General features: G+C 55.4%; 5 protein-coding genes across 17 annotated transcripts in view; 4 read left to right on the top strand and 1 right to left on the bottom strand.

Moving 5' to 3' along the window:
* Positions 1–14,503, top strand: part of FURIN (furin, paired basic amino acid cleaving enzyme) — a 16,507-nt gene extending 2,004 nt beyond the window's left edge. The window contains exons 1-16 of one of the 4 annotated variants that reach the window (XM_061158754.1): positions 1,281–1,373; positions 5,643–5,983; positions 6,377–6,475; positions 6,588–6,683; positions 6,976–7,104; positions 7,191–7,267; positions 7,550–7,638; positions 8,594–8,766; positions 9,287–9,499; positions 10,472–10,572; positions 10,692–10,795; positions 10,887–11,004; positions 11,119–11,298; positions 11,724–11,848; positions 11,961–12,071; positions 12,312–14,503. In XM_061158754.1, the coding sequence (XP_061014737.1) occupies positions 5,807–5,983; positions 6,377–6,475; positions 6,588–6,683; positions 6,976–7,104; positions 7,191–7,267; positions 7,550–7,638; positions 8,594–8,766; positions 9,287–9,499; positions 10,472–10,572; positions 10,692–10,795; positions 10,887–11,004; positions 11,119–11,298; positions 11,724–11,848; positions 11,961–12,071; positions 12,312–12,925 (2,406 nt within the window). In that variant the 5' untranslated portion in view covers positions 1,281–1,373; positions 5,643–5,806 and the 3' untranslated portion in view covers positions 12,926–14,503. Of the gene's footprint in view, positions 1–1,280; positions 1,374–1,990; positions 2,150–2,658; positions 2,814–5,642; positions 5,984–6,376; positions 6,476–6,587; positions 6,684–6,975; positions 7,105–7,190; positions 7,268–7,549; positions 7,639–8,593; positions 8,767–9,286; positions 9,500–10,471; positions 10,573–10,691; positions 10,796–10,886; positions 11,005–11,118; positions 11,299–11,723; positions 11,849–11,960; positions 12,072–12,311 lie in introns of those variants that run through there. The other 3 variants (XM_061158753.1, XM_061158755.1, XM_061158756.1) reach the window with 3 other exon arrangements.
* Positions 14,504–15,481: 978 nt separating this feature from the next.
* Positions 15,482–26,943, top strand: FES (FES proto-oncogene, tyrosine kinase). Of its 2 annotated transcripts, none has more exons than XM_061158751.1 (19): positions 15,482–15,634; positions 16,132–16,353; positions 16,542–16,715; positions 18,266–18,362; positions 18,492–18,675; positions 20,644–20,781; positions 20,856–20,975; positions 21,120–21,242; positions 21,370–21,556; positions 21,680–21,763; positions 22,239–22,448; positions 22,816–22,938; positions 23,564–23,617; positions 24,403–24,521; positions 24,842–24,936; positions 25,030–25,153; positions 25,381–25,538; positions 25,654–25,776; positions 26,578–26,943. In XM_061158751.1, exons 2-19 carry the CDS (start codon positions 16,141–16,143, stop codon positions 26,718–26,720), a joined length of 2,469 nt encoding a protein of 822 aa, XP_061014734.1. In that variant the 5' UTR covers positions 15,482–15,634; positions 16,132–16,140; the 3' UTR covers positions 26,721–26,943. The 2 variants fall into 2 exon arrangements, with proteins under 2 accessions (XP_061014734.1, XP_061014735.1); XM_061158752.1 differs by having other exon boundaries at positions 15,483–15,592.
* A 6,950-nt stretch (positions 26,944–33,893) lies between these two features.
* On the top strand, positions 33,894–56,593 carry MAN2A2 (mannosidase alpha class 2A member 2). Of its 8 annotated transcripts, none has more exons than XM_061158743.1 (24): positions 33,894–33,963; positions 34,741–34,945; positions 36,149–36,302; positions 36,844–37,101; positions 37,176–37,320; positions 39,323–39,494; positions 39,932–40,059; positions 40,274–40,447; positions 40,792–40,978; positions 43,217–43,394; positions 43,695–43,897; positions 44,088–44,270; positions 44,443–44,557; positions 44,787–44,854; positions 45,005–45,170; positions 45,662–45,898; positions 46,126–46,248; positions 46,542–46,656; positions 46,899–47,032; positions 47,204–47,345; positions 48,839–48,972; positions 50,814–51,008; positions 51,242–51,352; positions 52,085–56,593. In XM_061158743.1, the coding sequence occupies exons 3-24, from the start codon at positions 36,171–36,173 to the stop codon at positions 52,235–52,237; spliced, it is 3,453 nt and encodes a 1,150-aa protein (XP_061014726.1). In that variant the 5' UTR covers positions 33,894–33,963; positions 34,741–34,945; positions 36,149–36,170; the 3' UTR covers positions 52,238–56,593. The 8 variants fall into 8 exon arrangements, with proteins under 8 accessions (XP_061014726.1, XP_061014732.1, XP_061014733.1 ...); XM_061158749.1 differs by lacking the exon at positions 33,894–33,963 and adding an exon at positions 34,346–34,451 and having other exon boundaries at positions 52,180–56,593; XM_061158748.1 differs by lacking the exon at positions 33,894–33,963 and adding an exon at positions 34,347–34,451 and having other exon boundaries at positions 36,153–36,285.
* A 4,707-nt stretch (positions 56,594–61,300) lies between these two features.
* HDDC3 (HD domain containing 3) lies at positions 61,301–62,943 on the bottom strand. The gene is made up of 4 exons (XM_061158741.1): positions 62,788–62,943; positions 62,417–62,472; positions 62,069–62,309; positions 61,301–61,760 (listed from the first exon to the last, which is right to left on the bottom strand). Exons 1-4 carry the CDS (start codon positions 62,897–62,899, stop codon positions 61,630–61,632), a joined length of 540 nt encoding a protein of 179 aa, XP_061014724.1. The 5' UTR covers positions 62,900–62,943; the 3' UTR covers positions 61,301–61,629.
* A 3,039-nt stretch (positions 62,944–65,982) lies between these two features.
* Positions 65,983–66,374, top strand: part of UNC45A (unc-45 myosin chaperone A) — a 15,741-nt gene continuing 15,349 nt past the window's right edge. The window contains exons 1-2 of one of the 2 annotated variants that reach the window (XM_061158740.1): positions 65,983–66,105; positions 66,340–66,374. The exon at positions 66,340–66,374 is cut by the window's right edge and continues 127 nt beyond it. In XM_061158740.1, coding sequence (XP_061014723.1) covers positions 66,100–66,105; positions 66,340–66,374 — 41 coding nt within the window. In that variant the 5' untranslated portion in view covers positions 65,983–66,099. Of the gene's footprint in view, positions 66,151–66,339 lie in introns of both variants that reach the window. The other variant, XM_061158739.1, reaches the window with a different exon arrangement.

Raw genomic sequence — 66,374 nt, 5'->3', positions numbered from 1 at the left:
GAGTCTTTGCTCCCTGGTGATTGTGGTGGGGAGAACAGTTCCCATTCAGAAAGAGGACCAACCCGACTCACCTCCCTGCTCAAATATCAGGACCCCAGATTCTTCCCCAAGTTTCTGGTTTTTGTGCTGTTTATCTAGGTACCCAAATAGTATGTTATCTCTCTGGTTCAATATTATCCCCATTTTACAGAGGGGTAAATTGAGGCTCTGAGAATTAAGGTGTTGTCACTGTCGTTCAGTTGCTAAGACAATTCCGACTCTTTTCAATCCCATGGACTGCGGCATGCCAGGCTCCTCTGAACTACATTATCTCCCGTAACGTAAAAGTGTTACTCACTCAGTTGTGTCTGACTGTTTGCGACCCCGTGGACTGTAGCCCACCAGGCTCCTTTGTGCGTGGAGTTTCCCAGGCAAGAATACTGGAGTAGGTTGCCATTTCCTATTCTATCTCCCTACTATCTCCCGGAGTTTGCTCAAATCATTGTCTAAGGTTGGCACAGTTTAAAATAGTGCTGCTGCAACTTGAACTCAGGTTTGGGGGTTGACTGTCACCTAGTGAGTTACTTTACAAATGCTACTAACTTCTCTGGGCCTCAGTTTCCTCCTGTGTAAAGTGCAGACAGTGATACATGAAAGCTGCCTAAAGGAAAACTGTATCCACCTTGCAGGATCCATGGTAAGCATGGAGCAAGTTAACACATGGGAAAGAGCTCAGAACATCCTGATCCGTTTTCCTCATCATCCCCAAACCTGTACTGAAGAGGTCACAGGATAACACTGTTCTGCCAGGTTATCTCAAAGGGGGCAGGAAGGGATGGGCAGAGACCGCTCTGTGACCTTGAAATAACCCAGCCTGTGGAACTCTTGGCCACACTTCCCCTCTTTTCTTTCTCAGCTCAAGCAGTGATGGCCTCAGCCAAGTAGCACAGACGTTTTCTAGGGCAGGGACCCAGGGAGGGAGAGGAGCCGGGTGGTATATTGCAAGGAGCTCAGATTCAGGCTCTGCCAAAGCCCCAGATCTCTTCTGGGATCTGAGGCCTGTTAGTTGTGGGACATTCAGCAAATTATTTAAACCTTGTGCGCCTCAGTTTTCTTATCTGTAAAATGGGATTAATAATGTCAGCATGAAAGGATTATGCGGATTAAATAGTGTACATAAGAAGGAGATAATATAAAGTGATTGACCTGGTGCCTCGCAGGCAGTTGGAGTTGAAAAAAAAAAAAGTTTAAAAAAATTAAAAGGGGATGGGCTAGTTGTTCTGCTCATCCACCTGTCTATATAAATGCAAATAAAGTCGTGAGTCTTCTAACTGTAGGCCACGAGGAAGTTTGCCCAGACGCAGTGAAGCCCGACCTCAAGGGGGGTACTCCAGGTGCGTCATCCCAGGGCACTTAACCCGGTCGTGCCCAAACTCGTGGCTTAGGAGTGGGGAAGTGGCGGGGGTGGGGGAGAAGCCCAACTCCCCCAGAATCCGGCCGAGACTGGGCTCAGAGTGACGCCTCGAGTCCTTCCCAACCTCTGCCCGGGGTGCCGAGTTCAGGTCTCCACGCCCGCCGGCCCGGGGAGATCGCGGGGCTAACAGCCGAGCCCGGGGGGCGGGGGCGCTGGCAGTGGGGCCTGGGGGACCCGTCGAGCGGCTGCGAGGGCTCTGGGATCGCCGCCCCACTTCCTACCTCTGCCCCGAGCTGGAGCCCGAGGCGGCAGGCGCCCCGGAAGGCCTCGGGGCCCCGGCGCTCCCGCTCGGAACGCGGGCCCGGGCCGGGCGGCATGGGCGGCGCGGCGGGCCGGGCCGGCTGGGCGGCGGCGGCGGCGGCGGCCGGGAGCGCGGAGGTGGCGCCGCGAGGGGGAGGGGCGCGGCGGCGGAGGAGGAGGAGCCCGGGCCGCCGCAGCCGCTGACAGCGGCCCGAGTAAACAAGCCGCGCCGCCGCGGCCCGGCCGCTGCCCCCGCCCGCGCCGGAGCCGGAGCCGGAGCGGAGGCCGAGCCCTGCCCTGGTCGCCGGCCCGGCCGAGGCCGCGGTGACGCTGCTGCCGGGCGCGGAGATCGCGCCTAGCCCAGGCCCCCAAGAGCCGGGCTCTCCGCTCGGCCGAGGGGCGCCTGAGCCGCCCCGGCGCTCGCCTGGAAAAGTTTCCCCGCCCGGGCTCCCTAGGGTAAGCAGCGAGGGCGCGGGGCCCCGGGGGGAGGCAGCGCGCCGGGAGCCGGGCCCGAGGAGACTGGGCCGCTCTGCCGGAGGAGCGGGCTCCGCGGCTCGAGCGCCCAGGCCGGGGGAGGGTCGGGGTCGCTGGCGCAGAGGCAGCCCGGGCCCAGATGCCCGCCCGGCTTTCGGAACTGGCCCGCGGGCCGGTGCGGAAGGTGGAGCCGCGGGGAGCAGGAAGGGCATCCCGCAGCCCACCTGAGCGTGCCGGGCCCCGCGGGTGCCGGTGCTTTTCCGCTTGGGGCCGGGGCGAGCCCTCTGGCCCCAGGAAGCGCCCGCGGGGGCCCCCGCCGGGGGCGGGATGGGGAGAGGATTCCAGAGGCGCCGGGTGCTCCCGCCTCCCCGTCGTCCTTGGGGGCAGCCGCCGCCGGCTCGCCCACTCCGTGGCTAGGGAGGGCCTGCGCTCTCGCCGGGGGAGGGGCGGAGCGGCTGCTCGCGGCGGAGGGGATTATTCACAGCCTGGGCCTCGTCCCCGCCCGCACACCTGGGCGGCGAGACACTCAGGTGCGGGCTCTGCGGGCGCGGGGAGGCTGGCTCCCGCGAAGGCCTGGCCGAGGCCCTTGCTGCCCCCGTGGGGTGGCCTGCTTGCCAGACAGGTCTTAACAGCAGTCGGTTGTCAGGTCAGTGCCTCCTTCCCGCCGTCCGCTCACCCCTTACCCCCCGGGATGCAGACCCTCCTCCCCAGGAGGGTGTCGAAATTCTTTCTGCCTCGGAAAATGGGAGGGAAACCCAGGTGATGTGGCCTAGTAAGGGCTGGGCAGCCGCTGGCCAGGTGTGGAGACAGCCAAGGAGAGGAGCCAAGCTTGACTCCTGTTCTAGAGCCGCCCAAGTTGATGTCCTATATTGGGCTTCCACGTAAGATTTGATTTTTCTTTTTCTTTTTTTTTTTTTTTAAAAAGAGGATTCTGTGGCTTTCAAAAAAAGTTTGAAAACCTCTGGTCTAGCAGTTTTTACCACCTAGGAAAACTGAGGCCCAGACAGAGAGAGGAAGTGACCTAAGATCACACAGCAAATGAGTAATTGAGCAAAGGCTGGGATTCAGAATTTCAGGGGAGCCATCAGTGCCTGCTACAGGAGCTGGTTCGGTGTCTCTGCTGGAAAGAAGGAACCAGTCTTCCCAAGCAGCCCTGAACACACCAGACCCCCTGATGTCTGGGAAACAGCAGCCGGACCTGGGTGAGGTTCAGTGCGGATGCCTTGGAGAGGCTGGCTGCGTCAGGAGATTCCTGGGGCGGGAGAAGAGAACACAGCCGGGAAGAGCACCCACAGGTCTCTCTGTGGCCAGGCCTGGAGTAGAGCCCCATAGAGGGCTTCACAGGAGGCTGGAAATATGGCAAGCCTACCGGTTTAAGCCGAACAGGGACTCAGAGGGTGAGTCAGAATCTAGGATGGGGGTGGGGAGAAGCAGCCCATTCATTTATTGTTCTCAACGCCTGTTCTTTGAGGTGGGGGCCATCCTCCCTGCTTCCAGGATGCTGAGGCAGGGCTATTTGGGGCTTCAAGCTCTGTGGAAGAGAGACGGCTTCAAGCGGTCATATCCACGGCTCAGTGTGTCTGGGGATGCTGAGCAGATGGAGGCCAGTCCTTTCTTGAAGGATTGTTTGGTTGTGCCTGAAGCCCGCTTCCTTTTTGGGTGCTGCAAGGTAATTAAATAATCACCTTTATCACCAAGCAGCTGCGATTCCACCCACAATATGCCAGAACTTGGGCTAGACCCAGATGAACCCAGTCTTGATGTGTGTGTGTGGAGGGGTACAGTATGGCTCACAGCTCTGTGGTCAGGAGGTGGCCTTGCTTGACGTCTGAACCCAAGAGGCAGTTCTGGTGTCAGGAAGGGGAGACGAGAACTTGTTTCTATAAGGCCCTGCCTCTAGGGCTCTACATCCTCTGGTAAGTGAGGGGCACGGGGCCCCTTCAACCCCCCCCTCCAACCCTTACCCTCCCCAAGGGCTGCCCAGCCTTTGCTCAGACCAGCTCTCTGGAACTTGGTCGCCCAAGGCATCATGGGGCAGTGGCTTCCCGGCCCGTCCGGGAACTCTATGGACTCTGCCCATCGGGGGTGAGGAGGAGCTGCCTTGTGGGTGCCTCCTGCCATCAGCTGTCAGGTTATTTTGGTGTAAACTGAAAATACTCCAGGAATTGTGAGTTGATGCTCTCCAGCCTGCAGGGTGGGAGTACAGGAGGAGCGGGCAGGGAGGCTGGGGGTGCTGAGGGCAGCCCCGGGCAACGTGAGTTTTCCCAGTGGTGAGCCCTCTGGTCCGCCTCCCCAGGGCCTGGATGGGCTGCGGAGCTTCACTTTGCTGTCCAGCAGAGTGACGTCCTGTGGGGCTGGGCCCAGGAGGGGTGGGGGCAACCAGGGCCGTGTGGGCAGGCTCAACAAGCTTGGCGCTGAGGCGGGACACCTCCAGGACCTTCCCCAGCTTCTCCCCACCCTAGGGGTTAGGCTTCTGGCTAGCCAGGGGCCCTGTGTGGGGACAGTTATGTGGCCCCAGGCGGAGAGGTCCCGCTCTCTGTTTGCTGAAGGAGGAAAAACAACATGCGGACTATTGATTCAGCCTCACCTTAGCGCTCCTGGCTCAGCAGCCAGTGTTTGCCCTGGCTGCCTGGGCTCAGATGACGCAAGGCTGGTGGGCGTGGAGCCACCAAAGGGGGCTGCTGGAGGCCTCCAGGCCAGGACTGGGTGGCCCTGTCGTCTCCCAGGAAACTGTGTAAAAAGAGAGCCTGGGCCCCCTGACTTTGCTGATGGCCTGGGCCATAGAGGGAGGGTGAAGCCACTGTGATCCTCCTTTCCCTTGCTCAGCCCCCAGAGCCCACACCCCATCTTAGGTGGCCCCCTCTTTCTTGCCAGAGGCTATGAGTCTTTGCAGGTAACTCCCCACGGCTGGGTCTGAACCAGGAAGCCCTAGTGAGCTGTGTAGGTGCCGCCCATTAAAAAACTTTAAAAGTCAACATTTTACCCTTTTACAAAATATACCTGAGTCATTTGGAAAACATACAGCGACACGAAGAAGAAAATAACCGTTACTCGTAATTATCACCGTCTTGAGAAAACCGTTGTCAGCATGTGTCCTTCCAGATTACGTCCTGTGGTTTTATATAAATATACGTGTATGTGTATAAATAGTTTCTTTCAAAACAAAAACGGGATTGTGGGTACCTGCTGCTTTATACCCCACCTTTTGGACTTAGATTCTGGGAAGCATTTATTCAGTGGTTGCTTCTGGTTTGGAGTGACTCGAGCCTTCATCCTCATCTTCCCACTTCCGTATTCCTGTGTGTGGAAGAGGTCCATCGCTCCATCTATCTGGCTGTTGGGGGGCCAGGTTTTCACCCCTCACCCCCCAGAGGCCCTTTCAGGCCTGGAGTGAGCTGAGGAGTGGGAAAGCAGCTTTAGTGCGTGCCCGCGGGAGGGACTGACTCTCCACCTTTCCCTCCCTTGCTTCCCTCAGAGCCGGCAGCCTGCCTCCTCCCTGCACAGCCCTGCCCGTCTCGGCCCCATGCCCCCACCAGTCAGCCCCGGGCCACAGGCAGTGAGCAGGTACGCCGGAGCCCAGGCCCTGTGACCAGGCCAAGGAGACGGGGGCTCCGGGGTCCCGGCCACCTGTCCCCCCCCATGGAGCTGAGGCCCTGGTTGTTCTGGGTGGTAGCAGCAGCGGGAGCCTTGGTCCTGCTGGTGGCCGATGCCCACGGAGAGAAGGTCTTCACCAACACCTGGGCTGTGCACATTCCTGGAGGCCCAGCCGTCGCTGACCACGTGGCACGCAAGCATGGCTTCCTCAACCTGGGCCAGGTAGGTGTTGCTCCCTCTGGCTGGCCTTGGCGTAGGACATCACCTAGGGGTGGGCCCGTGGGGGCAGGGTTGCTGACACCTGGCACGGGAACTCAGGGGCTTGTCTTCGCCGGGCCACCTGGGTAGCCAGCGGGGAGAGTGGAGGCTTGTCCTGCCCTTGGGCTTCTAGCTTAGGTTACTCAGTGGACTGGTGTGTCCCAGGAGGTGAGGGTGGGTGAGGCCCCCTCAGCCTCACCTGCACCTTCTTGCTGGGTCCCGGGCAGGAAGCGGATGCCCACCACCCAGCCTGCCATCCTGAGCCTCCCCTTGCAACTGGTTGTCCACCCCCGCCCCCTCGCCTCCCCAGGGACTGACAGATGGAAAGCCCAGCTCAGTCTCCCTGCTTTGTTACAGATCTTCGGTGACTATTACCACTTCTGGCATCGAGCGGTGACAAAGCGGTCCCTGTCTCCTCACCGCCTGAGGCACAGCCGGCTGCAGCGGGAACCTCAAGTGAGTGCGGCCTCGGCCCCTCCCGCCGCCAGCCTTCCCCTTCCATTCTCCGGAGGCCCGCTCTCTTTCCCTCCTCCCCCTCCTACACCGTCTCCCCCTCACTGCTTCACAGGTTAAGTGGCTGGAGCAGCAGGTGGCAAAGCGACGGGCCAAACGGGACATATACCAGGAGCCCACGGACCCCAAGTTTCCCCAGCAGTGGTACCTGGTACGTGGCCTCCCCGGCTGCCTCCATCCATCCATCTCTCCACTCAGGGGTCCCATGTGCAGACAGGGCTGACCCTGAGGCTTCCTGTCGGTCTGCCTCTGTCTGCTTCTTGTCTCTTTCTTGCCCATCCTGCTAAGCCTTGGGGAGTGTCCTCCCAGAGTTCTTGATAATTCCATGGAGCCCAGTGGTGGCATCTCAGGAGCAGGGGCGGGTGGAGAAGGGGCTTGTGGAGAAGGGGCTTAGGAGACCTCGTCTCCTAAGCGCTGGGTGATGGGGGTGGGTGTCTCTGCAGTCTGGCGTCACCCAGCGGGACCTGAATGTGAAGGAGGCCTGGGCCCAGGGCTACACGGGGCGCGGCATCGTGGTCTCCATCCTGGACGACGGCATCGAGAAGAACCACCCAGACTTGGCAGGCAATTATGTGAGGAGGCGGGGAGGGGAGTCCAGGGACGGTCCTGCTCTGCTGGAGTGTCCAGGCTGACCCTATGATGGCCACCTCCCTTCCAGGATCCTGGGGCCAGCTTCGATGTCAATGATCAGGACCCTGACCCCCAGCCCCGGTACACGCAGATGAATGACAACAGGTAAGAAATGGTCCCTGGCCTCTGTCTCCTTTCTCATTTCCACCAAGAAAGCAGATCAGCCCTGTCTGAGAGGCTGAAGTCTTTTCCACAGTCCTGGTCTGGCTGGGGCGCTGAGGGAGGGCCTGGGCAGAGTGGAGAGTGTCTGTGTGTGTGTGTGGCGGGGGGTGTCTGTACAGACGCGGGCCAGCAGGCTAAGGTGGAGGGGCGTGTGGCCCCTCCTGCTCCGCAGGCCGCCCCGCCATGCTCTGTCCACTGCTAACGCTGTGCTCTTGACCCCGGCAGGCATGGTACACGGTGTGCGGGAGAGGTGGCGGCGGTGGCCAACAATGGTGTCTGTGGCGTAGGTGTGGCCTACAACGCCCGCATTGGAGGTGGGTGTGGGCCTTGGCCACCCTGTCTTCAGGACCACCCTTTCCGGTGGGATTCTTCTTTATTCACTTCCCATCCAATCAGTGTTCCTCAGTTCCCTGCTGTGCATCCTTCTGACCACATGGCTCTTCTGTAGAGGGTTCTTAGCAACTCAGAGGGGCTTCCCAGGTGGCTCAGTGGGTAAAGAATCTGCCTGCCAATGCAGAGGATGTAGGAGACTCAGGTTCGATCCCTGGGTGGGGAAGACCACCACCCCCCCAGAGGAGGGCATGGCAAGCCACTCCAGTATTCTCGCCTGGAGAATCCCATGGACAGAGGTGCCTGGGAGGGTCACAGGGCCGCAAAGAGTCACAGCTCAAAGAGCTGAATGCATCGCCTTCTGCTGGTGGCCCTGTGCTACAGGGCGGGAGGAGTGTTTATTTGTTTTTAATATTTATTTGACTGCATCAAGTCTTGGTTGTGGCACATAGGATGTTTCCTGCAGCACACAGGCTCTGGCTGTGGTGTGCTGGCCCAGTAGTTCTGGCGCACTGGCCTAGTTGTGCTGTGGCATGTGGGATCTTAGTTCCCCGACCAGGGATCGAACCCATGTCCCCTGCATTGCAAGGCGCGTTCTGAACCACTGGACCACCAGGGAAGTCCCGGGGGGATTGTTTCTTAGTGGGAGTTGCCCTAAAACCTCACCTTCTACTCTGAAGGGCCTTGAGCTCCGTGCTCCTTTGAGACCCCAGAGACTTGTCCCAGTTCAAAATGTGTGGGTGAGGGCTGGAGAGATCTCTCCTTTCCCCTGGGTCTTGTCTTCAAAAGGCAGAGGCCACCCAAGAAGCCAGGGGCTCAGGGTTTCCCAGCACCAGCCTCTGTCCTCCCCTCTGGGTGCAGGGCTGGGTGTGCTCCTGGGGGTGCCCTTGACGGCTGGACCCACGCAGCCTCTTTCTCCGTGCCCCCCTCCGTGGCCAGGGGTGCGCATGCTGGACGGCGAAGTGACAGATGCGGTGGAGGCACGCTCACTGGGCCTGAACCCCAACCACATCCACATCTACAGTGCCAGCTGGGGCCCCGAGGACGACGGCAAGACCGTGGATGGGCCAGCCCACCTGGCTGAGGAGGCCTTCTTCCGGGGGGTCAGCCAGGTGAGGTGGGGGTCCTGGCCAAGCCCTGGAAACCAGGCCTAGCGTCAGGGGGCAAAGTAGGCACTGTCTTTGCCATGCTTTTTTCTTTGTGTTTTTCTGTTTCTATTTATTTATTCTTGTGTTTAATTTATACAAATCACGTTTATTAAAATGTTAAGGACAGGAAGAGAAAAGTAAATGCTAATTGCCCATAACTCCCACTCCAGTATTCTTGCCTGGAGAATCCCCATGGGCAGAGAGGCCAGTCCATGGAGTCACACATAACTGAGTGACTAAGCACAGCATGCAGCACCCCTGTCTGGAATCACCACTCTGAGGAATTTGGTAGTGGACTGGGTCTCTTTTTGTGTAAAAAGAGATGAGAGAGCTCTACCAGGGATCTCCCTGGGGGAAGGGGCTGGATAGAGAGTCACTGGAGAAGGATGCTCCAGCCTTCCTAGTCTCAAGCAGCATCTTCCCACCAGGCCCCCCCCTCCCCTAAGTCCTGTTCTTGTGTGACCCCAACCCGCTCTGTCCACAGGGCCGTGGGGGTCTGGGCTCCATCTTTGTCTGGGCCTCAGGGAACGGGGGCCGGGAACATGACAGCTGCAATTGCGACGGCTACACCAACAGCATCTACACGCTGTCCATCAGCAGCGCCACTCAGTTCGGCAACGTGCCCTGGTACAGTGAGGCCTGCTCGTCCACACTGGCTACCACCTACAGCAGTGGCAACCAGAACGAGAAGCAGATCGTGAGTCTCTTCCCAGGAGGGGGCTGGGGAAATAGGGCTGCTCGCTTTCTGGCTCTGCCCAGGGCCACCTTTCTGACCCTACCTGCCTTCTGCCCTCACGTGGCTGGGCGATGGTGGTGAAGGCATCATGGTGTGGGAGCTAGGGGACCTCTCTAAGATTCTTGAGGGTCACGGAGCCACTGGTGAAGCCCCTGATAAAACTCTCCCTAAAAACATGCATCACACTCTTTCTTTGTTTTAACAATCTATTTGGGCTTCCCTGGTGGCTCAGACAGTAAAGAATCTGCCTGCAATGCAGGAGACATGAGTTTGATCCCTGGATGGAGAAGATCCCCTGGAGAAGGGAATGGCAACACACTCCAGCATTCTGGCCTGGAGAATGCCATGGACAGAGGAGCCTGGCAGGCTACAGTCCATAGGGTTGCAAAGAGTTGGGATACAACTGAGTGACTTATATTTTCATTTATGTATGTGTTTTTGGCTGTGCTGGGTCTCTGTTGCTTCTCTGGCTTTTCTGTAGTTGTGGCACGCGGGGACTACTTTCTAGTTGCCATGGGCTTTAGGGTGCTTGGGCTTCAGTAGTTTGGGCATGTGGGCTCAGTACTTGTGGTGCACAGGCTTGGTTGTTCCTGGCATGTGGGATCTTCTCGACCCAGGGACTGAACCCATGTCTCCTGCATTGGCAGGCGGATTCTGTATACCACTGAGCCACGAGGGAAGCCCTGCGTTGCTCTCAGTGATCTCCAACCCTTAATTCAACCCTGTTATTCTCTGGGAAACAGGCCTAGAAAGAGCCAGGCATTGGCCTGTTGGCAGTGAGTTAGCAAGGCAGCAAGTGGGAACGAGGCATCTTGGCCCTGGCTTCCCATGCCATTTATGGTGCTCAGGGCCTGTGGACAGAGGGAGGGCAGCCAGGTGGCCCCTCTGGTGTCCTCCCCATGTCACATGCCCGACGTCATCATCCTCCTGTAGGTGACCACTGACCTGCGGCAGAAGTGTACAGAGTCCCACACGGGCACCTCTGCGTCTGCCCCCCTGGCAGCAGGCATCATCGCTCTCACCCTGGAGGCCAAGTAAGTGGTGGGGACCGAGGGGCCAGCCTGTCCCCGCCCAGCGCCCCCTGCAGGGCAGCCCTCAGATTCCACCTGGAGTCTCTCGGAAGAGACTGAGCCTTTCGGTCCCTCCTTTGCAGTAAGAACCTCACCTGGCGGGACATGCAGCACTTGGTGGTCCGGACCTCAAAGCCAGCACACCTCAATGCCAATGACTGGGCCACCAACGGTGTGGGCCGCAAAGGTGAGGGCACCGTGCTTCCTGGGCTGGATTGAGGGTCCTGGGGGGCCACTCTGCGCCCCCCCCAGCTGACCCCGTCCCTCTTGCCCCACAGTGAGCCATTCGTATGGCTATGGGCTGTTGGACGCCGGCGCCATGGTGGCTCTGGCCCAGAACTGGACGACGGTGGCCCCCCAGCGGAAATGCATCATCGACATCCTCACTGAGCCCAAGTGAGGGCTGGACCCTGGCTGGGAGGAGGGGCAGGGTGGACCCAAGGGTCGCCGGGGTGCCTGCTGCACCCCCACCCCCACCCAGCCCAAGAGCCCATCACGTGCTCCTTGCAGGGACATCGGGAAGCGGCTGGAGGTGCGGAAGACCGTGACCGCCTGCCTGGGGGAGCCCAGCCACATCACGCGGCTGGAGCATGCTCAGGCGCGGCTCACCCTGTCCTATAACCGCCGCGGTGACCTTGCCATCCACCTGGTCAGCCCAATGGGCACCCGCTCCACCCTGCTGGCTGCGAGGTACTTGCCCTCTCTCCCACCCAGCCTGTCCTGTCCCTTGGATCCACACGCATTCATTCATTGACTCACACAGCCCCGATGGTCCACAAATACTTCTCCATGGGGTAAACATTGACATTTTTGGGAGGGATGGTTTTTGTCCTATGGGACTGTCCCATATTGCAGGAGTTCCTGCATCTGCCCATTACATGCCACATCTGTGTGCCTTCCCATGTGTAGTCTGCATGTAGTTTTCCCTTGCATGTTTCCAGAATGTTCCAGCTGAGAACATTTGGCCTCCTGGGAAATAACCAGCAGGCCTTTCCAGCCCGGCGGGGCTGGTGTGGCACCAGGGGAGGGTGTGTGGTCCGTGTGCTATGGGCTTGGCACCCCCTGGCTGGGGCCCCCTAGAGGCTTCAGGCAGCTGGGTGCACCTTCCTCCCCAGGCCACACGACTACTCTGCAGATGGGTTTAATGACTGGGCCTTCATGACGACCCATTCCTGGGATGAGGATCCCTCTGGCGAGTGGGTCTTAGAGATTGAAAACACCAGCGAAGCCAACAACTATGGTATTGGGGGATGCTTGAGGGCTCGGGGTCCAGGAGAAGAACTGGTGGGGTCTGGGGGTGGTGGGCAGGCATGCTCCTGGTGCCTCCTGACTTCTGCCACGCCCCTCAATAGGGACGCTGACCAAGTTCACCCTCGTGCTATATGGCACGGCCGCTGAGGGGCTGCCCACACCCGCTGAGAGCATCGGCTGTAAGACCCTCACTTCCAGCCAGGCCTGTGTGGGTAAGTCGTGGGCACTGTAGGGGGTTGGAGACCTGAGACTTCGGGGATAGAGGGTGCCTCTCCTAAAGGAGGAAAGGGGATGTGAAGGGACATCCTGGGGCCCTGGGTTGGGTTCTGGGGCTGGGAGCTCCTGGGGACAGCAGTGACTCTGTCCAGGGCTGCCCATGTCCTGGGGCTCGGGGCCCAGCAGCCTTGGCGGCCTGGCTGACGCCCACCTTCCCTCCCTCCCCTGCCGGGCAGTGTGCGAGGAAGGCTTCTCCCTGCACCAGAAGAACTGCGTCCAGCACTGTCCCCCAGGCTTCGCTCCCCAAGTCCTGGACACACACTACAGCACGGAGAACGACGTGGAGATCATCCGGGCCAGCGTCTGCACGCCCTGCCACACCTCGTGCGCCACGTGCCAGGGCCCCGCCCCCACAGACTGCCTCAGCTGCCCCAGCCACGCCTCCCTGGACCCCGTGGAGCGGAAGTGCTCGCGCCAGAGCCAGAGCAGCCGGGAGTCGCCCCTGCAGCAGCCGCCCCCGCCGCCGCCGCCACCCCCCGGGCCGCCGCCCGCGGAGGTAGCAGCGGAGCCGAGGCTGCGGGCGGACCTGCTGCCCTCACACCTGCCCGAGGTGGTGGCCGGCCTCAGCTGCGCCTTCATCGTGCTGGTCTTCGTCACCGTCTTCCTGGTCCTGCAGCTGCGCTCGGGCTTCAGCTTCCGAGGGGTGAAAGTGTACACCATGGACCGCGGCCTCATCTCCTACAAGGGGCTGCCCCCCGAAGCCTGGCAGGAGGAGTGCCCGTCCGATTCGGAGGAGGACGAGGGCCGGGGCGAGAGGACCGCCTTTATCAAAGACCAGAGCGCCCTTTGACGAGCGCCTACTGCCCGCCCCTTCGAGCCCATCCCCTCCTTGGGCACTTTTTAATTCACCAAAGTATTTTTTTATCTTGGGACTGGGTTTGGACCCCAACCGGGAGGCAAGAGGGTCAGAAACGGCTTCCCACCCTACCCCTGGGCCCCCTGGTGGCCTGAGGTGGGACCCCAGGGCCAGTTGGGTGTCGGGGGATAGGGGGAGAGCCTGTCCCCACTCTCAGCAGCCCTCCGTGTGGAGAAAGGAGCGAAACCTTTAGGGCAGCTTTCCAAGGTCCAGCCAGAGCGCCCGGTGAAGAGGGGCGGCCCTCCCGGGATTCCTGACCAGGGCTGCGGCCCCTGCCTCTCCCCGTCCCTCTAAAGCAATAATGGGCCCCATCCAGGCAGCAGGAGACTAGCCTAGGGGGTATCGGAAGGAGGCTGCCACCTCTCTAAAGGGCTTCTGCGTCCAGACCCTGTTCTGCATTTCTGGTGAGCCTCAGGCATAAGCAGTGAGCGAAGGACGGGACCAAGGCCGGGCAGGCGCTTCCGGGGCACGCACGTGTGTGCCCACGTGCGTTCGGCCCTCTGCCCACCTCCACCACAGCGGGTGGGCTGCCTGCCTCGCCAGGCTGGCCCGGCCCCAGGCTGGCGTGCTGACCACCCTCCCCTCTCCAGCACTCTCCCCTCCCGCCAGGGCCCGAGTCCCTGTTTTCTGAGCCCGGGGCTTTCTGGGCTGTTGGCACTCACAGCCCTGGAGCCCCTGGGTGGGTGGTGGGGAGGGACGGTGGCCCAGCCGGCCTCTCCCGCCTCCCACCCGATGCTGCTTTCCCCTGTGGGGATCTCAGGGGCTGTTTGAGGATATATTTTCACTTTGTGATTATTTCACTTTAGATGCTGGTTTTTTTGGGGTTTTTTTTTTTTTTGTTTTTTTTTTTGTATTTTTAACGGGGGTAGCAGCAGCTGGACCATCCACCCTCCCACACCCACTGTCCACCCTGCTGTTGCCCTCGGCTGCCCTGGGCCTGAGGTGTGGGGGATGGGCTGCAGCTGAGCCCCGGATACTGACGAGGCAGGCCAGGCCAAGTGGGCCCTAGGGAAGGAGGATTACGGTGGAAGGGGCAGGCTGTCGTCCATTTGAGATGGGGCTAGTCGTGCCAAGGGCTCATGGGTCACTGGTTCTCCAAGTGCCAGGGGTGGGCAGGCAGTGGCACCAAGCCCCCTCCAACACTGTGCCCTGGTGGAGAAAGCACTGACCTGTCCTGCCCCCCAAGTCTCCCTCTTCTGACGTGCCTTTTGCACCCCTTCCATTAGGACAATCAGTCCCCTCCCATTTGGGAGCTCCCTTTTCTTTCTTTCTCTCCCCCAGCCCCTCCTGGCACCCAGCCACCTGCCCAGAGGTGCCCCCTCCTCTTCCCACACCCACCCGCCCCTCCCGTGGCCAGCCCAGCTGGTTTTGTAAGATACTGGGTTGGTGCACAGTGATTTTTTTTTTTTTCTTGTAATTTAAACAGGCCCAGCATTGTTGGTTCTATTTAATGGACACGAGATAATGTTAGAGGTTTTAAAGTGATTAAACGTGCAGACTATGCAAACCAGACCTGGTCTCCAGTGTGTGATATTCTTCCCAGGACTGTGGGACTGCATCCAGGATGGGGCGGGGGTGAGGGCTGGGGCGAGTTATGTGCCCACATGATGTCCTGCCTGCTCTAGCTGCCCAAAGTCCATCTCCCGAGGGGTTTAGGAGGGTGTGGAAGGGACAGTAGCTGGCGACAAGCCCCAGGGGTGGGACAGATGAGGCCTCAGAGTGGAACCAGCTGAGCACTTACTTCCTCCGCCACAGGCCTTGCCTCCAGCTGGGTGGAGAGCGATGACCCGGGGTCCAGTTGCTCAGCGTGTCCCTTGGCTGAAGCACCTAGGCCACCAGCTGTAGGGCTGAGGCCTCTGGTGGAGCCTAACTGAATCCAGATAGGCTTTGCTGGGGAGAACCTCAGTCCCACACTGGAAATGCCGTACCCCCCACCCCACCCCACCCCACCCCGGCACACAGTCTGGCCCAGGCCCCTCGCCTGCCCCAGGTCTCCCTTGGGACAGGAAACCCCTGCCTGTGGTGGGGAGAGGAGCCAGGCCAGTTCCACCAGGATCCGTGCCTGAGAAGTAGGCCTCTCCTCGGGATATTTACTAGGAAATTTTATTCAAATAGAGGCTGGCGCCTGAGCCTTCCTTGGGGAATCCAGTGGGGTGGGAAAGGCCTGGACTAGTCTTCCCCCTGCCTCTTTGGGGCATCCCTGGCATGCTGCTCAAATTGCCCGCCTGCCCTTCCTTAGGTTCTGGGCCCCCAGGCCCTCCCAGCCCACCGCAGAGCCTACAGCCCTGTCCTGTAACAGCGCTCCCCAAGCACCCTTGGGCTGTCCCCCGGGGCGCTGTCTGGGCCCTGGGGAGTGCCCGGGGCAAACTGCTCTCTTCTGGGCCATTCTTTCCCAGCCCCCTCCTCCCTTCCGTTTCCGCGGGGCCGTGTGGCCGGCAGCTGAGGCAGCGGCCAGCGCTGGGCAGGGGGGGGCGGGCAGGCGTCGGGGCTCCCGCCCGCCCCTTCCCCTCAGCCGGCCCGCCCCGGGGCTTGGGCCAACTGAAACCACAGGAGGAGGAAGCGCGGAATCAGGAACTGGCCGGGGCGGTGTGGGGCCTGAGTGTAAGTCGGTCCTCAGCGGCCCAGGAGCAGCTGCCCACACCGGTAATGCCCGTACCAAGGCCCGGGAGGCGACGGCCAGCCCGGGAGGCGGTTGGGCAGGGGCCTGGCAGGCGATCAGAGAGAGGGACACGGGACAGGGTGGAGCAGGGGCGGCGGGAGGGTAGGGACTGGGGGTGGGGGTGGGGGGGTGGCCGCCTGGGGTGCCTGCAAGGGCAGCCTTGGCCCTGTTGAGGGCCCGGTGCACATCTTGCACCTGCAGCGGGAGCTGGGTGGAAGGATCCAGGGAGGGAGACTGGGAGGTTTCTGTTCCAGGCCTGGGGAGGAGACTGCCGGCATCAGGCCTCCACCTGGGACACGGGGAAGCACCGACGGCTCTCCCAGGCCAGGTGGTGTTTCGTACCCATCGCTGCGTTCCAGGGGGACAAGCGTCCACCTTCTGCCTATCTGTGGCTCTTCAGCCCCTCACCTCCCTGTCCCGCCCCTCCGTCCATCTCCAGCTACTCGCCCCCAGTGGTGGCCTCCCCTCTCTCCATCCCCAGGACAACACTATGGGCTTCTCTTCGGAGCTGTGCAGCCCCCAGGGCCACGGGGCCGTGCAGCAGATGCAGGAGGCCGAGCTCCGGCTGCTGGAGGGCATGAGGAAGTGGATGGCCCAGCGGGTCAAGAGCGACAGGGAATATGCCGGGCTGCTTCACCACATGTCCCTGCAGGACAGCGGGGGCCAGAGCCGGGGCATCGGCGCCCACAGCCCCATCAGCCAGGTGGGACTCTAGACTCCCCCTACTCCCTGCCCTCCACCAGCAAATTCCCGTGGGTGCTTGGGTAGGTCCGCCTGCCCCTTCCATTTCCCGGAGCTCCCCCCCCCCCGGGGGAGGGCTGGAGATTTGGCAAACCCACCTCAGAAGCGAGGTTCCCCACTCCCTGCCTTGCCTGCCCCTCCGCACTGCAGTCCTGGACAGAGCTCACCAGCCAGACAGAGGGCCTGAGCCGGGTGCTGAGGCAGCACGCGGAGGACCTGAACTCAGGGCCCCTGAGCAAGCTGAGCCTGCTGATCCGGGAGCGCCAGCAACTGCGCAAAACCTACAACGAGCAGTGGCAGCAACTGCAGCAGGAGCTCACCAAGGTGGGTAGGCTTCTGTCCTCTCTGCCTACATTTTGAGCTTCAGAAGGCTGGTTTTGCAAGGAACCCCTGGATTCCCTGAAGAAGTGGAAGTGTCTGACCACAGGCTGGCCCCCAGAGCCAGCTCCAGCTTCTTTCCCTCCTTCCCGCCGCAGCTAGGACTGGCCTTTGGTGGGGGGCCCCTCTGTGCTTTTTTTCTGTCACCCCACTGTGTGCCTGTGTGTGCCCATCTCCTGCACTGCACCAGCTGGCCCTTGAGAGAGAGGGAGAGAGGGATGGCGCATGGCCCAAGGCTCACTCCTCCCTGGGACCCAGAGACTCCACGAGGCAGCAGCGTGGTCCCCTGACTCCGAGGTTAAGGACTGGGGCTGTGAAGTGAGCCTGCCCACATTTGAATCCTGTCCAGCTCCTCGGTCTAGAGGCTGTTGGATAGGAGCTATTTACGTGGAGGCTTTAGCCTTCAATGTGCTGGGCAACCTTCTGTACCACACCCCTTCTCCCAGCGCAAACCTCAGCCTTGCAGCGGCCCCACAGCGGCCCCTGGTGGCCAGTCTTCACCCACTCGTCCCTCTCTCCGGGAGATCACCTAATTCAGGTGTCAGCCTGCTTTTGTAGGCAGTGTAAGCAGAACACAGACTTGCCCATATGTTTGTCATACTATGGCTACTGAAGAGCTAGGGCTTCCCTGGTGGTTCAGTGGTAGAGAATCCGCCTGCCAATGCAGGAGACGCGGATGGGATCTCTGGGTGGGGAAGATCCCCTGGAGAAGGGAATGGCAACCCCCTCCAGTGTTCTTGCCTGGAGAATCCCATGGACAGAAGGAGCCTGGCAGGTTACAGTCCATGGGAGTCACAGAAGAGTCGGACATGACTTAGCGACTAAACAACAACACTGAAGAGCTAAAATGGCAGAGCAGAGCAATTTTAACAGAGACTGCATGGCCTATAAGCCTAAAATGTTCCCGCTCTGGCCCTGAAGGAAAAGGCTGATCTAGTCTGTGCACTTGGCTCTGTGGCAGATGAGGAAGCTGAGGTTCAGAGGAGAGGGGAGGAGTTTGTTCTGAGTATCCCAGCACATCAGCAGGGAACTGGGGTCTTCATCCAGTCTTGACCATCTGTTGTTCCTGCCACCAGGAACATAATTGGGGACCCAGTACAAAAGGAAAACACAGGGCTCCTTGTCAACAAATTATTAAGAATTTCAAGATGGCATCAATGGCATTCAGCCAAGCACAGGTCCTTCTAAGCGTGGAGCTCTGCACAGCCCACACACACGCCTGCCACCTGATACCACCCACTCTAGGCCAAGGAGGGACAGTTGTCACCTGCCCAGTCCAGCTCTCTGCCACCCCCAGAGCTTCCCTGTCCTTAGCCCGGCTCCTCTGACCTTAACCTCAGCAACAACGGCTAAGTCCCAGGGGCCTCCAGGTCCTTCCGGAAGGATGGGCTTGGAGCACTTGCCCACCTGGACCACAGGCCCCGTCCAGGGCTGCACCTTGAGTAGGAATCCTCCAGGGACCTGCTGAACCACACCGGTCCCTCCTCTCTCCTCAGAGTCACAGCCAGGACATTGAGAAGCTGAAGAGCCAGTACCGAGCCCTGGCACGGGACAGCGCCCAGGCCCGGCGCAAGTACCAGGAGGCCGGCAAAGGTCCGAGGCTTCCCTCCCTGACAAGCGTGGGGATTCCGCCCAGGCCCGTCCACAGGCATCACGGGGGTGGCGGGCGCCACCTAGGCCTCTGCTCTGGGTAACCCTCACCTCCTTCCCCCGCTCTGGCAGACAAGGACCGTGACAAGGCCAAGGACAAGTATGTGCGCAGCCTGTGGAAGCTCTTTGCTCACCACAACCGCTATGTGCTGGGCGTGCGGGCGGCACAGCTGCATCACCAGCACCACCACCAGCTCATGCTGCCCAGCCTGCTTCAGTCCCTGCAAGACCTGCACCAGGAGATGGCCTGCATCCTGTGAGCCCACAGCCCCGCCCCCCCTGCTGCCACCGAGCCCGCCACAGCCCTAACGCCCAGAGGCAGGGCCCGGAACACCCCACCCTGTGAAACTGACCATCCTGTAGTCACGTGCGAATGAGCCCTGGGCAGGTCAATTGACATCCAAATTATATTATTCGGGGCCCTTATTGCAGGCTTCTCTTATGTGTATTGGCTCTTCCCTGGTGGCTCAGATGGTAAAGAATCTGCCTGCGATGCGGGAGACCTGGGTTTAATCCCTGGGTCAGGAAGATTCCCCTGGAGAAGGGAATGGCAACCCACTCCAGTATTCGTGCCTGGAGAATTCCATGGACAGGCCCCTCTGTCCATGGGGTTGCAGAAGAGTCGGACACAACTCTTCTGAGTGATTAAGACTTTCACTTTCATTGTATATATTGAACACCATTCTAGGCCCTCTTGGGTAATCCAGCAGAGAACAGAGACCAAAATTCTGTTCTCTAGGATCATTCATTTGTGGAAAAAGAAAAAGAAATCAGCAAGTAAAGTTGAAAGCCTGTTAGAGGTGATAAATGCTATGGAGAAAAATAAGAAAATGGGGATGCAGGGGGGCAAGGTAGGAGGTTATTGTTTTTTGGGTTTTTTTTTTTTAATAAGATGGTTCTTATGTATTTATTTTTTATTTTTACTTATTTATTTTTGGCTGCACTGGGTTTTCATTGTTGTGTAAAGGGCTTTCTCTAGTTGCAGCGATCAGGGACTACTCTCTAGATGTGCTGTGAGGGCTTTTCTCTTGTGGAGCACGGGCTCTAGAGCGTGAGCTTTAGTAGTTGTAGCACACAGGAGTAGTTGCCCTGAGGCATGTGGGATCTTCCCAGAGCAGGGATCGACCTGTGTCCCCTGCGTTGGCAGACCTGCCCTGGACCACCAGGGAAGTCCAGGAGCTTACTGTTTTAAGGGGAATGGTCTGGGAAAGCCTCAAAAGTGCAAGGAGGAGCCAGGCAGATGTTTGTAGAAGGGCCACACTAGAGAGAGGGAACCGCAGGCTCGAGGTGGGAGAATGCCTGAAATCAAGGAACAGCTAGGAAGCCAGTGTAGCCTGTGCAGAGCGTGGGAAGGACAGAGTCAGACAAGGGACTGCAGGAGGATAATAGAAGGTCCGGCAGACCATTGTGAGCACTCTGGCTCCAAGTGGACCAGAAGAGTGGCCGGATCTGAGCCATCTTAATAAAGTCAGTCTGGCTGCTGAGTTAAGAACAGACTTCAGGGGGCAAGACAGGATTAGACCAGACAGGAGCCACTGCAGTGAGCTGGACCACAGACTACGGCTACTAGACCCAGGCAGTAGCAATGGAGGGGAGAAGTGGTCAGGTCTCGGAAGTACTTTGAAAGTGAAGCCAGTGGAATTTCCTCATGGACTGGAAGCAGGGTGTGGATAGAACAGTCAAGGAGGCTCCAGGGGCTTGGCCCAGAGCCCCTGGGAGGCAGAGGCCACGTGGAGAAGGCAAGGGGAGAAGCAGGTTCAGGGGACAGCCAGAGGAGTTCATTTTTCAGCTGGTGGAGTCTGAGTGTCTAAGGGATGTCCACCGGGACGTGTTGAGTAGGTGGATGGTTACATGGGACCACTGGAGCTCTGGGAGGTGTTGGGACTGGAGGTATCAATATGGGGTCAGCACAGTGATGGCTTCGGGGGTTATCAGAGCCCCCAGAGCCCCACTGTGGGGCTGACTGCCCAGAGCAGACACATTTGTAGCTCACATTTCCCGAACACTTCCTCACACCACACACTCCACTCATATGCTGTCCCTGGGGCCTTGTTATGACTTCTGGGAGATGCTAAGTGACTTGCCTGTGGTCGTTTGACTGGTCAATGATGGGTGAGGGGGGAGTCTAACCCTACAGTGGGCCCAAATCCAGTGCCATGGGCCCCAAGCTTCTAGCCTTGTCCAGCCTGAGGCCTCCCTGACCCAGGGTCTGGTTTGGGGGCAGGAAGGAGACCCTACAGGAGTACCTGGAGATTAGCAGCCTGGTGCAAGACGAGGTGGTGACCATTCACCGGGAGATGGCCGCAGCAGTGGCCCGCATCCAGCCGGAGGCCGAGTACCAAGGCTTCCTGCAGCAGTACGGGTAAGCCCCTCCTCACGGGGGCCGGGCGCCCAGGTGGCTGGCCTGGCAGGCACTGACGGGCACTGTTGCCACAGGTCCGCCCCTGACATCCCACCCCGTGTCACCTTTGACGAGTCACTGCTGGAGGAGACTGAGCTACTGGAGCCTGGGGAACTGCAGCTGAACGAACTGACAGTGGAAAGCGTGCAGCACACGTGTGTGGGGGCTCGGCCGGGGGCTGGGGGCCGGGGGACAGACGCTGCCCATGCAGCGCTGCGGCCAAGCCGCTGGGCTTCCTCGGCTCGGCAGGGAGGCAGCCGAGGGGCACGGCTCTCACTCTGCCCTTCCTCCGGGTGCAGGCTGACCTCGGTGACAGACGACCTGGCCGCGGCCACCCAGACCGTGCTCAGTCGGCAGGAGGCGGTCACTCAGCTGCAGCGAGAGCTCCGGAATGAGGAGCAGACCACCCACCCCCGGGAGCGGTGAGTGGGGCCCGCTGACAGCTGCCTCCTGGTCCTCCATGCCCTCCGTCCGGCCTGCCTGGCTCACCCCTGGCCTTCAGCCGAGCCCCCCTCTCTCCCCTCCATCACTGCCCGCCCCTGCCTGCAGGGTGCAGCTGCTGGGCAAGAAGCAGGCACTGCAGGAGGCGCTGCAGGGGCTGCAGGTCGCGCTGTGCGGGCAGGCCAAGCTGCAGGCCCAGCAGGAGCTGCTGCAGGCCAAGCTGGATCGGCTGGGCCCCGGCGAGCCCCCGCCCGTCTTGCTCCTGCAAGATGACCGCCACTCCACCTCGTCCTCGGTGAGCTGCCCCCACGCCTCCAGCCCTGCCCGCCCCCAGCCCCCTGGGGCTGCGCGCCTCATTTTCACCCTCCCCCTCCCTCCCCAAGCCTGGCCACCCGCTGACGTCTGTCCCTGGCCTCAGGAGCAGGAGCGAGAAGGGGGAAGGACGCCCACCCTGGAGATCCTCAAGAGCCACATCTCCGGAATCTTCCGTCCCAAGTTCTCGGTGAGTGGATTCATACCTCCGCCCTTCCCTCAGGGGTGGGCTAGGCCAGGGCTCTCAGGGACATCTCCCTAGGCCGCTCCTACTACCCGTCCTCGAGTTGAGTTACTTACTGAAGGCTTCTCCCAGGCCATTTTACGGGGGTGCCCCTCTCTTCCCTGGGACTCCAGATCCTGTCACCCCTGCCCACCCCTTTCTCTCCATCACCCACGTTGTGTGGCATGGTCACCCCAGGGCTCTCCCTGCTCCAGGAGTGGTCGCAGGCTGCGGCCTTGTGGACAAGGCAAAGCTTGGTTTGAGATCAGCCAGCCTGGGCAAGTTTATTGCTGGCTCTGAGGGTTGCAGGCGGCTCTGTGGCACTTCGGCGGTTTGTGAGGACAGAAGGCTTGTGAGAGGCAGACAGACAGAGACACTTCCCCCGACCACCCACCTGGCTGGCCTAGCGACCCCTCCTTGCTCCTCCTCCATGCCTTTCCAGCTCCCCCCGCCACTGCAGCTCGTTCCAGAGGTGCAGAAACCCCTGCATGAGCAGGTGTGGTACCACGGGGCCATCCCGCGGGCAGAGGTGGCTGAGCTCCTGACACATTCGGGGGACTTCCTCGTCCGGGAGAGCCAGGGCAAGCAGGAGTACGTGCTGTCAGTGCTGTGGGACGGCCAGCCCCGACACTTCATTATCCAGTCCGCTGATGTGAGTGGACCCCAGCCTCCCCTTCCCTTCCCTCTCCTCCCCTCCCCTCCCCTTCCCTTCAGCAGGAAATGACCTTGAGGCTGTAGAAAGGAGCTGCTATGTCTTAGACGCCTCCCCGGCAGAGCTGAAAGGGGCCGCAGAGACCACCCAATCCCTGCAAAAACCAACAGAGGTTAAGCCTTCAGCATCCATCCCCCCATAAGATGGGGGAGCAGGCTTGTCGTGCACCCTCAGGTCTCTGCCTCTTGCCCCAGGCAGGCCCTTTCTCCCCACTACTCTTCCTTCCTCTCCTCTCCCACGGCTCAGTGACCCCACCCCCACCCCCAGCAATGGAGGCCGTTGACCCCAGGTCCCCCCGCCCCTGCAGAACCTGTACCGACTGGAAGGAGATGGTTTTCCCAGCATCCCCCTGCTCGTTGACCACCTGCTGCGCTCCCAGCAGCCCCTCACCAAGAAGAGCGGCATCGTCCTGAACAGGGCTGTGCCCAAGGTGAGCCTGCGGCAGGGGCTGGGGCTGCGGGTTTAGGCCCACAAAGGATCCTAACATCGAGGGCTTTTCAGGTCCCCAGCAATTCATATACATATGTGGGCTTGCCAGGTGGCACTAGCTGGGAAGAACCCACCTGCCAATTCAGGAGACGTGAGCATTGCAGGTTCAATCCCTGGATTGGGAAGATTTCCTGGTGAAGGAAATGGCAACCCACCCAGTATTCCTGCCTGGAAAATTCCATGCACAGAGGAGCCCAGTGTGGCTACCGTCCACAGAGTCGCAAAGAGTCAGACACAACTGTAAGCGACTTTAGCACACACATACAGGATACATATTAACACATACAGGGAGCCCAGCCAGCCTCCTGCTAGGCTTGAAACATCAAGATCACTCCCGTTTCCTGGGCCTCATACACCAGGCTGGTGCTCACCCACTTAGTGCCCCTGCCCGGTTCCCGAGTCATCTAGGTATGATCTTGGGTCCAAACCCCGTTTTACAGACCAATATACCAAGATGCCAAGAAATGAAAGACACAGCGTTAGTGGGGGGTGTCCAGTCTGTCATAGGGCCCAGCATGTGCGCCTGCCACTGACTTCTGACCCCTCCAACCTCCTCCCTTCCTCAGGACAAGTGGGCACTCAGCCACGAGGACCTGGTGCTGGGCGAGCAGATTGGGCGGGTGAGTTGAGTGTGCTCTGCCAGCTCCTGGCCGCCTACCTTTCTGTCCCCCAGCATTGCTTCCGTCCATCCGAATCACACCAGCACCCCCACCTCCAGAGCTCTTTGGCCTCCGTGCCTCAATCTGATTCCCAACTTGGACCCCTGTCCACTGTCCATCCACTGCCATACACCGTCCTGCCAGAAACCAAGGGGAAAGTGCCTGCCCTGACAACTCCCCAGAGATGCTTCTGCTGCCAGCTCCGCACCCTACTCCCCTCACGTGCACGCACATCACGCCCACCCCCCCACCTCAAGGAGGCGAGACACGCTGTATTCACGTGACCTGTAAAATACCAGCTTGTGGCCTGGCGGGCCAGTGGTGAAGACTCCATGCTCCCAAAGCAGGGGGCACGAGTTTGATTCCTATCGGGGAACTAAGATCCTGCCTGCTGCATGGCATGGCCAAAAATAAATAGATAAACAAATATAAATGAATATAAATACATGCAATAGGTTCTTAGGAAAGAAGGCACTGTCCTAAAACTCAGAATGCTTTTCCAGCCCAAGCAAAAGTGATTTTTGAACCCTCCATGTCACGTCTCAGTGACTGCAGTCAATCAGAGGTGACTTTCTCAGCCTGTCCCCCACGTCTGCTTGGCCCCCTGAACTGAGAGCCGGAATGAGCAGGACTGAGTGCGGGGGGCGCTGAGTCAAGGGCGGGTTGGGATAGGGTGGGCTGTGCTCCTGGGTGCAGGAGAGGCCCACAGTCCAGGGAAGACAGTTGGGAACCCCAGACTGTTTCAGGGGAACTTTGGAGAAGTGTTCAGTGGACGCCTACGAGCAGACAATACCCTGGTGGCGGTGAAATCCTGTCGCGAGACCCTCCCCCCTGACCTCAAGGCCAAGTTTCTGCAGGAAGCGAGGTGGGTGATACAACACCCATCACTGTAGCTCCCCCCGGACGACAGGTTCCCCGGCACGTGGCAGGACATTTGACCTCTGAAGGGCTTGACTTCTGTCGTGTTGTTTAATCCTCTTGGCCCCCTGTAGCTTGGCGGGGTCCAGGCTCGGGGACCCACCTGAAGTCACACGGCCTGGTCAGCTGCTCTTGTCCCCTGCTGCCTGTCTCCTGTTCTCCCTTGGGCCACCTGGCCTTCTCTGGGGCTCCTGGGGCTGGGGAGGCGAATGTGTAAGACCCCTCCCACCCTTGCCCGAGGCCTAAGCAGCACCCCCAACCCCTCAGGATCCTGAAGCAGTACAGCCACCCCAACATTGTTCGTCTCATTGGTGTCTGCACCCAAAAACAGCCCATCTACATCGTCATGGAGCTTGTGCAGGGTGAGCAGAGGGGGCTGACCTCTGGGGGTGGGGCGCTCAGCCGGGCTAGGTCTCTCCCATCTCGAACCTCCCACCAACACCGCCCACTCCCAGGGGGCGACTTCCTGACCTTCCTTCGGACGGAGGGAGCACGCCTGAGGGTGAAGACACTGCTGCAGATGGTAGGGGACGCGGCCGCGGGCATGGAGTACCTGGAGAGCAAGTGCTGCATTCACCGGTGAGGGGGTGAGGGATGGGCGTAGCAGGCCATCCCAACACCTCTTCCCCACCCCTGCCCCTTCACCAGCAGGCACCAGCTCCAGAGGTGGGGTGTGCCTCAAAGGGACCAGGCATCATCTCAGGGGCAGCTCTGGCCCGTGGCTGTGTTGAGCGCGCCCTGGCCAGGCAGCTGGCAGGTGCCACACGGACGTTGGCCACATGAGCCCCGTGTCCTGCTTCGCCCAGGGACCTGGCTGCTCGGAACTGCCTGGTGACAGAGAAGAATGTCCTGAAGATCAGCGACTTTGGGATGTCCCGGGAGGAAGCCGATGGGGTCTACGCGGCCTCAGGGGGTCTCAGACAAGTCCCCGTGAAGTGGACCGCACCGGAGGCCCTTAACTACGGTACCTGGGCCTGATCCACGCTGGCCGCAAGGCCCGAGGCCGGGCACGGGTGCCGCCACCTGCCCCTCTCTGGCCGGTGGGCGAGGCCCACTCATGCTGCCTCACCTCCTCGCAGGCCGCTACTCCTCCGAGAGTGATGTGTGGAGCTTTGGCATCTTGCTCTGGGAGACCTTCAGCCTGGGGGCCTCCCCCTACCCCAACCTCAGCAATCAGCAGACCCGGGAGTTCGTGGAAAAGGGTAAGGGAACCTGGTGGCCTGACAGCAGTCCCAGAGCCAGGCCCTCTTCCTGGCACTCCAGCTGAACTCTTCCAGGTCTCCTGTCTATCCTCCCCACTGGGGCACAGTAAGGACAATCCTTGAGGTACCATCCAGAGAACCCCTGTTATGTGCCAGGCTATACCTTTATTTCATTTACTCTTTTTAAAAAAATTTTTATTTATTTAATTATTTTCAGCTGCTCTGGGTCTTCGCAGCTGTGTGGACTTTTCTCTAGTTGCAGCGAGCGGGAGCTACTCTGTAGTTGCAGTGCTGGGGCTTCTCATTGTGGTGGTTTCTCTTGTTGTGGAGCACAGGCTCTAGGCACGCAGGCTTCAGTAGCTGCAGCTCCCAGGCTGTAGAGCACAGGCTCAGTAGTTGTGGCACATAGGCTTAGTTGCTCTTCAGCACGTGGGATCTTCCCAGACCAGGGATTGAACCCGTGTCTCCTGCATTGGCAGGTGGATTCTTTACCACTGAGCCACCAGGGAAGCCCTTCATTTACTCTTCATAACATGTGAGGTCAGGATTAAAAGGTCCTTTTTACAGAAGGAAATTGAGATCTCACAGGAGTCACACCACTAGCACACGGTGACTTGAGATTAGAATCTCTGTGTTTCTGGGAAAGAACAGGGGGCTCCTTAAAAATGCTGCAAAAAAAAAAAAAAAAAAGGAGAACTTTGCAGCTTAAGCAGCTCCCATTGCTCCTGGCATGTCCCCAGGGGCTGCCAGGGGCCCTCAGACCCCCTCCTTAAACCTGGTGCACTGTGCTTGTCCTCACAGGGGGCCGCCTGCCCTGCCCTGAGCTGTGCCCTGACGCTGTGTTCAGACTCATGGAGCACTGCTGGGCCTACGAGCCAGGGCAGCGGCCCACCTTCAGCATCATCTACCAGGAATTACAGAGCATCCGAAAGCGGCATCGGTGAGGCTGGGCCCCACTGCTCAAGCCAGCGGCCCCTGTGGGCAAGATCATACCTCCTCAACAGGGCTCCAGCTCACCCCGCTGGACAGCTCTTCATTGTCCTGGACTCCAGCCTCCGGATTCTATGCTGCCGTGCAGGGCTGCAGCTCCCAGCCTGCCCTGCATCCCTGCTCCTTCCAGGGCTTCCTCTTCCAGGCAGAAATAATAAACCCATTTATTTGTGCTCATCAGGTGCTCTCAGCATGTGCAGTCCTCTGGAGGGCAGGTCTCAGGAGGACCAGAGGGCCTGTACCATGGCCATGGGGAAGGAGGAGGATGGGCAGCGTTCGCAGGGCGGAACTGATGCGGTGTGGTTGGTAGCTGTTGGATGTGAGACTTGGGGAAGAGGGAGAAAGACCAGGGCGATGTGCAGGCTTCAGACCAGATGGAGGTGTTATTTCTGAATTAGAAGCCTAGGCAGAGGATCAGAGCCGTGGGAAGGATGGCGAGTTAGGAGGAGCATTAGAGGGGCCTGTGGGGATCTAAGTGTGACATGTAAGTCTGGAAGCTCAGAGGGAAGTAAAGGCTGGCAGCTGAGGTTTGAAAGTGAAAGTGGAAGTTGCTCAGTCGTGTCCGACTCTTTGCGAACCCATGGACTATGTAGTCCATGGAATTCTCCAGGCCAGAATACTGGAGTGGGTAGCCTTTCCCTTCTCCAGGGGATCTTCCCAACCCAGGGATTGAACCCAAGTCTCCCACATTGCATGTGGATTCTTTACCAGCTGAGCCACAAGGGAAATCGTTAGCTTATAAATGTTTACAGACCCTGAGTCTGTGCCCCACAGTCACATGAGATACAGGAGGGAAGAGGAGAGTGTCGGGAAAGTTGGAGTTCCACCCAGAGCAGATGGAGTGGCTGGAGAGAAAGAAAATGCTTCGCATCTCTCAAGACAAGTTTACCGAGCAATGAGGGGCCCTCACTTCCTCCCTTAAGTCCCCCTGAAACCTAAAAGCTTATCTGAAACTTTTCTAGCAGCAACAGTGAAGGTCAAAAGGACAAAGAGGGACTTTCCTGGTGGTCCAGCAGTTAAGACTCTGTGCTTCTGCTGAAGTGGGTTCAATCCCTGGTTGAGGAACTGAGATCCTGCATGTTGTGCGGTGCAGCCAAAAAAAAAAGAAGAAGTATAAACAAGCTGAAAAACAGAAACTAGGAAGACTTTTAGCTCCAAAGGACAAAGCAGTAATAATTTTGAGGTAAAAATGGCCATCTTTCAAGAAAGTTCAAGAAGCTGTTGATAGCTACTTTCAAAGAGATGAAAGGTGAAAGGCCTAATACTTGTTTAAACAAGAGGAAATCGAGTTAGAGTGTGACTAAGTGAAAATTCAAACTGTGTCTCCATTAGAAGTGGTGAAAAGTGGAACTGAAGAACTTCTGCTTCAGGGTAGGATGTGGTAGGTCCCCACAGCCCCCACACCCATTGCAACAATGAAGAGGAAACAGTCAGATGAAGGTAACAGTTTTTAAAGGCAATGGCAAGTAGTGTTAGGAAATAAAGAGCATATGAATTAAAATTTCAGGGAGGAGAAAGCCCCTCCAAGGTTAACTGATGATGCACAAGTATTCTCTTCCCTGAGATGTCCCTGAGATTTGGGACATCTCTGATGATCAGCATTAAGAGGTGCTGTTGGGGAGCAGGGGAAGAAATGGTGCTTACAGGGACTGTGCTATGGATTGGCACCTAGAGGAACCCCAAATGCAACGCCAGTTTCCCCCATGGAACATTCACTGAATTCTGGAGCGGTGTGGGCAACCAGGCAGGGACTGGGCTGGAAAGGCAGAGGTTTAGAGGGAGGGGTGCTGAAACCAACAAACTGGTCTCTCCCTCAAGATACTGGCCAGGTTTTGAAACTATGGGAGGCTAAAGAGCCAACTTTAAAATCTCTTTAGAGCAGAATTTGAAAGATTTGGAGAGACAGAGACTGGCCAGGCTTTCCCAGATCTGAGGTTTATCAGAACTATAACTCTGCCCCAACTCAGCTCAATGCTTGATCACATCAAGGTAACTAGCTCCTCTGGGAACCCTTGGGGAGAAGTTGGGGAAAGGAATAACATAATATTTTACCCTTCTTTTATACCCAAAATGCAACATATGATAAACATTATAAAACATGAAAAAAGAAAGAAAAATGGCACCAATATACAAGAAAAAAAAATAAATAATAGAAGCAGACCCACAAATGATTCAGATATTGGAGCTGGCAGGTAAGGATTTCAAAATAACTATGCCTAATATGTTAAACAGAGAAAAAAGTGGACAAAATAGATGCAAATACAAAGAATTTCAACAGGGTTGGAATTTATTTTAAAAGAATCAAAGGAGCAGGTAGAACTGAAAAATGTCATCTCTGAAATTACAAATTCTAAAAATTCATAGAACTAAAGGATAAAGTCACATACAGACTAAACTTAACACAGTCTCAGGATTTGTTCCCTAACCAAAAGACAGTTAGTGAGTGAACTTAAAGTCAGATTTATAGCGTCTAAACTAAAAAAGGGCTTCCCTGGTGGCTCAGACGGTAAAGAATCTGTCTGTAATGCAGGAGATGAGGGTTTGATCCCTGGGTCAGGAAGATTCCCTGGAGAAGGGAATGGCAACCCACTCTAGTATTCTTGCCTGGAGAATCCCATGGAGAGAGGAGCCTGGCAGGCTACAGTCCATGGGGTTGCAAAGAGTCCAACATAACTGAGCAACTAATAGTTTCACTTTTAAACTAAGACAGAGAGAAGAAGAAATAGAACAGAGCCTAAGAAACATGTGAGACTCCAAGGTAACTGAAGTTCCAGAAGGAGAGAGAGGAGCTAGAACCAGAGTAAACTGGAGATCACCCAAATGTCTATATAGCAATAAAAAAGAACAAACCATAAGTATATGCTCCAAACACTGATGAATCTCAAAGACAGGTTGAGTAAAGAAACTGTGTGAAGCAGAGCTTGTAATTCCATTTCAGGAAGTTCTAGCACAGGCAAAACCAAGCTATAGAGAAATGAAAACAGTGGTTGTCTGAGGGGCACCAACAGAAGTGGTCAGTGCGTAGGGAAACAGCACTGCCTTGGTGTCCTTATAACCTTGCATCTCTACATTGACCATGTGGGCAAGGTTTGTGCATAGCGACTGGAGTCTTGACAGAATATACCACTATTATTCCCGGAGCAAGAGGACACAGCAGCCTAGAGAGGAGCCTTCCTATATTGTGGGAGACCACTTTTCATCCATCTCTGTAGTTTCATTTGAGTGCAGGCTTCCCATCTGGCCCCCTCCCCTTGTGAAGTAAGTCCCGAGGCCCTACAACTGCTTGGCCATAGTTTAGAGTTGGCTCCGTAGCTGCAGAGTGGCCCACCACCATGCCTCCTGTCATCTGTCCCTTCAGTTCAGTGTCAGCCTACAGCACTAGGAGCACTAGATAGGACTCGACACCATGCTGGTCATGCTTTTGCTCTTGGTGTGAGTAATGAGCTGTCTCAATCCTTGTGCCAGAGTTCTAGCCCACACTTGACCTGACAGCCCATGGAGCCCTGTCTTTGCTCCAGAAAAGGGGTGTGACCTTTTCGGCCCCACACTGAGTGCCAACGTGGCCAAGTAGTCATTTCCTTTTAGTCCGCTGTGACCTCAGTCTGGTTTCATTATGGAGACATGCATACCCAGATGATGAAATGTGTGTTCTTAGGTGCTCAATTGTGTCCAACTCTCGGTGACTCTTCGGACTGTAGACCGCCAGGCTCCTCTGTCCATGGGGTTTTTCAGGCAAGAATATTGGAGTGGGTTGCCATGCCCTCCTCCAGGGGATCTTCCTGACTCAGGGATTGAACCTTAGTCTCCTGTGTCTCCTGCATTGCAGGCAGATTCTTTACCTGCTGATTCATCCAGAAAGCCCTAATCTTTTAGTACTACACATATTTTTGAAAGGTGTCTCAAATCTTTCAGGGAGTGAAGTTGTATACTCATAAATATGTTAATTGGTTGTTCCACAGAAACTCTTTTTGTATGGCAGATTTTCCTATCCATTAATGAAAAAAAAACTGTGGTAAAATGTAGGTGATGAAATTGCTACCCCAAATTCAGATTGAATGTTTGCTCAACCCTAGCAGCCCAAGGCTGAAACCAAATCTTCTCTTGCTCTTGGGGATGTCTCTGGGAAACTCTTCAGCTACGGTGCAATCATTTTCCCAGAATGGAAACCTCGGCAAAGGTCAAGGTAACAGACTACAGGCCAGGGTAGGGAGAGAAACCTGCCATAAGGCCGTGTGTGTTTGGCTATTACACAAGGGGTCCCCAAAGAGGAAAGTGATAATCTTTCCATGAAGACAAACTTTCTTGTTTTTTTTGTTTTTGTTTTTGAATATTTAGTTATTCATTTGGCTGCAGCATGAGGGGTCTTAGTTGCTCCACAGCACATTGGAACCCTAACCCACAGGCCATGTATTGCAAGGCAGATTCTCAACCCCTGGGCCACCAGGACCTCCGAAAACTCTGTCTCGTTATTGGGCTCTGAGAGGATAGACCTGGCTAATGTCTTTTCAAACATTCCATTATACCCAAAGAATGAAAATCAGCTTGTCTTTATTGGCTTGGGTTACAATACACCTTTTCAGTGCTGTCACAGGTCTACCTGAATTCCCCTGTGATTTGCCACCAGTGGATACACCAAAATATGGAGTAGCCTGGAATCCCATTAGAAGCACCTTGGTATTATTCTATCGATGACATCCTAATTAGAAAAACTAACTAGTTCAAACTGCCCTGACAGGATAGCCCAATACCTACCCCAAGGCAGGAAAATGTGGTGGCTTTTCCAGCTGCAGAACACGGGCTCTGGGATGTGCAGGCTTCAGCAGTTGTGGGGCACAGGCTTAGTTGCCCTGTGGCATGTGGACTCTTCCCAGACCAGGGATGCAATGAGTGCCCCCTGCACTGGCAGGCAGACTCTTAACCACTGGCCCAACAGGGAAGTCCTAACTCTCTCTCTTGACTCACAAACAGGGAAGGTCTAAGGTTGATTCCCAGTAGCATCTGGGACACTGTAGTTTGGCTACAGATAAGGAGACTGGCTGTGGTCTAATCCGCAAGTGGGTCTGATCATCCTGCTGGGACACATAGCTGTGGTCACTCTCAACTTATGTTGCCTAAGATAGATAGGCAGCAAGTTCCTATTGGTGCAAGCTCCCACCAGTGCAATGAATCGGACTACCTCTTGGGGTGACTGATCTCCTGAAAAGAATTCTTTGCTGGATACATGAAAGGTCAGGGTGGTGGAAGGTAGACTGTTTAGAAACGGCTCTGATACATTGCCCTGACGACTTTGCCATGGGAGGCAAGGCTTGATCACTGTCCAATTTGAGTCTTGTCAGAACACACTATGATTCCTCCTGAACAGGGGGAGAGAAGCAGCCTGGTGAAGAGCCACTTTCTTCTGGGAGATTCCACAAAGCCATTTCTCATCCCTTTGCCTAGTTTCAGTGAAGGGTAGGCCTCTCCACCTTGCCCCACCCTTCTCCCCGAACTTAGAGTGTAGCGGCAGGTCATAAAGTTGTCTGATAGCAGCTGAGTTATTAATAGTTGGCTTCTCAGCTGCAGAGAGACCTACCATCAAGCTCCCTGTCATCTGGTCCCTCCAGTTCAGTGTCATCCTGTGGCTGGGGAAAGCTGGCACCAGGCTGGCCATGCTTTTGCTGTCTGTGTGGGTAATAGCAGTCTGGATCCATTGGGGCTTATCATCTCCTTACTAACTGGATCTCATGGAAGTATGGTAGACACATCTTGCTAGGTGTATGCAGAGATTTGTGCACAATGATTTGTGGCCCTGTTAGCTACCATGCTGCTCTTAGGGAATGTTTGACCTTTAAAAAAAATTATTTATTTATTTTTGGCTGCTCTGGGTCTTGGTTGCTGCACTTGGGATTTCTCTAGCTGCGGTAAGCAGGGCCTACTCTCTTGTTGCCAAACACAGGCTCTAGGTCCTTTGGGCTTCATTAGTTGCAGCTTGTGGGTTCAGTAGTTGTGGCACACAGGCTTAGTTGCCCTGCAACATGTGCTCTGCGGAATCCTCCAGAACCAGGGACCGAATCCATGTCCCCTGCATTGGCAGGCAGCTTTTTAATCACTGGACCTCCAGGGAAGTCTTTGACCTCTTGATAAAAGGGAACCTTTGGGAGCGATGAGAAAGTTCTGTGTTTTGATCTGAGTGATGATTAAACCTGTATGTTCATTTATACCTGAGTTTTAACCTCATCAAACAGTATACTTAAGACTTGTGCCACATACTTTGTTGTGTCTCAGTTAAAAAAAAAAAAAAAGACTTACCAGAGAACCAGAAAGAGCTCTTGAAACCAAGCTTATGATTGCCAAAATGAAAAATTCAGTAGACAGGTTGGAAGATAAATTTCCCAGACCACAAGGACAAAGCACAGAAACACAGGATAAACACAGAGGATGATGAACCCAGACTACCTCTAACACTTTAGTAACAGGCATGTTAGTTAGCAAATAAACCTAGAAAAATGTTTCTGATGGTAATAAATGAAATGGGAGTTAAAACAATGAAGTGGGTTTGAAAATCTGGCTAATCAACAAAAAAGTTGCTTAAGCAATTTTCAAGTTTGTAACTGATGGTGGAAGCTGGCACAACTCTTTTCGGGAGCAATAGAATGCCAAGTATCATCAGTCTTATCAGTCCTAATCTTTTGAGCAGGTAACCTCACAGCTGCAAATTTGTCCTAAGGTAATAATTCTAATTTTTAAAAATATTTATTTAGTTTTGGCTGCACTAGGTCTTAGTTGTGGTTCGTGGGCTCAGTAGTTGCCCTTGTGGCATGTGGAATCTTATTTTCCAAACGAGGGATCGAACCTGAGTCCTCTGCATTGCAGGGAAGATTTTTAACCCCTGGACCACCAGGCACGTCCCAAGGTAATAATTTTAAAAGAAGACAAGTAGAGATGTTCACTGGTGTGGTTTAGTATGCTGCAAAATTATAAACCCTGATGTCCAGTAAAACGACAAGCGAGAAATGCATGTGTCTTACTCGTTAATTGCAAACTCAGGGAATTGTGATTAACGCACGGTACCACCAGGAGGCAGCACTCCTTTGTCCGAGGAGCGTAATTGCATCAAGCGAAGGATACCTACACCAGAGCTGAGAGGGGGCCGGAAAACGCACAACACCCTTCGATTGGTGAAATGGAGGAGGACTGTTTCTGCTACTGGTAGTTCAGGTGCTGACATCTAGGAAGAGTCAGAGAACATCAAGTCACGCGCCCGTCCTCGCGGCTCCGCGGCGCGCCGAGGCCGGGGTCCGGGCTGCGGCTGCGCACTGTGGACCCTCTGCCGGCGCCGGGGGTCACGGCGTAGACCGCACCGGAAGCGTCCGGCCGGCGGGAGCCGAGCGAGGACCGCGCGTGGCCCGACTGGCCCGGCTCGGCGGGGCGCACCACAGGCGGCGGCGGGGCCGGGGCGCGCAGGCGGGGCCGGGGCGGCGCGGGGGCGCGGCAAGGCTGTCCCCGCCCCGCACGCCGCTCGGCCCGGCGGCCGTGAGAGGGGAAGCCCGGCGCCCGGGCAGTCGGGCCCCTCTGGGAACGACCGGAGGGCAGACGCCCGCCTTCGCCTGCGTCGCTGCTTCAGCGCGGGCCGCTGGCCCCGGGGGTGTGAGGGCGCGCAGCGCGGCCGGCGGGGCCCAGGGCGGCGCGGAGGCCCACCGCGGACGGTAACGCGCTGGGCGGGCGCGGACGGGGCTCCGGCGGCTGCCCCGGCCGAGGTCGGCCGTGGGCGTCAGGAGTGCATACGGTGATGGCGCTTCGGTGTCGGAGGTGGCTCCGGCCTCCCTCCTCACCGGACAGTGGCCCTTGCGGTCCTGCGCCCGGCCGAGCCTCGGAGCGTCGTGGGCTGGGAGCGCCGGGAGGGGGCTGCGGGCGGCAGGCGGGCGGGCCGGCCAGTGGGCGAAGACCCGGCGGCAGGTGCCGGCCCCCCTCGGTGATCCCACTTTCTCTCCCCAGCTCTCCACCTCCTGTGGCCTGGACCCAGCCTACCAGGGCTAAAAATATTGCCCGGAGGCTCCTGAGCGGAATCAGATCGTGCTAAGTAGGGCACAACGCTGCCGAGGCGACAGAGCGTCTCAGCCCCAGGGTTGGAGGAAGGCTCTGGAGCGGTAGCTCCCGCCCCCGCTCGCCTGGCGGCTAGAGGTCTCTCTCAGCCCCGCAGGCAAGTGCGGGCCGCGGGCGGTGGTGGAGGGCGCTGATGCTCTCAAGTTGCCCCACAGCCCCGCAGCTGTGCTTAGCTTCTCCCCACCCAGGGGATCTTCGACATCCATCACCCCAGGCTTCCGAGGGGGTCCCCTCAATGCTCTGTAAGCAGAGGCTGAAAGTTGCCCACTGTCGCAATTAGAACAGGGAGAGGACTTTCTGTTAGAAACCTAAGCCGTGGCTGCTGCTGCTTCTTTGTTTGTTTGGCTTTTTTTTTTTTTTAATTCATTCTGTATTCCTGAATAAGAGAGGAGCTGTGCCAGGCAGTGTTTTGGGTGAGTACCAGTCTGATCCAAGCAGGCAGGGAGAAAGGCTTTCTTGTTAGTTTCTTGGAGCTTTGACTGTATCCTTTAAATCAAAATAGATACCAGTTTATTCCTCTGAAATTAGAGACTCATGGCCAGGGCGCCTGGACACCCGCCTCCTTTCACTGGCTGTGTCTTTCTTGTAGGCACGCTCTGTGGGCGGCTGGTTATAAGGAGAAGTTGTATGGCTAGCTCAGGAGTCACAGCTGGAAAGTTTTGTGATCCGGTTGCTTTTTAATGGCATCCACGTGGGAGAGAGTGTCACATCCACCCTGGGGACAGAGCTGCTACCATGACCAGGCAGGACTGGCCTCAAATGTGCTTAGTCTTACTAGTGCTTTCTGTGTCAGCCCGGACAATACAATCCAGGTTGGGTCCATAGCCAGTGTTAGGAGTCTGTGCTTAGAAGCTTTCTTTTCTCTTTTTAATGTATATCTCCCATATTTTAAAAAATTTTTAATTGAAGGATAATTGCTTTAGAGTCTTGTTGATTTCTGCCATCACAGGAATTGTTCAGTCTCTAAGTTGTGTCCGACTCTTTGTGACCCTGTGGACTGCAGGATGCCAGGCTTCCCTGTCCTTCACTATTTCCGGGAGTTTGCTCAAACTCATGTCCATTGAGTCAGTGAGTCAACAGGAGTTAGCCATAAGTATACACATGTCACCTCCCTCTTGAACCTCCCTTCCAGCTACCTCCCCCTCCCGCCCTGCCAGGTTATCACAGAGCTCTAGAAGCTTTTGTGTCTTTGGAGTCAGGCAGATTGGTATTCCTCAGGAGCAGGAACTCATTGGGACATTTGGTGGAAAGACCACCAAGGGATTTTTGCTTGCCAGAGCTACATCTGATGTCCCCCCAGCCAGGTGTGTGTGGAAGCCAATATGAAGCTGAAAAAGCAGGTGACAGTGTGTGGGGCTGCTATTTTCTGCGTGGCTGTCTTCTCGCTCTACCTCATGTTGGACCGAGTACAACATGATCCTGCTCGACACCAGAACGGTGGGAACTTCCCCCGGGTGAGTCAGTCCTGGCTGCTAATCTCTGCATGCGTAAATTATCCAGGATCAGGTTATTGCCCCAGCTGCAGAGTCATGGCAGCCCAGGTCAACAGGCAGATTTTTCTAGAAAGCTGTAGGCAATGATGGCAAAAAAGAAAGGAGAGAGGAAAAATGGCATTGGGTACTGCTGCTCTGTCCGCCTGAATTCTTGGCAGACATTGCTCGTGGATTGCAGCTTTCCCTCCCACTAAGCCCTGGTGCAGTCCTTGTCAGCACAGTGCTCCAGGTAGGCAACACGATTGTCGAGAATAGGCATGGGAGGTGAAATCCTTGCCATCCATGAGCTAGAGAGTGAGGATACTCCCAGCCCAAGTGGGCTGCAGTCCTCAGTAGTGATTTGAACCACACCCGTCACCTTCTGGCCCTTTAGGCTCCTGGTCCTGCCTTTGATTAGGGAAGGAAGGATCATAGTTAGGCCTCAGGCGGTGAGCTGCATGCAGTGATCCTCCTTGTGACATAGGGAGCCGGGGGTGACTGCTTTCTGCTTTTTGGGGGGCAGAGTCAGATATCTGTGCTGCAGAACCGCATTGAACAGCTGGAGCAGCTGTTGGAGGAGAACCATGAGATCATCAGCCACATCAAGGACTCTGTGCTGGAGCTGACAGCCAACGTGGAGGGCCCACCCGCCCTGGTGCCCTACTATGTGGCCAACGGCTCCTGGGTGGTGCCGCCAGAGCCCCGGCCCAGCTTCTTCTCCATCTCCCCTCAAGACTGCCAGTTTGCTTTGGGGGGCCGCGGCCAGAAGCCAGAGCTGCAGGTAAGAGTCAGAGCCGGCAGGGACCCCCAGTGGCCGTGGCTGGGGCCCTGAGCTGCTCTCCTCCTGCCTGGCAGATGCTGACTGTGTCAGAGGAGTTACCGTTTGACAATGTGGATGGCGGCGTGTGGAAGCAAGGCTTCGACATCTCTTACAGCCCCCGCGACTGGGACACCGAAAGCCTGCAGGTGTTCGTGGTCCCCCACTCTCACAATGACCCGGGTACGTGAGTGCCCGGCAGACCCCGGGACCAAGCAGAGAGCTTTTTCTTTTTTGTTAAATTTGTTTGTGTGGCTGCGCTGGGTCTTTGTTGCCAGGTGAGCTTTTCTCTAGGTGTGGCAAGCGTGGGCTACTGTCTAGTTGTGATGTGAGGGCTTCTCATTGTGGTGACTTCTCTTGTTGCAAAGCACAGGAGGCTCTAGAGCATTCGGGCTCAGTAGTTGCTGCTCCCGGGCTCTGGGGCACAGGCTCAGGAGCTGTGGTACGTGGGCTTAGTTGTCCCGAGGCATGTGGGATCATCCTGGACCAGAGATCAAACCCGTCTCTCCTGCATTGGCAGGCAGATTCTTTACCACTGAGACACCAGAGAAGCCCTGTTTATTTTATTTTTTTAATTGGAATATAGTTGATTTACAATGTTCTGTTAGTTTCAGGTGTACCGCAAAGTGAACCATTTATACATATGTATACTCTTTCATAGATTCTTTTCTTTTATAGGTCATTTCAGAGTATTGAGTTCCCTATGCTATACAGTAGGTCCTTATTAGCTATCTATTTTATATATATAGTAGTGTGTTTATGTCAATTTATTCCTCTCCCCTCTTTCTCCTGGTAACCATAAGTTTGTTTTATATGCGTGTGGGTCTGTTTTCTGTTTTCTAAATAAATTCATTTGTACCATTTTTTTAGTTTCCATAATGTAAGCAGTATCATATGATATTTGTTTTTCTCAGTCTGACTTAACTTCACTCAGTATGACAGTCTTTAGGTCCATCCAAGTTACTGCAAATGGTATTTCTTTCATTCTTTTTTATGACTAATATTCCACTGTATGTATACACCACATCCTCTTTATGCACTCCTCTGTCGACGGACATTTAGGTTGCTTCCATGTCTTGGTTAATGTAAATCGTGCTGCAGTGAACATTGGGATGTGTGTGTCTTTTCGAATTCTGGTTTTCTCCAAGCATATGCCCAGGAGTGGGATTGCTGAATCATACAATAGTTCTATATTTAGTTTTTTTTTAAGGAACTTCCATGCTGCTCTCCATAATGGTTGTATGAGTTTATATTCCCACCAACAGTGTAGAAGGGCTCCCTTTCTCCACACCCTATCTAGCATTTGTAGACTTTTTGATGATGGGAATTCTGACTGGTGTGAAGTGAGAACTTCATTGTAGTTTTTATTTGCATTTCTTTACTAGTTAACAGTGTTGAGTACTTTTTCACATGCTTTTTGGCTGCTGTCTGTATATCTTTGGAGAAATGTCTATTTAGGTTTTCTGCCCCTTTTTTTTTAATCAGGTTGTTTATTTTTTTGATATTGAGCTGCATGAGTTGTTTATTTTGGAGATTAATCCCTTGTTGGTTGATTCATTTGCAAATATTTTCTTCTGTTGGTTGTCTTTTTGTTTTGTGTATAGTTTCCTTTACTGTGCAAAAGCTTTTAAGTTTAATTAGGCCCCATTTGCTTATTTTTGTTTTCAGTTTCATTACTCTAAGAGGTGGATCAAAAAAGATGTGATTTATGTCAGAGAGTTCTGCCTACATTTTCCTCTAAGAGCTGTATATAGTATCTGGTCTTAGGTTTAGGTCTTTAATCCATTTTGAGTTTATTTTGTGTATGGTGTTAGGTAATGTTCTGATTTCATTCTTTTACATATAGCTGTCCACTTTTCCCAGCACCACTTACTGAAGAGACTGTCTAGTCTCCACTGTATATTCTTACCCCGTTTGTCATAGGTTAGGTGACCATAGGTGTGTGGGTTTATCTGTGGGCTTTCTATCCTACCCTATTGATTTCTGGTTTTGTGCTCATACCATACTGTTTTGATTACTGTAGCTTTGTAGTGTAGTCTGAAGTCAGGGAACCTGATTGCTCTAGTCCCATTTTTCTTTCTCAAGATTGCTTTGGCTTGGGTGGACTTTCTGGTGGCAAAGTTAAGGGAGGGACAGTTGGAGAAGATGGTGGCATCCTCAGGGGACCCTTTGTTGGCTCCCCCAGGCTGGCTCAAGACCTTTGACAAGTACTACACAGAACAGACCCAACACATCCTCAACAACATGGTGTCCAAGCTGCAGGAGGACCCCCGGCGGCGCTTCATCTGGGCAGAAGTCTCCTTCTTCGCCAAGTGGTGGGACAACATCAGTGCCCAAAAGAGAGCAGCAGTCCGAAGGCCAGTGCCTCCTGGGGAAGTGGGAGGGCCCTCTGGGTCCTCAGATGGGTGTGAAGTCCTTTTCTGGAGCTGTGGGTGCCAGGGAGAGGCAGGAGGAGACAGAGCAGAGATGAGGTGTGATGGTAGTGGGACCAGGGACGAGGAGACAGGAACGGATTCGAGGGTCACTCGTATTAGGAAAAATCACAGTAGTGTGAGCCCAGGGAAGAGAAACTGTAGGGCCTGGCCCTGGAAGTGCAGACCGAGTCCAGGCAGGAACAGAGCCAGTGCAGCTGGAGGTTGGCTGGGGGGAGGAGGGCGCGTATCTATTCCCGTGGTTGGTCCTGGGTTCAGGTCAACTGGCTCAGTGAGGCCAGTGCACACAGGTCCCTTCCTCTGGTTGGCAAGACTGGGCAGAGGGTCTCTACCTCATGCTGAGTGTGGGCCCTTAACTCTAGGCTGGTGGGAAACGGGCAGCTGGAGATTGCAACAGGAGGCTGGGTGATGCCGGACGAGGCCAACTCCCACTACTTTGCATTGATTGACCAGCTCATTGAGGGCCACCAGTGGCTGGAGAAGAACCTGGGTGAGTCTGGGCTCAGGAGCCAGAGTCTGCCCCTGTCACTGGGCCAGAGGACAGCAGTGGGGCTATAAAGCCCGGGGTGGGCAGGGGATGCTTCCTTTCAAGGCTGATTGCACCAGCATATTTGCAGGGTGATGGCAGGAGGGGCTGTGGGGCCAAGGACCCGGTGGCCAGGCCCTAGGGCGTTCAGGCCTCTGACTTCTGTGCCCCTGCCCAGGTGCAACCCCGCGCTCAGGCTGGGCGGTGGACCCCTTTGGGTACAGCCCCACCATGCCTTACCTGCTGCGCCGTGCCAACCTGACCAGCATGCTGATTCAGAGGGTGCACTATGCCATCAAGAAGCACTTTGCTGCCAGCCACAGCCTGGAGTTCATGTGGAGGCAGACCTGGGGTAAGGCCAGGTAGGGTGGAGGGGGTCGCAGTGGTAGTTCTCCCGGGGGAAGGGCAGGGGTTTCAGAAATAAGATCCATCAGTCCTTCAGAGCATTGGGGTAGACCATCAGAAGCGCTAGCCTTTAGGTTAGGTAGGGGATCGCATTGATATCCCTGGCCGCTGTGGAGCCTGTCTGTCCCCTGGAGGAGCCATGGGCTCCCCTGCCCTCCCTGATCCTGACCCTGGCCAGCATGTTCTCGTAGCCTTGAGTGTAGTTCCCGCCTTTAGCTGGAGTAGTTACCTCCCCCGCCGGCTTCCCTGAGCCCAGCTCCAGGACCTGACTCTTTGCCGTGTCTTCTGTAGACTCGGACGCCAGCACAGACATCTTCTGCCACATGATGCCTTTCTACAGCTACGATGTCCCGCATACGTGTGGCCCGGATCCCAAAATCTGCTGCCAGTTTGATTTCAAGCGCTTGCCTGGTGGGCGTATCAGCTGCCCTTGGAAGGTGCCGCCCCGGGCTATCACGGAGGCCAATGTGGCCGAGAGGTACTTGCTGCCAGCCCTGGACTGGGTGGGGTGGTGCCGTTCCCCCTCTGCAGACACGTCTGGGCTGTGCTGCAAGGCGGGGCTTCAGGTTCCACGTTCATCAAATGGGGGCAAGGTCGGCTGGTGAGTTCAGGCCCACAGCCCTTTCAGTGACAATTCTTTTAATGCATTTTCCTGAAAAACCAGAGTGGCTGTAAGGAACCACCTTCTCCAGAAGGGCTTTATTTTCCCAAATGAGTGTGTTTTCCAGTGTCCTTATAAACTAATGTTGGAGCCAGTGGACTGCCTCAGAGGCAAATGATTCTCAAATTAGTGCAGCGCCTTCCAACCTTCAGCCTGCTGTGCCTTCATTAATCTCAGGCCTCCTGCCTTGGCTTGAAGTCGGCCAGGATCCTCAGGCTCCGTGCACCTGTAATCTCATTCAGATGCACATTCTGTCCTGCCCCACAGAAAACAAACCCATTCCCTTTGAGAAAATCCTTGGGGACCCCTAAAGGTATTGCTGAAATGGCTCCCCCAGGAAAAGGTGGGTTAAGAGAGACCTAAACAATGCTTCAGCCAGAACTGGACTGGCCTTAAGAAAGTAACAAGTTGAACTGGTTTTTGTGTTGCAATACTCCAGTTTCCATGACGTCCAAGAGGTGAAACATGTGACCAAAAGCAAAAGAAAGTAGTCTTTTGTTTCTAGAATCCAAAAATCTAAATGCTGCTTTCAAGTAAAAACCTTGGGCTCTTAAGGCACACTTTTTCTTGGAGCCGCAGCTGTGATTTAAGGCCAGGCAAGGTTTACAGAGCAAGTCATGGGAGATAGTCTCATTTTCTCCTTTAAAAGCCTTACAGGGCTGATAAATTAGGGGAAGGTAGCATTTGAGGAGTCCTTAGATGGTAAAGCATCTGCCTGCAGTGCGGGAGACCTGGGTTTGATCCCTGGGTTAGGAAGATCCCCTGGAGAAGGAAATGGCAACCCACTCCAGTACTCTTGCCTGGAAAATTCCGTGGACAGAGGAGCCTGGGCTACAGTCCATGGGGTCGCAAAGAGTCGGACATGACTGAGCGACTTCACTTCACTTCCTTGAGAACAAGATGGCAAAGAACAAACTGGACCAAGTACATTAGTGGCTGGTTGAACTGTGACACACACAACATGCCACTTACCAGACTTGTCTAAGAAAAGAGACTTTAATGCAACAGGGCTCTGTTTTTCTATTGATTATATTAGTAATTGGGATGAAAAAGAAAATAACATGTTTATATATAGTTACTACTATGTGCCAGGCACTATTTTAAAGTGTTTAACAAATATTAATTCAGTTCATTTTAAATCTCACAATACTGTGATAGTGGGTACTGATGTCATCCTCATTTGATAGAAACTGAGGCCCAGAGAGGTTCAGTAAGTTGCCCAAGCTAGTGCATGCACAGCCGGTGTTGGTGTCACCCAGCCCGAGTCGGGGCTCTTCACTCCAGGGCGGTGCCGCATCACTGGCTGGTGACAGAGTAAAGCTGGAGTGTCAGAGTCAGGATCCCAGAAGAATCTCAAGAGGTTGAAATGTGGGCTGAATCCAACCAGATAAGACTTTTATTCGTATTAGATATAACTGTAAGGTTCAACCCTTAGCGTCCGTAAACAGGATAGGAAAGTTCAGGATGAGAAAAGGTCTTGCTGGGCCGCATGCACAGAAAACATGATCCCTAACCTCAGCACGGTGGGGTGAGAGTAGGGGCTGCCCAACAGGCCTTTGTGAACACACGGCCACTCTGGCCATGCCGGGAGTGTGGCCTGCCTTCCCCTGGGCTTGCATGGTCAGTGCTGGGCCCTGCACTCCGGGATGTGGCTGATGGGCTCGTCAGAGATCTGCCGGTGAGTGGGTTCCCAGCTGCTCTGTAGGAACCAGAGAGACGGAAGAGTGGGGATGGAAGAGCGGGGATTGCAGAGCCTGATGAGGAAGCCCAGGGGCACGCTTGTGCATCTTGATTGTCTGAGGGACCGACATGGGCATGGAGGACTTACTTGTTCTGTGCAGCGTGCAGGGCAGAACTGGGGCCAGGGAACTGAAGCTGTGCCTCGGGGAGAACTCTCTAGTTGCCCAGAGAGCCCCGGGCTCCCTGGAGCTGGGTTTCCTACCCACCAGCCGAGTGAGTCCGTGACGGGTGTATGAGGGGGCGCCTCTCAGGCTGGCTCCCCTCAGGATCCGGTGATAAGGCTCCGTGTGAGCCGGTTCCCCTCCCCACCCACAGGGCAGGCCTGCTCCTGGACCAGTACAGGAAGAAGTCCCGGCTGTTCCGGAGCAACGTGCTCCTGGTGCCGCTGGGCGATGATTTCCGCTATGACAAGCCCCAGGAGTGGGACGCCCAGTTCTTCAACTACCAGCGGCTCTTTGACTTCCTCAACAGCAAGCCTGACCTCCACGTGCAGGTGTGAGGGGACACTGAGCTGGGAGGGGGCCTCGGCGGGGCTGCAGCCCAGCCGCTCCTGTGAGGTCTGCTGCTCCCCCATACCACTCCAGAGCAGGGGTGCATTCACAGTTCTTGGGTGTGTTTTTCCTTCTTTGTCACAATTCTTTCCCAGGCTCCCCAGCTTCTGTGAGGTCCAGGCTACACAGGGACTACCCTCTGCATAGACCAGATTGCTCCCCCTCACCCCCAGCTGTGGCGGGGAGCCAGAATTCCCAGAAGACTCTGGAGCTGATGGGAGGGGGTTTTGGGGTCCCCACAGGCCCAGTTTGGCACCCTCTCCGACTATTTTGACGCTCTCTACAAGAGGACAGGGGTGGAGCCGGGGGCCCGGCCTCCAGGTTTCCCCGTGCTGAGCGGGGATTTCTTCTCCTACGCTGACCGGGAGGACCACTACTGGACAGGCTATTACACCTCACGGCCTTTCTACAAGAACCTGGACCGCGTCCTGGAAGCGCACCTGCGGTGAGACGGCCCTGCTGCCAGGCTGGAGGGAGACGGGTTCAAGGAGGGGCTGGATTGGCTGAGCGGGGACACGAAGGGCATGGCGACCACGACACAGAGAAGGGGAGGAAGGGAGAGACGTGGGGCTTGCAGAGCAAGGGTGGGCCCAGCGGAGCTGTGTGGCAGGAGGCCGACTTGTCTATCTGGGCAGGGGCGCAGAGATTCTGTACAGCCTGGCTGTGGCTCACGCCCGCCGCGCTGGACTGGCCAGCCAGTTCCCGCTCTCGAACTTTGCCCTTCTGACGGATGCACGGCGCACGCTGGGGCTCTTCCAGCACCACGACGCCATCACGGGCACCGCCAAGGAGGCCGTTGTGGTGGACTATGGGGTCAGGTGGGAGCCCTCTCCTCTTCCCCATCTGCTCTATGCTGCTGCCCACCGTCCCCAATATGAGGATGCACCGAGTGGTCGGTGGGCTGGCCGGCTGGGGGCTCGCCCTGCAGGTGGGTGGACAGTCTCTCGGTGGTCACCTCTCCCCTGTTCACTCTCCTGCCTGCCCTCCCAGGCTTCTGCGCTCCCTTGTCAGCCTGAAGCAGGTCATCATTAACGCAGCTCACTACCTGGTGCTAGGGGACAAGAAGACCTACCACTTTGACCCAGAGGTGCCCTTCCTGCAGATGGTGAGCCCCGCTCCTGTGTCTGCCCGAGGGGACCTCTGGTGTGCGGGCCTGGGCCGAGAGCTGTGGTGCAAGGGCCTTGCTCTTCTTTTCCCTCCCTGTCCTGGAGTGAAAGATCCCTGCCCAGCACAGCTGCTGGTCCCCATCAGGACAGGTTGGGGTCTGGGGAGGCAAGTCTCTGAGTCAGGCTGAGCCATACAATGGTTCTTCCCTCCCCCTGACTTAATTCCAGGATGACACCCGCTTAAATCACGACGCCCTTCCAGAGCGCACAGTGATCCAGCTGGAATCCTCACCCAGGTGAGCCGGGCACAGAGGCAAAGCCCCTCCCTGGCTCTCCACCCCTCCCAGCTGCCGCCGCACCTCTGAGAGACTGCTGGCCTGGCCATGTTCCTGCTCCCATTCCCCCAGAGCAGGGGCCTCCTGGGTGAGCCTGCCTTTCGCTCACAGGTACGTGGTGCTATTCAACCCGCTGGAACAGGAGCGGCTCAGCGTGGTGTCCCTGCTGGTGAGCTCACCCCGGGTGCGCGTGCTTTCAGAGGAGGGTCAGCCCCTGGCCGTGCAGATCAGCGCACACTGGAGCTCTGCCACCGACATGGTCCCTGACGTCTATCAGGTGAGGGGGGCTCGGCAAGTGGGGCCCCGCCACAGTCCTCTGTGCTGATCCTTGGCCTCTCCCTGGGGCCTCAGGCTGTCTCTCGACACTGGCTTCCCAACCTCCTGCTCGTAGCCTTCTTACTTCCCGTGTTGGGAACTGGCGTCTTGAGGAGTGGGGTTGCCCGGAGTTTGGTCACTCCTGGGGTTTGAGTATGTCCTTGAGAGGAAGGTGAAGTTCGCTGTAGTGTGACAGTAGGAAGGATGGCAGCTACATCGTTCCATTATTCATTAATTCAGCAGATATTTCTTGAAATCTTATGTGTGGTTACCTTTTCATGGTTTTTTGAGTATCATTGGAGACTCATGAAAGTCTTGATGAGGGGCAAGTTGCCTCACCTGCCCTTTCAGAGGTGACAGGCACCCCCCGCCAGTGGGTGCAGGCTTTGCTCGGGCTCTTGGGCCAGAACCCCGGGCCCGTGTCCAAGGCCCGCACCCCTCCCGTGCCTGCAGGTGTCTCTGCCTGTCCGCCTGCCAGCACTGGGTCTTGGCGTCCTGCAGCTGCAGCAGGGCCTGGATGGGCCCCGCACGCTGCCCTCCTCCGTGCGCGTCTACCTACACGGGCGGCCGCTGTCCGTCAGCAGGAATGAGGCATTCCCTCTCCGGGTCATTGACTCGGGCACCAGTGACTTCGCCCTCAGCAACCGCTACATGCAGGTCTGGTTCTCAGGCCTTACCGGGCTCCTCAAGGTAAAGGGCCAGGGGCTGGGAGCCGGAGCGGGTCACGCGAGCTGCCTCCGGCCCGTGAGCGCTGCCACCTGACTGGCAGTGGACCTGGGAGTAGGCTGTGCCGGCCCCGAGCCGACAGCACAGGGAAGCAGGGCTGGGCTCCTTGGGGAAGTTCGTCCATGCCCTCCCAGGGGGCAGGCCTGATGTGCTGGTATGGGGCCAGGGGTCAGGGCTGTGTTTCTTGGCAGAGTGTCCGAAGGGTGGATGAGGAGCAAGAACAGCGGGTGGACATGGAGTTCCTCGTCTATGGCACCCGCTCATCCAAAGACAAGAGCGGCGCCTACCTCTTCCTGCCCGACGGCGAGGCCAAGGTACCCTGAGGACACCCCACAAACCCCAGGGGGCCCTGGGAGGGTTCACGAGCGGTGGGCAGGAGGAGGGGCGCAGGCCTTTCTCCAGGGCATCCCCTGCCTGCCAGGGCGCCTCACCCACTGCCCCCGTCGGGGGCGGGGGTTCAAGGAGCGCCACCTGGGGCCTGGGCCCGGCTTGGCCGGGGTCTCAGCCCAGAGCCTGCTGGCAGCAAGTCCCGCTGCTTGACGGCGGCCGGCTCCTCCCTGTTTTGCTCATGTGCTGTGGATTCAGCTGCCCCCTGCTCTTTCCCCAGCCCTATGTCCCCAGGGACCCACCCGTGCTGCGTGTCACTGAAGGCCCTTTCTTCTCAGAGGTGGTTGCCTGCTACGAGCACGTTCACCAGGTGGTCCGGCTGTATAACCTGCCAGGTGAGCGCTGCAGATGGGGAGCACAGGGAGGAGGGTGTGGGCTCCGTGGGCTGTGGCGCTCTCTTGCTCCTGCCTGCTGTCTGTGTCTGTTCACACATCTGTCCCCAGAAAGCATGTTGTTTGAGCAAGCATGTTGGTTAGCCTTTGTGGAGTTGAGCTTGGCCGGAAGTGCTGGGACTCACCTGGGGCACCCTCTCTGGCTGTGGCTCCCTCCACTCAGCCTCTCTCTGTCCTGCACCCAGGGGTGGAGGGGCTGTCCCTGGATGTGTCGTCCTTGGTGGACATCCGGGACTACGTCAATAAGGAGCTGGCCCTGCGCATTCGCACGGACATCGACAGCCAGGGCGCCTTCTTCACGGACCTCAATGGCTTTCAGGTGACACCTCAGGCCCGGGGCCCAGAGACCCCGTGGAGCACAGGGCTTGACAGTTTACTGCCTGCATCACAGGCCTGGCGGTGATCTGCTCTGATAGAGGAGGAGGAATCGGAGACTGATGGGGGCCCAGAGGGGGCCGGGACGCCCCTGATCGGCCGGCCTTGCCCACAGGTGCAGCCCCGACGGTATCTGAAGAAGCTGCCCCTGCAGGCCAACTTCTACCCCATGCCCGTCATGGCCTACCTCCAGGACGCTCAGAACCGCCTCACGCTGCACACGGCCCAGGCCCTGGGCGTCTCCAGCCTGCACAATGGTGAGTGGGGAGCAGGCGCTGTGTGTGTGTGGTGGGGGAGGTGTAGAGGGCAAGCTTGAGAAGCCCATCCCTGCCCCCGAGGCCTGTCCCCTCGTGGGCCTCTCCCTCTCTGTCGGCCCCAGGCCCAGTGGGAGATGACAGGAAGGCTGCCGCCCGCTGTTGCCCCCTCTCCTTGGTGCCGGCAGCTGTGGGGGTGACGGGAGGGGGCGGCTTGTTGGATCCCCTCCAGAAGCAGCGGGCATTGAGGGGGATTGGCAGCTGAGGTGGGTGTGCGCCTTCTCCTGGGAGGGACAGGGTAGGGACAGGCGGAACAGTGTCTTCAGGGTTAGGATGAATTATCCAGCAAAAGAGAAAAGTACGTCCTGTCTTCCGTCATTAAAAGACAATGACCAAAAGAACAGAGAAGGACGGTCTTGAGAATCAAAAGGAGGACCTGAGAGGACTGACCTGGAGCCGCCACACGGGGCCAGCCCAGGTGGCTCCTGTGTCCTCGGGGTGCAGTGAACAGTTGGCACTTGCTGCCTTCCGAGGCCGTCAGGCTGTCCGTCTTTGGGCAGGAACGCTTGTGCAGGGGCTGAGCCAAGGGTGCCCGATCCAGGCTCCGCGGGGCCAGCAGCGAGCACTGTGGGGACCTGACCACCCTGCTGGAAGGCCTGTGCCTCTGCTGCCTCTTTGCCCACGGTCACCCTGGCTGTAAGGCTCCTCACTCAGCTGACTGTCCCACCTCGGTCCCCCTGCCCTTTCGGAAAACAGTGCGTTCATGGTGGCAGTTTACATGCAAGGGATCCGTTTTAGGATTGGGGATGTCTTTCTGTGGTTGCTCAGGGTAAAAACCAAGGAGGTACAGAAATCAGGGTCTGGGCAGGGGATACGGGAGGGTGGGTAGAGCTCTCTGTATGGGCTCCCTTCGAGAGAGTCTTGAAAAAAAAGGTGCTGGAAAAAAATCCTCGTTCCAACATATGTACGCTTTGAGCCCCTCCCCCAGGCATATTTTTAAAGGAAAGGAGAGGTGATCACCTGCTGTTTGACTGTCCTCTCACTCCCTCCTTTTGACGGATGTGGTGGGCAGAGTTGGCGTCTGTCCTGCATAGAACCACGGCAGGAGGCATGTGTTCTACTCACAACAAAATCTGCCCAATCTGACAAAGCCTGGCCTGGGTCAGGGGCTCTGCAGCAGCTTCCCATGGCGGTTGACAGGGTTTTGTGGTTGCTGCTTACTTTGTTGCATGTAGGCAGCCCAGAGACGGGTCCCTGCCTGGGCACCCAGACTTGCCCTGCTCCTGAGCCTTGGAACACACATGGGCAGTGAGCCTCCAGGTCACAGCCCTTCCCTTGGTCCCTTCCAGCGCCCAGTTTCTTGGCTGCTTTGTTCCCTGAGTGACTCGCCTTCCAGCTGGGCTTTCCCCTCAGGCCTTGGGTGGGCTGCTTCCAGAGGCTAGCATCTGTTTGGGGCCGAGGGAGGCAGGCCGGGGGCTCACAGTGAACTCCCCCAGGCCAGCTAGAGGTGATCTTGGACCGAAGACTGATGCAGGACGACAACCGGGGCCTCGGCCAGGGGCTCAAGGACAACAAGAGAACCTGCAACCACTTCCGCCTCCTGTTGGAACGGCGAACCCTGGGCAGGGAGGTGAGTTCTGGGCCTCCCCCCCGGGAGCCAGGTCAGGCTAGGCCCGCGGGTGGCCCTGGGTTCCAGCCCCAGCCTGGGAGCCTCCTCGAGGCGGGCAGGTGTAGCCAGAGTAGGGCCTGATCCCGGGGTGGTGGGAAGTGAGTCTGACGCTCTGCTGCTCCATCTCACGCAGCCTGGTGCCTCCCTCTCCACAGCTCGCTGTTGTCTGCCTTCTCATGCTCATCCCTCACCTCCCCACCCGCCCTGTGTCCTCTTCCCCTCTCTGCTGCTGCCCCAATCATCTCACGGCTTTCTTTGCCCCCACCAGCCTGGCTTTTTCTCCAAACTGGCAGCCATGTTTAGGGGCTTGATCTTTCACAGCAGCAGGAACAGGAACCGAGAGGTAAGGGCCAGTGACGAGTGTCAAACTAGCTTTAGTGATGTGTAGCTGGAGTTGGAGTCCCTGGTGGCAGAGCCTGCTGCCCGATCCCCCGTCTGGGGCTTGGTCACTCACTCGTCAAATAGCTGCTGGGTTCTCACTGTGCTGTGAGGGCTGAGAGGGCGGGAGATGCATACGATGCTGACTCTGCGCTCTAGGAATTGACTCGTGAGTAGGGGTGGGGGATGAGCTGTGTGTGCAAATTAAAAGTAGAAAATGGGTATGTCCACGGGTCCTGAGGAATGAGAGAACATAGTGGAATCTAGGACAGCTTTCTGGAGGAGGTGTCATCCATGAGCGTCTTTGATGAGTGGGGGTCTGCCCTACACATTTGAACCAAGGCACAGGGTGGGAGGCAAGAAAGAATGTGAAGGGTAAGAGCCGTGAATTCACTCAGTTGGACAAGAGCCACCTATCCGGTGTGACAGCCACTAGCCATGTGTGACCATTTAGATGTATTTAAAACTAAATATAATAACAGGTTCAGTTCTTCTTTCAAACTAGTCATATTCCAAGTGGCTCAGTGGCCACAGATAGTTGGTAGCTGCTGTCCTAGTGCAGATGTAGTGTATTTCCACGATTGCAGAAAGTTCTAGTGGCCAGTGTGGGCTGCCAGGGAGGGTGGTTGGGGGCAGACAAAATGGGCCTGGAGTGCCTGGTGAAGACTTTGGACTTCCTCCTGGAGGCCAGTGAGGCACCTGAGCTGAAGGAATGCTGTTAGGACTCTGCTGTAGGCATATCACTCCCACAGAGGGGACCCGGTGGGTCTTCAGGGGTGACTGCTTCAAGGATGTTCAAGCAGGAATCAGTGTTGGTGGCTTGAACTGAGCCCTGGGAGGGAGAAACTGGAGGTGGACATGGGGACCCTGCCAAGGGGAATGGAGATCGTCTCTGAGGGAAGGGTGAGATTTGGACAACAGGGAGAAGATGCTAAGAACGTAAATCTAGAACGTGGAGGAGTAGCCGCCACGGAGGAAAGCTGAGCTCAGGCCTGTGAGTGTGACATCCCTGTCAGCTGACCAAGGGGTGCGGACTGCTGGGCTCAAGCATCAGGGCAGGTCGAGCTTGAAACAGGGGTTGCCCCAGAGGCTTTCTCTGTCAGAGGCCCAGCCTCCGTGGTGAAGCGTCCGTCTGTCTGTCTTCCCTTCTCCCTCCTCTGAGAGTCTACATGGTAGGAGACATTGCTGACAGAAGCACGAGGAAGCAAAAAGCCCCCAGAGTTAGAGGTGCGGTGGCCTAGTGAGGTCACCCGTCCTAAGCTGTGTGAGGCAGGAAGTGACTGCACTTGAAGGGTTCTGGAGTCAGGCACCCCGTGTACCCGGACACGTCAGGGTCGCTCTCTGCACAGGAGCCGACAGGCTGAGCTTCATCCTCCCGCTCCCCCGGTGCCACATCCTCAGCCAGACCTCGGCCCGTCTTGCAGGTCCGCGAAGGCCCCTCTACAAGCTACCCATCCCTCCTCAGCCACCTGACGTCCATGTACCTGAACACCCCTGTGCTCGCCCTGCCCGTGGCCAGGAGGCAGGCCCCCGGCCCCGCTCTGCGCTCTTTTCACCCTCTGGCCTCCTCACTGCCCTGTGACTTCCACCTGCTCAACCTGCGGACGCTCCAGGCTGAGGTGAGTGTCCGGTTCAGCGCTGGATCTCCTGAGCGGACCTTGCCTCTCCTCACCCAGACTCCTCTCCATCCAACCCTGCCTTCCTGGCAGCGGTGCTGCCACACCTGTAAGCCCCGCAGAGCCCCATCCCCGCCCCCACACCCACACCCATGCACACACACGCACACACACACACACGCACGCACGCACACACACACACACACACACATGCTGCCCTGTGTGTCTGTCTCCAGGAGGATGGCTTGCCCTCGGCAGAAACCGCGCTCCTCTTACACCGCAAGGGTTTTGACTGTGGCCTTGAGGCCAAGAACTTGGGTTTCAACTGCACCACAAGCCAAGGCAAGGTGAGTAGGGCCAGTGTGGGAGGGGAGCAGAGGGCAGGGAAACAGAGCACCAGGAACAGCGGGCAGAGAGCTTGGTGAGGCGGGCAGCCAGTGGGGAGGTGGGCAGCGTTACTCTAGGACTTCATGGAGAGAAGGGGAAGAAGCTGGTGATGTGTCTTCAAAGCCTCTGAGGCCTGGCAGGGGCCAGTTCCAGACGAGGTGTCCAGGTAGAGAACTTTGGTTCCACGTGTATGAGCCTGCATTAAGCAAACAGAAACACCAGGAGTTAAAAACCAAAAGCCATCATACTCTAGTCATTGTTTAAGCCAGCAAAGACTAGCACTGATCAATGTGTCTGTGTGCTGGTGCCAGTGATTCAGACGTAAATCAAGACATGGTCCCTGTTGGGACTCCCCTGGCAGTCCAGTGGTTAGGTCTCAGCATTTTCCCTACTGTGGGCCAGGTTCAACCCCTGGTTGGGAAACTAAGATCCTGCAAAGCCTCGCACGGTGTGGAAAGAAAAAGAAAAGATGATGGTCCCCGTTGTCAGAAACCTCCCGGCTCAGTGCAGCGGTTCCCGCCCTGAGTCCATAGAGGGGTTCCAGCGCTCCGCAGTCGGACTGCGCGTGTAGGCGCTTGCCGTGTGTGGGGGCCCGTGCTGACGTGAGGTTCACCCAGGTCACGTAGAGGAGGAGCAGCAGCACCTGGCGGGTCAGCACCCCGCACTGCCCTGTGCCTTCTCCCTCCGCACAGGTGGCCCTGGGGAGCCTCTTCCATGGCCTGGACGTGGTTTTCCTGCAGCCAACCTCCTTGACCCTGCTGTACCCTCTGGCCTCGCCCTCCAATAGCACTGATGTCTACGTGGAGCCCATGGAGATCGCCACCTTCCGCCTCCGCTTGGGCTAGATCTCCTTGTGGCCTGAAAGGAAGATTCATCCACGGAGACTGGCCTCTTCACACGAGATCGGGTTGGACAAGCCACACCCGGTATCCTGTCCCGATCTACCTCTCAGAACCATGACAGACTGGGCTCTGCCCTCATTTTCCCTTTATCGTTGCGTCTGTGCAGGGGGGCAGCCCGCAGGCCCAGTGTTGGGTGGATAGGTAGGGCAGCGCCGCTGAGATGCAGCAGCAAAGGCCCTTGCTCAGAGGGGGCAGTGCTAGCCTCTGCTTTGGGGTGTGCGTGTCCACTTCGTGGGGCACCGGCTCAGGCATCCACCCTGTTCCGCGAATGGGATGGAGGAGAAGCAGGGGAGGCTGAGTGGGCCACAGCCTGGCGTCAGGCTCACAGTGGGCAACAGCTGACTCTAGGGGAGTCCCGTAGTTGTGTAAGGACACATGTCCTGATGTGACAAGCAGGAGCAGAGCAACACCAGGAGGAGGGGGCTGGGTACTGAGGGTTAGCCGTGGGGTGGAGGAGTAGAAGGAATGGCTGTTCGTGTGACAGCTCCTTTCGGAAGTGCTCCCTGACCCGCATACCCTGGCCAGGGGCTGCTGTGTGGCAGGAAGGACTCATGACTGCCGTGGCCGCAGGGCATAGGACACTTCAGGTACCAAAACCCCCATCTCAGACTGGGCACTTGGTCTGCGTGTTGATTTGTGGGGTGAGGGAGGGGCCACCCTGCTTGACTCCTTTGGTTCCTGCACGCTGTCCACCACTCTCCCCAGGAGCCGCTTCCTATCACAGGGGCGTTTGATCCGGCACATTTCCTTTCCCTGGAAAGAAAGTGAAGCTTCCAACTTGAGAAGGCTTCCGACATCATCCTTGCAGGCCTGAAGCTTCTCCTTGCACATCCTTCTACAGAAGTCTTTGTGGGGAACTAGGGAGACATAGACTAAATTAGGAGGCACTGTGGCTGCTCGTCAGCCTTCATTGCAGCTTCGATTATTAGAGAAAAATTTATCATAGTCTCTATAGACGCTGAAACAACATTTGGTAAAATTTAAAATCTATTCCTTATTAAACAATATTTGGTAAAATTTAAAATCCATCCCTTGTTAAACTCTTGGTGAGTTAAAGATTAGGAAGAAACATCCTAACCTAGATAAAGGTGTCTCCATCTGAAACCAGTAGTCAGTGGCATTCTAAAGAGCCAACCACAACAGACATTCCCAGCAAAATCAGAGATTCACCAAGGCCATACAGTTATTTAGCTGTGTTCTGGCACTACTAACACCTGCAGTGTGGCAGATGAGACGGGTGAGCAAAAGTTCCAAAACATCCATCCAATACAATCCAAGAGGATCAACTCAAGACCTATTAAGAGCATTCTGTATGTCGACTTAAACGATGCATGTTACAGTTCTGTAAAGATTCTCGTTCTCTGCAAATCATCCTATAAATTCAATGTATTCCAGTGAGATTGGATACTTTTTGGAATTTGACAGGTTCCAAAATTGTCAACATCTGTTGGATCATAGAAAAAGCAAGAGAATTAAAAAAAAACATCTGCTTCAGTGACTATGCTAAAACTTTTGTGTGGATCACAAACTGTGGAAAATTCTTAAAGAGATAGGAATGCCAGACCACCTTACCTGCCTCCTAAGAAACCTGTGTGTAGGTCAAGAAACAATAGTTAGAACCAGACATAGAACAATGGACTGGTTCAAAAATGGGTATATATTGTTACTCTGCTTATTTAACTTATATGCAGAGTACATCATGCAAAATGCTGGGCTGAAGGGAGCACAAGCTGGAATCAAGATTACCGGGAGAAATGTCAGTAACCTCAGATATGCAGATGACACCACCCTTATGGCAGAAAGGGAAGAGGAACTAAAAAGCCTGTTGACAAAGGTGAAAGAGGAGAGCCAGAAAAAGCTGGCTTAAAATTCAGCATTCAAAAAACTAAGATCATGGCATCCAGCCCCATTGCTTCATGGCAAATAGATGGGGAAACAGTGGAAACAGTGACAGACTTTATTTTCTTGGGCTCCAAAATCACTGTGGATGATGACTGCAGCCATAAAATTAAAACATGCTTGCTTCTTGGAAGAAAAGCTGTGACAAACCTAGACAGCGTTTTAAAAAGCAGAGACATTACTTTGCTGACAAAGGTCCGTATAGTCAAAGCTATGGTTTTTCCAGCAGTCATTTATGAATTGTGAGAGTTGGACCATAAAGAAGGCTAAGCGCTGAAGAATTGATGCTTTTGAACTGTGATGTTGGAGAAAACTCTTCAGAGTTCCTTGGACAGCAGGGAGATCAAACCAGTCAATCCTAAAGGAAATCAACCCTGAATATTCTTTGGAAGGACTGATGCTGAAGCCCCAATACTTTGACCACCTGATGCGAAGAGCTGATTCATTGGAAAAGACCCTGATGCTGGGAAAGATTGAAGGCAGGAGGAGAAGGGGATGACAGGTTGAGATGGTTGAATGGTATCACTGATTCAATGGACATGAGTTTAAGCAAGCTCTGGGAGATGGCGAAGGACAGGGAAGCCTGGTATCCTGCAGTCCATGGGGTCACAAAGAGTCGGATATGACTTAGCGGCTGAATGACAACAGCGTCCATTTGGTAGAGTAAATGTGTGAGACTACTAAGAAAATTCTGAATGAGCAGAGGGTGGGTGGGGCAGTCGTGCTGGGTAAAAGGCACTAGATTTCCCAGGGGGCTCTGGGGTGGGATCAGACTGCTGGGGTCAAAGGGAGAGCCCAGCATCAGACCCAGGTGTGAGGGACTCAGTACAGGACACAGGAGTATTTTAAGTGGGAAAAAGATGGATTATTTAATAAAGACTACAGTAACTGCCTATCTATTAAAACAAGAGCTCTCTACCTCACAGATTCCACAAAAAGTAGCTCCAGGGGGAAAAAACAAAAAATTGAACTCCAGAATTACTGAGGAAAATATAGGATATTTTTGTATTCCAGTGTGGAAAGGTCTTTTCTGAACAGGACAGAAAACTTAAAAGCTATAATAAGGGAGAAGATAAACAGATTTTACCGCCAAAAATATGTGTAAAGTTTGTTTATGATGGAAACCACCAAGATTAGAACACAAATGACTGGGAGAAAATATTTGCAGCACATTGGTGTGTATGATCACTTCAGGAGAATAACTTGCTTTGAGCTCCTTAGAGCAAGTCATGGGGCCTACTGAGCAGTGGCCAGCTGAATTTTTCTGGGTCACCCAGGGTCATTGCTGCCAGGCCAGGACATGCGGCATCCTGTCTGTGTCACAGGGAAAGAATGAAGGTTATCAGAGAATGTGACACATTCTCTGTCACACAAAGAATGAAGTGCTGAGCACAGTGCCTGGTACATTTAATATAAGAGCTCAGTAAATATGAGCTACAATCATGTTCAGTAAGGATGCTAAGCAATTACATTATAGCTGGTGTTATTTACTAGTATAACTTGTAATCCAGTTTTAAGGGAGAACCTGTAAACCCCCTAGGAAATTAGTAAAATAAAGGCTGTTCTCTTTGGAGGTACTAGATGTGCAAAGAGGTTATTCATCTGCCAGGAACTGAAGTGTTCGTTCCTACATACTGGCCTCTTAGAACCCCATAAGGCAGCATTGCTCAAGGTGTGGTCCACAATCACCAGAATTACTCGTTGAAAGTCTAGCTGCCCGGCCTGTGCTGGCCGGGGCTGCTCCTTCGGCCGGCACACTGGAGGGGCATCTGTGCAGCAGAGCCATGGGTCCCCAAGACTGACTGGTGATGAGAACAAGAAATAAAACCCTCCCCCAGCGCACAGGAGGAGAAACAGATTCCTTGGCACAGCCTGTTGAACCAATCTCTGGGAGGAGGGAGCCAAGAATCCACACTTAAAACAAGCTCCCAGGTGAGTCTGCTGCACTTATAATTTGAAAAAGGGCCTACTATTCTAAGGCTAGCAGTAACACTTTCCCATGGAGCTCTGGCCCTCAGGCCTCACAATTCTGAGGGTTACATCAAAACCAGAACCAGATCCCTAATGTATACTTGAGGAAGTGTTTGCAGTTCAGGAAGATGGATTACTTGTGCTTGATTGAAATTTTTTTAATATACTTTTCAGCTTCTAAAAGGATACTAAATTTTACACATACTTTGATCCCATTTGTTTAAAGTATTACTGCTGTATGGACTCATAACTGTACCAACTTCGTTCTGACAGATTTCCCTTTATGGTATGTGGTAGAAAAAAATGATGCCTCTTTTGCCCTTTGTAGAAGAATGCACATTTCCAGTTCAGAAATACTCAAAATATGTATGTAAGTAATCCAGTTTATAAAATGTGATGTTGAGAATACAACAGCCTTGTTAGAAACCATGGGATTAAGAGTTGGTCTCTTTCCTAGGTGAGATCAATACCTGGACTTTCCTCGTGGTCCAGTGGTTAAAACTTGTGCCTCCACTGCAGGGGGTGCAGGTTTGATCCCTGGTCAGGGAGCTAAGATCCTGTGTGCCATGTAGCACGATGGGGGGGAGAAAAGATCAATGCCTGGAATTAAGAATGTAAGTGCATTAACCTATAAATCATACTCTGGAATTGGAAAGAACTTAGAGATCATTGTGTCAATATAATTTGATAACCTAATGTTTAACTTCTAATTAATATTTCTCAGTGTTTAATTTTTTAAAAAAAATCAACCAGGGGCCTTAGGAGTAAGGGAGAATTTGAGAGGAAAGAGCCCTGGGGGCAGATACCGTTTGCCCATGAGCGAGTGCCTGCTTTCAATGCAGGATCCTCTGTTAAGGAACATGGAATTTCTCTTCAATTACAAACACACATGGTGTTCCAGAAAGGCATGTAGAGCTCATTTAGTCCAACCCTCTCATTTTACAAATAAGCTGAGACCCACAGAGGTTACATGAACTCCCCCATGTCAGTGGCAGAGCCAATTTAGCGTTCTTTCCACTATACAATATCGATACCAGGCTATTGCACAAATCCATTTTCAGTGAAATAAAACACATTAAAAACACACACACACACAGAACCAGGACATGAGAGAAACAACTTCAACCACTGGCAATGGATAGGATTCTATTCCTCTCTGGAACTCTCTACCCATGGAGAGCCATTTTGTGTCCAGGAAGAACGGAGGGCTATGTGGCCAGCTGGAACCATGAAGAGAACAACTGACTTAGTGGGCCCCCCTGTGCAGGGTGGGCAGGCCACACTGCACTCTGATTCAGCTTGCCTAGGGGATGAGTATAACCTGTGTGGAGAGACTGACATCCTTACCCTGAAATTGACCTGTGTACCACACTGTCACCATGTTTAACTAATGATGTTCATGCACTCAGAGGAAGGAAATCATAGTGTGAGTGGTAGGAATGAGGCTTCCCATCCAAAAGAGAGATTTTTGAACTAAATTTTTGCTTTTCCCTAACAAAAAAATGTGTACAAAGAACAAATACTTCAAGGAGCAATTCTTACAGGAAAAAACAACAACAACAACAACATGATAGAGGACAGACTAGATCCTTCACATCAAACCTCAATTTTACTTAGGGTCAGAGGGAAATTGATCGTTAACAGTTGCCAGGACCAAGTGATTCTGCAAAGAGTGTCCATCCATTTTTGGCTCCTGACTTAGACATTGCTCAGTTCAGTTCAGTCTACTCAAAGTCATGTCCATCGAGTCGGTGATGCCATCCAGCCATCTCATTCTCTGTCATCCCCTTCTCCTCCTGGCCCCAATCCCTCCCAACATCAGGGTCTTTTCCAATGAGTCAACTCTTTGCATGAGGTGGCCCAAGTATTGGAGTTTCAGCTTCAGCATCAGGCCTTCCAATGAACACCCAGGGCTGATCTCCTTCAGGATGGACTGGTTGGATCTCCTTGCAGTCTAAGGGACTCTCAAGAGTCTTCTCCAACAGCACAGTTCAAAAGCATCAATTTTTTGGCACTCAGCTTTCTTCACAGTCCAACTCTCACATCTGTACATGACCACTGGAAAACCATAGCTTTGACTAGACGGACCTTTGTTGGCAAAGTAATGTCTCTGCTTTTTAATACGCTATCTAGGTTGGCCATAACCTTCCTTCCAAGGAGCAAGCATCTTTTAATTTCATGACTGCAATCACCATCTGCTAGACATTGCTAGTTGAGAACAAACCTGAACTGAAAGAACTCTGAAATTAGGAGTAGGCACGGGAAACAGAGACTTCATTTTTGGGGGCTCCAAAATCACTGCAGATTCTGACTGCAGCCATGAAATTAAAAGACGCTTGCTCCTTGGAAGGAAAGTTATGACCAACCTAGACTGCATATTAAAAAGCAGAGACATTACTTGGCCAACAAAGGTTCATATAGTCAAAGCTATGGTTTTTCCAGTAGTCCTGTATAAATGTGAGAGTTAGACCATAAAGAAGGCTGAGCGCCAAAGAATTGATGCTTTCCAACAGTGTTGTTGGAGAAGACTCTTGAGAGTCCCTCGGACTGCAAGGAGATCAAACCAGTCAATCCTAAAGGAAATCAATCCTGAATATTAATTGGAAGGACCGATGTTGAAGGTGAAGCTCCAATACTTTGGCCACCTGATGCAAAGAGCTGACTCATTGAAAAAGACCCTGATGCTAGGAAAGATTGAAGGGAGGAGGAGAAGGGGATGACAGAGGATGAGATGGTTGGATGGCATCATCAACTCAACGAACATGAGTTTGAGCAAGCTCTGGGAGATGGTGAAGGACAGGGAAGCCTGGCATGCTGCAGTCCATGGGGTTGCAAAGGCATCTGAGGCTAAGCGACTGAACAACAACGAGGCACAGGAAGCCTGTGTGGGGGTGGGAATGAGGCTTCCTTGGCATTTGGAACATGACAGGGTTGAAGATGGAAGACACAGCATTCAGCATGGAGGCCTGCAAAGCTCACTGATGGAGGAAAGACAGGTTTACTTTGTCAGAATGCCTGGGGAAGTGCCTTCAAACTGAATGAGTAGACACTTGTCCTGTTGCCCCCTCAACTAATGCTTCAGAATGCTAAATAAAATATTAAAAATGTAAAAGCATAGTCATACTCAAGAGGAAATCTCCTTTGACTACGAAAGGAGAGAACAACTACCTCATCTTCTGCCATGAGCAAAAGATGAGGCCGTGCAGATCCGGAGAAAAGGACAGATCCTCGGAGGGGCCAGGAATCTCTGTTGACCTAATTCTAGGCCAGAAGCAAAATTGTTTTTTGTTTTGGCCATGCTGCAAGGCTTATGGGATTTTTAGTTCCCCAACCAGGGATTCAACCCAGGCCCTTGGCAGTGAGAGCACAGTCTTAACCACTGGACTGCTTGGAAAGTCCCCAGACATATTCCCAGCCCAGCAAAAGCCAACGTAAGCATACAAGTAAATTGTGAAGCCCTCTATCTCGGAGATTTAAGGTAGTAATGTATTAACATTAATTTCCTGATGTCAATGGTTGTACTTTGGTTCATATAGACTGTTTTTGCTTGCATTGGGTGTTTGTTGCTGCTCGAAGGCTTTCTCTAGTTGTGGTAAGCAGGGGCTACTGTTTGTTATAGTGTGCAGGCTTCTCATTGTGGTGGTGGCTTCGCTTATGGAGCACAGGCTCTAGGCATGCGCAGGCTTCAGTAGATGCAGTGTGTGGGCCCTAGGGCATGGAGATAGTCATTGCTCCACACGGGCTTAGTTGCTGCACGCCTTGTGGAATCTTCCCGGACCATGGATCAAACCCCTGTACCCTGCCTTGACAGGCAGACTTTACCACTGAGCCACCAGGGGCGTCCTAGCGTGGTTGGAGTTAACCTCAATTGTGGTCCATCTTGTTTGGTTAAAAAGGCTCAGAGTGGCAAAAAGAGGGAGTCTGGTCTTGATTTTGACACTACTCTGTTTAGTCATTAACAGGTCTTCTCACCTCTCTGAGCTTCATATTGCATCTTTGTAAAGTGAGAACAATAATCCCTACCCTGCCTATCTCATCCAGTTATTATAAAGAACAATTAGGAAACACATGTGAAAAGAAAACATCAATCATCTTGTGACCAGGAAGTGGCCTTTGACCTAACAACCCTCCTCACCCCCGCAAGTGTACCTGTTTAGAGTGGGCTAATAACCCTCATCCAACCAGTCCATCCTAAAGGAGATCAGTCCTGGGTGTTCATTGGAAGGACTGATGCTGAAGCTGAAACTCCAATACTTTGGCCATCTCATACGAAGAGTTGACTCATTGGAAAAGACCCTGATGCTGGGAGGGATTGGGGGCAGGAGGAGAAGGGGACGACAGAGGATGAGATGGCTGGATGGCATCACCGACTCGATGGGCATGAGTTTGAGTAAACTCTGGGAGTTGGTGATGGACAGGGAGGCCTGGCGTGCTGTGATTCATGGGGTTGCAGAGACGACTGAGCAACTGAACTGAACTGAACTGAACTGAATAACCCTCAGCTGCTCAGCAGTGATCAACAACACTTCACTTGATCCCTTCAGGTGGACGCCTCGAAAAGCTCTGCCCCTTCTCCCAGACCCTGATGGGTTTCAAGGGTTGGTCAGTTCCCAGGCCACTTCCTGGGGCACCTGGAAGTTCCTGTCGCTTAGCAACAAAAGGAATCAGAGATGGGATGATGGTGAGACAGGGTGGGGTGCCAATCGCAGCAGGTTTCCGTGGCAACCGGGGTATGAGGGACCCTCCCCCCCTCACAGGCCCTATCATGTTGCTGCTGGGGACTCTGCTGAGCAGACCTGCCAGTAAGCAGGGTGGCACTTCTTTCCAATACATATGTCAATCCATATGTCAACTTCTTTCCCACCCGACTTCCTCAGTGAGGAAGCCTACCAATTTCTGAGCATCTATGTGTCAGGCATGTCACCTAGCTCAACCCTGATAGTTACACAACCTATCCCACTGATAAGGAAACCAAGCTCTGAGGGGGTTCAGGCCCTCAACCTGAGGGACCTATCCCAGAGGGTACACAGTTGGAACCCTGCCCTAATGAAGGGCAGATATCTCCTCCCGACACACACATACACACATCAGTTCCCCACTGGGGAGGCTGGAAGAGGAGCAGCAGCAACTCAAAGCTTTATCCAAATATTTTATTTTGCATAATGACTTTCAGACCAGCATTTATAGATAAGCCTAAGTCCCTGAGGGGCCAGAGATCCCACCTTGCAAAACAACAAAGAGACCCAAGGCCTGGAGAGGGGCAGTGAATGCATTAGAAATGGATGGGGCGCATCATCCCACAACCTGGGGCTCAGCTTAGTTGGTAGATCTTCAGAGTCAGAAAAGACAAGTGTATTTGGTCTCTAATATCTGTGCTGAGCGAACCAGGGAGAGAGCTTGGGAGGCATGGAAAGGCTGGAGTATGCATCTTCTCTGGCCTGGGCAAGGATGGCTCCAAGCACCACTCAGAGTGTCAGCCCCCGCTCCTTAAACAGCTGCCTTAGGGCCTCTTCCAGCTGTCGGTTTGTTCCCTGGAGCCCCTTCACCACCTGTGCTGCCCACTCGAAGTATTCCTGGACTCGGTGTTCAGACCATCCTGCGTAAAAGTGGACAGAAAACCGCTCCTGTTGATGTCCAGGAGTGCCCTGGATTTTGCCCACTTCCTGAGGGGCTTGGCGAGGGGCCATGAGTTCCTGATGGAAGGATTTGTGCTGAAAACTTCCCGTTGGCCCAGCTTCTGTATTTCTACCGTATGAAAGATCAGAAGGGTCTAGTAAGATTAGTCTAGGGAATTAACAAGAACACTTGGGCTTTTATTCCAGGGGAACTGACCAACCTGTGCTTTCAAGATGGATACCCCTCCTTTTTCACTCAGAGCAGGGGTGGGGGGGGGGGAGAGCGTACCCTCTGGGGTGCAGCGATTCAGGTCCCTCAGATTGTACAGCTTATCTGCCAGCTTCACCAGTTTAGCTCCGGGGCTGCTCTGGGGTGCCTGCTCCACCTGCAGCCGCTTTCTCTCCAGCTTGGGCAGAGTCTTGTCATCTGTCACCTCCTCCACCAGGCGCCGCACTTGGTCTCCAAAGTGCAGCTCCACCTCATCCAGGGTGGTGTCTGTGTCCTCCACTGTGTCATGGAGCAGGGCTGCCTGCGGACAGGCTCCCACTTAGTCCTGGGACGCCTGCCAAGGGGTGCCCGAAGCTGACTGGGGCCCCTGATCCCCAGCCCAGCCTCCTAGCAGAGGAGGAAAGTTACCTGTAACACCACAATGTCAGTGATCCCCGCCTCGTGGGTCAGGATCCGAGCCACACCTGACGGGGCAAAGCAGGAAGTCAGGAGGGGTTCAGGGCGGCGTGATGTGGGTTCTGCAGAGCCAGAGGAGGCCGCCCCTCACTAGCGGGGTGACCGTGGGCAAGTCCTTTACTTTTTTTTTTTTGGATGTCCACTGTACACTGGGAACAGCCATGCCGACCGCCCCAGGTCGCTGTGAGTCTTAAACACGAACTGTGCCTGGCACAAAGCCTGGTACCGACTAGGTGCCCGAGGAGTTGCGCGCCCTCCGCGTTCCCTTCCCGGTCCCCAACCCCAGGAGGCTACAGCCGTGGCTCCCCCGGCGGCGCGCCCACCGATAGGGTGGTTGATGTAGGGGGTCCCTTCGGGGTCCTTCCGCCGCTGCCGTTGGTGCTTGCGGGCCGCGAAATCAGCAGCCTCCAGCAGCTGGGCCACCTCGGAGCCCATCGCGTAGGTGGGGCGGGTACCTTAGGTCCCAGGCGCCCGGGGAGCGTGGACCCAGCGCCCACAGCGCCCCCTGGCGCCGCGGAGGCCCGGGAGATGGTGGAGTCTGGTCTGGATTCGTTTTTCAGGGTCTGATGGGTGGGCCTTGGGTGTGGGAAGCAGCTGCCCACAGCATCGCAGCTGCTAGTTAACTGTGCTTTGCCGAGGGTGCAAGAAGAATATGGCCTGGCTCTCTGGGAGCCCGCAGCCTGGGGGAAGGAGGAAAACAGAAAAGAAGACAGTGGCCTCACTGTGTCCGGAGCAGAAAAGCGCAGAGGACTGTGGTAACTTGGAGGGAGAGCAAGTCACCTAGCCTCTGGGCCAGAGACAACTTCTCTGGGGAGGATCCTCTCCCGCCATGAGAAGACAGTTTTCAAACTGCCAATGCTCTGAACATTCTCAAAGTTCTCTAAAAATAGTTCTCCCTGCAAGAATGGCTTGGTTGCTATAGGCAAAGAGGCCTCACACTAGTGCCCAGAAGACCCCTGGGATCTGACCTTCTGGAAATTGCAGCTTACAGTGGGAGCCCTCGGTGATGGTTTCAGACTTAGGCTCCCAGGCCGCAGTGCTGTCTATGCAGGAACTGTTTTCTTTGCTCTCAGGTGCCAGGAGCAAAATCTGCATGTCTTTCTTGTGCCATGAGGGTTCCTACTTCAGTCCCCAGGCACTGCTGTGGGGCCCTGGGGCTTATGATCATTGTCACTGTTGTTCTGAGAGCATGACGTTGTCAGGCCTCAGTAGACACTACAACAACCCAACACTGTGGGCTGGTGGCCTCTGGTCTTTTGGAGAAATCCCCTGTCTCAGCAGACAGTATCTATGAAGTATGAGGTTTGCTGAGACCGGGAGACCCTGGAAGAGCTGTCCCTGTGAAGTGGGGTTGGCTGATTGCTAAGTTTACTCCAGTTGATTAGCAGCTTTTGTACTCTGGCTGGTAGCTGAGGCCGATGAGGACTCAGGGGACAAGTTAACGAGAGCACTCGCTCTTGCTTTTCAGCTAGTCTTGGTGGTTGCCACGATGCAGATGCAGAAGTTAGAGAGGGAAGCCCCAAACACTGAATATGAGGTCTCTGGGGCCTGAAATGGAACAAGCTGAATTCCCATGGCTTCCACGGCAGCCTGAAAGTTAAGAGTGGGTGGAGAGAAACATATCTGGTTCTAAATGCGTGTCTGTTCTTCAGGCTAGTGGCTCGACTCTTGCCTCATTCCTCATTCAGCCCTCCAGCCTTCTGAGCCTTTCCCCCTTCAGCTCAGAGAACCTTAGGCAGCGTGGAGCCACAATCCCCACATTTTTCAACAGAAGATAGAAACTCAGTCACTTCCATCTCTCGCTAGAGGTCTGTGACCGAGAAGCTTCAGGTTTGTGTTAACGGTGCTTTGATTTTTATTTCCTTACAGTCTGCATCTGTGGCTTAGAAATAGAGCTGTTGGGGTTTCTAGGACCAGGGCCGAGGTGGAAGTGGAGGTGACCTCTCATGGGCTTCCAGAGGCGGTCAGGCCCTCTGCTGACAGGCCTGTCGGTGGGGCTACTGCTGTTCTTCAGCTGGATGACGCGTGCTCAGCCGGCCTCCCTCTCAGGTACAGCACTCTCCTCTGCCCACCACCCCTTCCAGTACTTACTCTTTTAGCAGGTATAGGCTACTCTGGGGAGCCGGTGAGGAGAGAGAAAGCCTGCCCTTCTGATAATAGTTGACCCCTTTTACTCTCCAAAAGGGGTGAGTGGGATGTGGGTAGATCACTCCTGCCTGTCTCCAGCCCCCCTCACCCCTCCCTTCAGCTTTGGTCCACCACCCCCACCTGTGCCAGACCACCTGGGATGCTGATGGGCGTCACTACCCCGGTTTCTTCTGCCCTCGTCTCTCTGACACCCCGGAGGAAGCCTACTGCTGCCACCTGCAGGCTGCAGGGGGCTTCTGCTGCACTCAGGCTGAATTTGAGGCATTGAACCTGGTCAATCTGTCTGCCCTCCGGCCTCCTCCCATCTTCAGGTGAGAACTCCAACTCCAGAGCCACTGGTACGCTGACAGGGTGTTCCAGTATCTTGGACTCTGTTCCTAATTTCTGTAGTGGGAGGCTTGTAGTTTACAGACAGATCTCAAACATAAAATCACCTAAATACATGATTACAAAACAATCTGTGAAGGAAAAGTTCAGGGGGCTGTGAGAACGGGCAACAGGGAGTCACTGTAGGTGTTGTGTGGCAGGTGAGGTTGGACGGATGTCAATACTGAAAGGATCTTGTAATCTGGACCACATGTGTCTGGAGTTCAGTTCAGTCTCTCAGTCATGTCCGACTCTTTGAGACCCCATGGACTGCAGCACGCCAGGCGAGCTTGCTCAAACTCATGTCCATCGATGCCTTCCAACCATCTCATCCTCTATAGTCCCCTTCTGCTCCTGCCTTCAATCCTTCCCAGCATCAGGGTCCTTTCCAGTAAGTCAGTTCTTCGCATCAGGTGGCCAAAGTATTGGGAGTTTCAGCTTCAGCATTAGTCCGTCCAGTGAATATTCAGGACTGATTTCCTTTAGGATTGACTGGTTGGATCTCCTTGCAGTCGGGGTTTGATTAAACATGTATTATCGTCGGGGTTTTCAATCCTAATCTGTCCGTGGATGACTTCAGGGTACCTGTGAGCTCCCTGAGTTTGTATTTACACATTCTGCACTTTTCTGGGTAGCTTTCTCCAGACTCTCGGGGGCTCTGTAACACACACGAAGCGGCGAGAACGGCTGGGGCCTGCATCCTGATACCCTCCCCTCTCTCACAGGGGTCCGGGCCCGCTCCTAGCGCTGAGCCTTTACAGCCTGCTGCTCTTGGCCCTGATGACGGCAGACCTTGTGCATTTCTGCCGCGTTCGGGGTCGGGGCCGGGATCGATGCAGAGACCTGGGCTCCAGCAGCGACCGGCGTCCCTCTAGGTCCTCCACCGCGCGCCCCCTGCAGGTCTCGACGGGAACAGACTAAGCGCGCCCGGGGCTTTGCGCCTGCGGACCGGGGCCCAGCACCGCCCCGCGCCTGGCGCGCTCTCGCCTTGGCCCCTCCCGTTCCCCCGCCCCCGCCTCTGACGCAAGACGGGGGCGGGGCAGCCGGCGGCGGATTCCCGAGTCTCGACCCACCCTGCTTCGGAGACTGCGCCTGCGCCCGCCCGGGACGTCTGTGGAGCGATGACTGTGAGTGGTCCAGGGACCCCCGAGCCCCAGTCTGCCGGCCCCGGGGTGCGTACCCATCTACCCATTCCCCTGGGCCATCTCCACTTCTCACCTGCTCGGGCGATTGCCGGGCCGCCTCCTCCCTCTCAGTTTGGCCCTCCATGGGACTCGCCCGCGACCCCCAGCGTCCTCTCCCGGTAGCTCCCCGTCTCACCCTGAGCCTACCTGCGACGTTTCCACGCGTTCCCTCCACAGGCCAGCTCAGTGGAACAGCTGCGGAAGGATGGCAA

The sequence above is a fragment of the Dama dama genome, chromosome 13, assembly GCF_033118175.1.
Source record: "Dama dama isolate Ldn47 chromosome 13, ASM3311817v1, whole genome shotgun sequence".
Lineage (NCBI taxonomy): Eukaryota > Metazoa > Chordata > Mammalia > Artiodactyla > Cervidae > Dama > Dama dama.
The sequence above is the reverse complement of the archived record's forward strand: the minus strand, read 5'-3'. Positions and strand labels throughout refer to the sequence as shown.

What these genes read in the sequence shown, in the direction of transcription:
- FES (XM_061158751.1), top strand. Translation starts at nt 16,141, where the DNA reads ATGGGCTTCTCTTCGGAGCTGTGCAGCCCCCAGGGCCACGGGGCCGTG. An exon ending in GTGGAAAGCGTGCAGCACAC is followed by an intron (nt 20,976 to 21,119) that starts GTGTGTGGGGGC and finishes CTCCGGGTGCAG; the next exon opens with GCTGACCTCGGTGACAGACG. An exon ending in GCCACTCCACCTCGTCCTCG is followed by an intron (nt 21,557 to 21,679) that starts GTGAGCTGCCCC and finishes CCCTGGCCTCAG; the next exon opens with GAGCAGGAGCGAGAAGGGGG.
- MAN2A2 (XM_061158743.1), top strand. Translation starts at nt 36,171, where the DNA reads ATGAAGCTGAAAAAGCAGGTGACAGTGTGTGGGGCTGCTATTTTCTGC. An exon ending in CATGTGGAGGCAGACCTGGG is followed by an intron (nt 40,448 to 40,791) that starts GTAAGGCCAGGT and finishes TGTCTTCTGTAG; the next exon opens with ACTCGGACGCCAGCACAGAC. An exon ending in AGCCTGACCTCCACGTGCAG is followed by an intron (nt 43,395 to 43,694) that starts GTGTGAGGGGAC and finishes GGGTCCCCACAG; the next exon opens with GCCCAGTTTGGCACCCTCTC.
- HDDC3 (XM_061158741.1), bottom strand. Translation starts at nt 62,899, where the DNA reads ATGGGCTCCGAGGTGGCCCAGCTGCTGGAGGCTGCTGATTTCGCGGCC. An exon ending in CTGACATTGTGGTGTTACAG is followed by an intron (nt 62,310 to 62,416) that starts GTAACTTTCCTC and finishes GCCTGTCCGCAG; the next exon opens with GCAGCCCTGCTCCATGACAC. An exon ending in GAATCGCTGCACCCCAGAGG is followed by an intron (nt 61,761 to 62,068) that starts GTACGCTCTCCC and finishes ACTTTTACGCAG; the next exon opens with GATGGTCTGAACACCGAGTC.